Source organism: Ixodes scapularis, unplaced genomic scaffold (genome assembly GCF_016920785.2).
Source record: "Ixodes scapularis isolate PalLabHiFi unplaced genomic scaffold, ASM1692078v2 PGA_scaffold2__306_contigs__length_199485367, whole genome shotgun sequence".
Taxonomy (NCBI): Eukaryota; Metazoa; Arthropoda; class Arachnida; order Ixodida; family Ixodidae; genus Ixodes; species Ixodes scapularis.
Window position 1 is genome coordinate 134,668,686 of NW_024609857.1, and position 71,535 is coordinate 134,740,220.

A 71,535-nucleotide genomic window follows, 5' to 3' on the forward strand; every position below is an offset into this window, starting at 1 on the left:
ATACGGGAAAGGAAAATAAATAAAAACACTCAAAACAGAAAGATACACACAGAAAAACGGGTAGCAGCCCTGTGCCATTCTAAGGCAGAGCGCACGCGCGCGCGCACGCACACACACACACCCACACACACACACACCCGCGCGCGCGGAGTTTACAAAATTTGCACGCTCGCGGCCTTAAATAAAAACGGCTTTTAGGCCCCGCCAACGCTAGCAGCAGGGCGAACATGGGCAGTTACGTCCTTCCCCCCGCGGATATCAGTTTATCATACCTTTGACACAAGTCCAGGGAATCCTCTCTGCTCCGCGGGAGAGGCTGACGCTGCTTCAGCGGAACAGAGAGGACCTAGCGAAGTACAAAAGCGTCCTGCACTCTGGCAGGCCAAATGTAAAGAATACAAGGACACCGAGATACAAAGGTACAAAATTAATACTACCGGCAACAACCGCGACAACGTAACCTCTGTAGCGGCCAGCGGCCAGCTGATGTTTTGGCGCGGGCGATGGTGATGCCAATGGCGTATCGAAACGTGGATGAGGCGTACGCACTAAAAAGGATGAAAATTAGTGAAATTTAGCTTCATTGCGATTGCTGTAATACAAATGAGTGCTCACTATTACTAAAATTAAATATTACGGCATGTAGTCATCATTTACAGCGCGATTTCTATTTAATTTGTTTCTTAAGCGCGTCTGGCTACGTTGGGCAGACGCTTCGGAAACGCAGACACGAAGCGCTGCACGGTAGCGCTGCGTGTGGTTTGACTGGGCGCACGCGTCCTCCTTAGCGCGCGCGCCTAGCCGAGCACGCGCGTCTAGACGCACTGAAAAACGCGCCATGTGTGCTAGCCTTTACGTTGGGTTAACTCGCGCACCAGTGATGCACCCGTGGTCCCCCATCAAGCGCGAAACACATGTACGCCGAAACCGTCCGGTCCGACGTTCTATCAGGCGGTCCGACTGTCGAACGCAGTCGGACGACGGTCGGACGAAGGACGGACGCGGCTTGTTTGGTCGTGTCGCAACGTCGGAATGGCGTTGCGGCATCAGACCGACTGTCCAGAGGTGGTTGCGGTGGTCGGATGGCCGCAGCCAATGACGAAGCAGGTAGCAGGAACGTCATGAGGACGTCACGTTTTGGGGAGCGGGCTATTCAGGAGCAAGGATCCGGTTGAGGGTCGCTCTTCCTTTTCTTGGCATTTCCGGGGAGAGGAGGAGAGCCCGCGCACAGCTGTATTCACCGCTCAAAATGGGAGAGGGAATGCGCGCTTTTATCTTCGACTGCATTTTTCTGAAAACTTCTCGCCGAGTGTACCGATCGTAGGACTGGTCCCGCACTGGTCACGGAGATCGGCGGAGCCGATCAGAACCGTCGGAACGACACGTCGCAAGCACGGTCGGAAGCCTCCGTCTCGGATAATCGTTTGCGGCGAGCCGCAGCACGGTCATTCCATGTCAAACGTCCCAGAAATTGCGCTCGACCAAATTCGATTTCTGCAAAAAAATTCATTGCCTTTTGCCGCAATGTTTGTAGCCATTCCCTAAAATATTTTTTGACGAAAAAATTTGTTGATGGCGTGAGCTCGGTTTTAACTTTTAAAAACTACGTGAAACTAGGTAGCACTCCAGAATTGATGAAAAATTAGCTTTTTTATGAAACATCCAACAATATTTTTTTCATAATCTGCACGACTTGCAATCTGCTTACGCTTGTGCAGTTCTATTTTATTTAAATATTTTTTTAAAACACAATATTGTTTTTTTTAATCATTTTTGTTGTTTTACTAAAAATATCTAATTTCTCCCGGGACTTAATATAACTTCTTACCGGCTGCCCTGCAGGTGTATAATCTATAAAAAATGTTGAAACCGCTGAATTAAATATCTAGCAGTAAAAAAGATCCTGAAGTTGCAAAAAAAGTGTGTTTTCACGCATAAGCAGCCGTTTATTTTCCCCTGAGGTGGTCCTACTAAAGATACAAAATATGGTGGGTTTGGAAAAACAATCGATTGTCTTTTGAATCTGAAAGTTTAATCAAAGTAATTTTTTTGTTTAAAGAGAGAAAACAAGTTTTTGTATTTGAACTCCCGCACCACAACCCGGCGTCGCTTCTGAACGCCTCTTCGCCGCACAGCACGCCACCGCCAGGATACCTGACGCGATTTGGTCTAAAGAAAGAACGGAGTTTACTGCAACTTCCCCTTGTCCGTCTTTCCGGCTGCAAAGGAAGAAACGACGGGAATCGTGTTGTTAATCGGAGGTGTCGCTAGTACCTAACCACAGCAGGCCCGTTGTGCCCTTTGTATCCGAGGGCGGCTCCTCACACTCCGAAATGCGATGCCTAATCGACGGGCGGCACCATCTGACGTGGACATCTGCTAAAAGGGAAACGCGAAAATAACGCCACGAAATCTAGCCGTAACGCGTACTCCGGTTAAAAGCGGAACTATTCAGCGACGCACGAATTTGCCATTTCAAAGCCGATTTAAACACAAACGAGGCGTGAGCCACTAACGGCGCGCATTCGTTAACATCACATCACCTAGTCGTTTGAGATGGCCCGTTCAAGGGGCTTTTGTGTTGCTGTTTAAATAGTGTCCCGACGTTGCAAATAGAGAGTGATTGCGATGTATATGTAAGAAACAGCAAGCTTACTAGTGGATGCTCTGACCCGGCAGCGCTAAGCATCTGCTGATGTCAAGACAGTGGAAGACCACAGGACGACACCGCCACGCAAACCAGTCGAAATAGGAAAATCCATAAAGCAACAAGAGTGAAGAAAAGCTTCTTCCCACCAAGAAGTACCCGACAACTCGAGGTTCTGCTGTCTAACCCCGTGTGCACACCGGGGCACCCTCGCACGCTTTGCCAGGCTCGACGGTGGCATGCTGTGCAGAGAAGAGGCGCAAGGAATGACGCCAGGTTGCGGCGCGAAAGCTCAACTTCAAAAGGTTTTTTTTTTAAACCTCATTAGAACAAAATTTTTTTATTTAAGCTTTCAAGAACAAAAGGCAATAAACTCTACTATAAAAGTCACCATGTTTCGTATTTTTCGTTGGGCCACCTCAAGGCAGAGTTGACGGCTCTTCAAACGGCAACATTGCACAAATTTAGTTTGTTTTTTTGCGCGCGAAATTTAATTGTACGTCCTTAAACCTTATTTTTTTGTGCAGTGTATTTACGAGGTTGTCAATAAGAATAATTGCAGTCACCTGGAGCAACTAGGTAGTTTGCAACAAAACTATCGAAAATGCTAAAATTCTCAGATATTCATTATTTTTTTTAAATTACCTCAAGCCAATATACATGATGCTAATTACATAGGAATTCAATTACCGCGTAGTTTTTAGGCAAAAATATTCCACTGTTTTATAAATATATCTTACTTCTCATGAAGAAGTAAGGTATATTTATGGGGAAGTCCACGTCGCCTGATGCCGACCGTCGTTTCTGGCGTCACGTTTCGGAGTTTGAGGGGCCGCCCTCGGGTACAAAGGGCACAACGGGCCTGCTATGGCTGCGCACTGGCGGCACCTGCGATTATTATACGATACCCCCCGTTTCTTCTCTTGCAGCCGGAAAGACGGACAAGGGGAAGTAGCAGTAAGCTCCGTTCTTTCTTTGAACTTAATCGTCCAAACCCCCAGGTCAAATGAACACGAAACGACAGACGCTGCTCCCATCCATGCAAGACACACCATACCCTGTTGGAAAATCTCGATGATGGAAAGAAGACGGAAAAGGCTCATACAAGCGTAACCGTAATATGGGACATCCTATACAAGCGAAAAAGGCGGCTCCAGTATAGTGGAATAAGGCGGAACGATACAGGTGGGCGGAACCATACAAGTGTGTCGTATTATGGGACATCCTATACCAGCGTAGTGGATATAGGCGGAACCATGCAGGCGGACGGAACCATACATGCATAACGTAATATGGGACATCCTATACCAGCAAAAAGGCGATACCAGCATGGTGGAGCCATATGGCTCCAGCGTGTTGGTTTCGCCTTTTCACTGTTGTACAGGGCGATTTAGTTTTAAGCTTTACATATATGTTTAGAAAGGTCGTGAAAGCTATATTAATGCGGTTTGTGCAGGCGAGTTATACGGCCAGGCGTACGTAGTATAGGGACCTAGTCGTAACGATCAGTCAGATAATTAAATACAATTTGTTAATCAACTTTTTAATTAGTGAAAATGAAAATATGGTTTCAATTAGAAACTTGCTGAGTCACTGAAAACCACAAAATCAAGTTTTTTTAGAAGGATATAATGCAGGGGTAGCGTTTTATGTGTTCTGTAAAAAGCTTTATTTGGACGAGTTTCTAGGTTTCAGTTTCTTATCAGAGCTCATCTCTGCGCCCACGGTCCTGTTCCCCAGGGGCATAGACACGCAACACACATGCGACTTGCTTCCCTTCATCCTACGCGGGAGGCGAGGGGGCGGCTTCGCACTGCGGTCACCGGGCAGCTGGACCGCAGGTGCAAAGATGCGCTCTGGTAAGAAACCAAAGTCTGGAAATGCGTCCAAATTGACCATTTTTTTTATAACGCCATAAAATGCTACTCGTCTTATATCTTTACAAAGAAAATTGATTTAGTGTGTTTTGATGATGCTTAGCAGGTTTCTAATTGGAACCATGGGTCTATTTTCACTGATCAAAAATTTCACGAACATACTATACTTAGAGAGAGGCTGAAGCAGTTTTGTATTTGAGAAAACACTTTTAAATCTTCTTCATTCGACCTCCAGAATCTCAAATATCAAAATTATTTGCTAATTTAATTAATCAAGGCTGCATAGTCATTTTTAAAGCGCTGTGAAAGCACCTCCCTAGAGAGCGATGTCACAACAGCAGCTTTCAAAATCTTTGTTCACGCATCTTCAGCGCCTATCAAAGCTATGCACGCACATGCTATTTTTTAAAAGGGCAGAAAAATGTGTCACGACTGGTGCCAGTGCCGGAGAATATACCTAGAAAACTTGCGATTGGACGCGCGGCCCTTAAGCGACACACGCTTGGCGGCCGAAAGGTCTTCTTACGATGTCACTGTTGGTGGGATGTTTTTTGTGTTTTCTCACGTTTAGTTATATCTTTGAGGAAAACGAACGGGATATTCAGATTCGCGGGATAAAACTACGCTAGAATGAACCTCCATCTAGTTTTCTGAAAGAAGTCTGGCACATCTCTGTAATAAGCCGACGGATCATTACAAATAAGCCTTTTATACTATGCCGCCCTGGCCATATAACTCACGTGCACAGACCGCGTAAATGTAGCTTTTACGGCTTTTTTAAAAAAAATCTGTAAAACATAGAAAAAAAACTCTGTAGAATGTCCCCCAATACAATACGATTGTATGGTTCCTTCCCCGCTTGCATTGTTCAAGAAAGACTTGTGGACATCCAGCGTTTCATTGGAATGCTGGATGTCAGCGAGTCTCTACATCAGTGAGTGGTTTCAAACAAGCATGGTGTTTGCACACCAGTAAGCTCTTATCCGAGGCTCACCAGGACCACTAAGAGCAGAGGCGAAATGTCGTGACCTGGTAAATTTGGTTGCAGGTATTTATCTTTTTACAAGAACTGCATGCAGCAAAGCTTAACTTTGCTTAAAAGAAGATTATTAAAAATTCAATACTGAACAATGGTGTCCCTTGAGCTGTCAGACCAAACTCCCACTCTTGCCACTCAGGTGTTCCTAACTTGTGCGTAGAGGATCAGCACAACCCAGATTTGTGCTGCGAGCGCACCTGCAATATAAAAGTTGAATAAACATGAGATGAAATATGAGACGTTTACAATTCTCTGTAACGTGAAATTAGAGCACAGATCTTGAAGAGGAGGATGGGAAGGTATGCCCCTCCTCCCCCTCCCCTCCTCCTCTTCTGCTCCCTCCCATTTAGCAGGAAACTTCCCTGAATTTAGCGGGAAAATTTCCCCACTAAATTTAGCTGGTTAAGTTTCCCACTAAATTTAGCGCAGAAATTGATGTCACATGACCTCAACACAAATGCAGTTTTTCCGCTAAAAGTAGCAGGGAAAATGACGTCGCATGACCGTGTCACGTCAGCCATAAAAAAAATTCAGTTTCTCAGCTAGACTTAGCGGAAATATTAACGTCACATGACCACAACATTAATTCAATTTCCTGCCAAGTTTAGCAGGGTGGTTACGCCGACAGCGACGCCGCGAAACGCGGAAACGGGTGCTAAGAGCTGCGCTAAAAACTAAATGCATCAGGTGAAATAAAGTGAACATTAGAGATACTGTAAGAAAAAGAAGAGAATCTAAGATACCGTTCTCAGATCCTTCCTTTTGTCCGTTCTCAAATGTTTTGATTTCAAGAAATATTTATCTCTTTATTCATACCCAGAGAACCCCTCCCAGTTTCAGCATGAATGCAATAAATCAATGCAGACTAGACCTTGTAAACTATAATCCACATGAAAATTAATGTTTGCCACATAGTCATGTATGAGTCAGTGGCTCAGATCTCTAAATACATTTGTATTGAGGAACATTCTTGAATAAAACTTCTGGGCTTCGAATTCAACAGTTTGTACTTCCATAAGGAACACTGTATGGCACTGATTTTTTTTTTTTTGTGACACATCAGAAACAGCACACCACTGTCATCCTCGCATACCTAACAAGAATTTGTATTTTTTTTTTTAGCATGGCATGTGCTATTCTAATTCCCATACAGCATCCTTTAACAAAATTTCCTTTGTAGAGCTTTTTATTGGTTCTTATTTAGCTCGCACGACAGATTCGGTACCTTGAATTCTCACTCGGCATCAACAGTTTTATATATTAATGTAATAGCGAAAGACAAGATGTATGGACTTGAGTACGGCTCAGCAAGCACAGATGTTGAGAAAAGTACTGAAGAAAACTCAGATGTCAAAATAAAAATAAGCTGGAATGTGGAATTATGGACATGGACATGAATACAGTTAGCAGATTCAATATGAAGAATATGTGTTAGACGCACGCTCAAAGAAACCTGTTGCATCTATATTCATTCAAATTACTTTGCAGAACCCAGCGCTGCAGTCTCAGGTGGGAGTTCGCTGAATGAGTCTACTGAAAATGAGTGTAGACGGAAAAAGCAGTTTGATCTGCGATAATGAACATTACATAAGTGACATGTCATTATTACTGTTACAGTGCCGAATGTTCCAAACTGTCAGTCGCATCATTCTGTGAGTTCCCTCCGTACATTACAGGGTTTGGCTCTCTCGAATGCTTTGCGAGAAAAATGATGAACTGGAAATATCTAGAGTAGTTCTAGAAAAACTATTTCCAGAATCTTATCTCAGCATCGCAAAGAATATAAAAAGTTTCTAAAGACAAGGTTAGTGCAGGAGTTGAATAAACTAAATACTTTGTTTTTCGAAACCATCTTGCCGTAGTAAACGTATGAAGTTCCCCTAGGTAGAGCTAGTCATTACGGATGATTTTGCCCATTGCGTACCATAAAAATTTAATTTGCGACCTACAATATTTACAAACTCAATTAACTCTGAATAAGTGGACCACTTGGCATTAAAGATTGGCCTCACCATGACTGTCTGCCAACATCTACATAATAATTTCCATGAACCTATGTATTTCAAGAAAATATTTGGTGCGAGCTGCTTAAAACACAATAGCACTTTTTAGCAAGTGCTGATTGTTGGGCAAGTTGGTACGGTACGTTAGAAAACATGACTGTGCTTTGAAGACGGGGACATAGGAAGGACAGACACCACAGAGTGCTAACTTTCAACTGATTTAATTCAAGAACCTCGGCGTAGAAACACACTGCGTCACCGCACCACATCTCAACCAATCCGTGGCCCTGCCACGGACCGCAAGTACGCCAACTCCTTATCCGCCAAGTCAATTAACGCCACACTGACACAACACGTGCCGGAACTATTTATAGCATCAGCCTCCATAATCTCTCTAACAGTCATATCTTTGTGCCTAGCAAGAACAGTAGACTGAGCAAATAATGGTTTGCACTCGCAGTCATGATCTGTCGTGTCACTGTCATGACTGCGGGTGCAAACCATTATTTGTTTCGTCTATTGTTCTTGAGAGGCACAAAGATATGACTGTTAGCGAGATTATGGAGGCTGACACTATAAATAGTTCCGGCACAAGTTGTGTCAGTGTGGCGTCAATTGACTTGGCGGATAAGGATTTGGCGTACTTGCGGTCCGTGGCAGGGCCACGGATTGGTTGAGATGTGGTGCGGTGACACAGTCCGTTTCTACGCTGAGGTTCTTGAATTAAATCAGTTGAAAGTTAGCGCTCTGTTGTGTCTGTCCTTCCTATGTCCCCGTCTTCCAAGCGCAATCATATTTTCTACCGCACTTTTTAACACTAATAGAAAGCCTGTAGTGGGCCACAACTTAAGCAGTTTTCACTTCATTATAAAGAGCAATTACACATATGTGAACCATGAACATAGGCCTGCACTGAATTTTTTTCTTAAGCTGAACGTGCTATGCTCTGTTTACTATATAAATCTTTGCAGAGCTGACAATGTGCAAGTTCCTGTTTTTTTATATTTCACATGTCCCGACTGGTGAGTGTGGTAGGGACATAAGATTGATGACACCAACGAAACACAATGATTATTTTAAGAATTTGTTTGGGTATAGCACGAGCAAGGCGATCTGCGGGAAGTTATTTCTGTGACACCGTCGAACCTACATCCGCGGGCTTTAAGTTCACATGTTAATCATGTCTGCAGACTCCTTTTTGTAATTGGAATTTCATCCAACCCAAGATTTGAATATGTTTTTTTTTTCATTTTAGGCTTGGTAGTGCTTTTTATGTTCTATTAATAGGTAAGACAAATGCTTATTTCAAGTGGCATACCTAACACCTGGTGGCACGAGGACTCCCCTGTCGTGACGCAGACCGAAAGTCACAGCCAGGGAGATACTGCGATGCTCTTGTTGCTGGGATTACCTCCCCCATGGTCCTGCCGAGACCACAGAAAAAGATTGAGTCCAAGCTTGTGGCCACTAGGATCTCCAGATCTTGAGGCACCCAAGTAGCTGAAAATAAAAACAAATCACAATCAAGTACTTGGCAGAGCTACATTAGAATGGCTAGCATATTCTTTCGTGATCAGCACATAGATCCTCTTATTTTAGTCATAGTCACCCCCCAGGACAAAGCTACGTAGGCGTTAAAATGATGGGTACCGAATTTAGGTGAATGATCAAATGCATTCATTTAACCCCCTTTCGCCCCAACCTGAGACTTCTGTCAAATATTCACATTCAACTGTAAAGACTACAAATAAAACTACTACTGCAATGCAAAGCCGTATAGTGGGAGAGTTTAGCCAGCGGGTGTGGCAACGAAGGCGCCGGAGAGGAGGAAAGGGAGGAGAACGCCGAAGGAGGGAGAGAGAAGGCAGCAGGGAAACAAAGAGGAGACGACCACCATTTTGACGCAAAGCTGTCTGCACGGAGCACTGTTGAGGCTACGTGTCGTCTGCTACGGGCTTATTTATTTTTTTTGCCTAAATAAAAGTGCGTTCAAACATGGAGGAACTTCTTTCTTTGGGTTTTTAAGCCACCGAGGAATAACACTAGGTATATCATTTTATTGCCAGAGCCTGCCAAATAAAAGGAAAGAACCGAAATTTGAATATCGATCCCATGCCGGGCGAATGAATGAAAATGGCGGCCCTCCCCGCTCAGCTGGGAGCAGCCTAGAGTTCACGCGCATGCGCTCACGCCTCTTGCTCTGTGCCGCGGGCTGATCAGCTCACTCGGAAGGGAGACGTTACGGCAGCGAAATCATAGACTGCCAGACTCTCCCCATATATGGCTCTGCTGCAATGGAAAGATTTTCCTACCCTCGTGCTCAGCGAGTGTCGACTGTGGATACAACTCCGGTTCATACACTCGCTGAACATGAGGGTAGAGTGTACCAGCAGAGGGCAGGTGTCTGTATACAAAGAGTTTAGTTGGCACACCAAGAGGCTAACGAATAAGAATGGGTACCACTCTGATCAAAATGCCAAAAAAGCGTGGATCTCGGCTTGACACTAACAGCGGCACACAGTATCTATTTTAGTGACAAAGGGGTACTAACCCTATTGGAAAATTTTGATGACGGAAAGATGATGGAAAATCCTCATACAAGCGTAACCGTAATATGGGACATCCTATACCGGCGAAAATGTGGCTCCACCATAGCGGATTGAGATGGAATATGATACAGGTCGACGGAACCATACAAGCGTGTCGTATTATGGGACATCCTATACCAGCATAGTGGATTATGACGGAACCATGGTGGTGCACGGAACCATACATGGTTCCGTTCGCCTACATGGTTCCGTTCGCCTACATGGTTCCGTTCGCCTACATGCTTCCGTTCGCCTCCATGGTTCCGTTCGCCTCCATGGTTCCGTTCGCCTGCATGGTTCCGTGCGCCTCCGTGGTGGTTCCATGCGCCTCCGTGGTTCCGAGCGACTGCATGTAGTCGCTCGGAACGATGGAGGCGCACGGAACCATGTTGACGAACGAAACCATACAACATAACGTTTTAGGGGACATCCTATACCAGCGAAAGGGCGATGACAGCATTGTGGAACCATATGGCAGCACACCTTCCACATACCTGCTTCATACAAGGATCCAGGCACGCAGCCAGGATTTTGTTTCGGGTGGGGGGGGGGGGGGGGGGGGGGGGGGCCTGCCCATGACAAAATGCTGTATGATGGGGAGGGGGGAGAGGAGGCCCCAGCAAAATGGAAGATTTCGGGGGGGCCCGGGCCCTTGGCCCCCCCCCCCCTGGCTACGTGCCTGCAAGGACCATACAATTGAATTAGATTATACATTTAAATCATAATATGAGATAATCACAGAAGCGAGTTGTATAAAATTGTGCTGGTTTCACAGGCATGAACCAGCACGCAACCTTGTTCAAGGTCATTGTCGAACACTGACAGTGTAAATGCAACGGTTTGGTAGATTTTCTTACAAAACGTATCTAAACACCTAGGTTTCCAACTTATCTTTCATTTCGGAGAAACTCAAGCTTCATAACACACCTTTTTATTTTCCAAATGGAAGCACAATAAAGATGTATACAAGCAGATCATAAACACTGTACCACATAGGTACAAAACTATATGAAACTTCCATTTCCAATTTGTTTAAAGCGGTTATATATTTTTTTTTGCCCATACACTATATTAAGAGCTTTGCCTCTTGCCATAAAAACCTAAACGACGAGATGGTTACAAATATATTAAAAATGTTTGCTTTTCTATAGTGACTTAAAAATATGAAAGACTAGAATTATAAATGTATATTCCAAACATTTGCTGCCTCTAGCTCAAACTGATTTTGCAGTTTTAGTGTTAAAACATTATGTGCAGTCTAAGGAACAAAACGAGCAAGCAACAAGAGTGAGTGAGCGTCCCAAGCCACTTGCATATGGCACCAAAATCAGCGCTCCCAAAATGACATTTTTATAAATTTAATATACCTTGACTAAGAAACTACTTATCCGATTACACTAGAACTTTTACACCTTATAATAAAATATTTTGCCAATAGTTTGAACCGAAATGTTTTAAGAATTCACTACACTATAACGTAAAAAAATTTTAAATATAAAAGTTTTCCCCTAATGGCTTATGACTAGAAAACTATTTTTTTTCTTGCATGCTGCATGCTCATATTTATTTTCTTTTCGGTTCAGTTCAAAGCCAGTAACATGTAGAATATATGTGCCAAATTAAATGAGCATAGTTTTTTTTTTTTTTTTTTTTTTTAGAAAAGATACATTAAAAACAAGAACTCAGCTTGAGATGTGACACTCCGTTACTAAAAATATAAAAAAATGCTTTAGTAAAAAAGCAACAGAAAGTTAATTCCAATAAAAGTGCAGTTATACTCTGTAGCTGTGTGCAGTGCAGGCGAACGCAACACCAGGCAAAGAGAGAAAGGGCGAACACTAGGAAGGCGGGATGGGAGAGGAGGGCGAAGGAGGATGAGGGGACAAAGGGACAGCACTAGGAACGTTCAAGAAAAGAGTATTCTCTCCTCCTAGCCAGCCTTCTTATTACTTGCCCTTTCTCCCCTCGCTTGGCGTTGCCTTTGCCTGTACTGCACGCAACTGTTGTCACGGAGTATAAAATCTGCTGCTGCTGCTGCTCAGTGGTGCTTTCTGTTCTCGTCTCCCAGCAGCCTCCGGATGTGCGTGTTGAGCTGACCAAGTCTCAGGGCGGCCGACACAACTGGTGACGGGTTCCTCTCGATGTATGCTGCGAGGGCACCTGGAATATAATGTAATATTAAGTAGGTGACTGTACCAGTGGACGCAAGACCTTAAACAACATCCGAGAGAATTTTAAAAAAAAGTAAGGAAGAACAGAACACAGGTAAAAACTGGAACAGTTCCTTGAAAAAGAGAGCTCATTGCTACATCGATGCTGTCTTCACTGGGTGTTGTGGGGACTCGGGGGACATTAGATGGGTGGATAACCACAACAATATTTTGATTATTAACCTAAATTTGTTCATTAGCTTTTTAATTGGTAGTCTTACGGGCCATGTCGTAATTGCAGTTTTGAGGCAGCTAAAATTAGAGCCTAACCAAGGTGTCTACCAAATTGCTTTTTTTTTTTTTTTTTAATTCCCCGACTTTTCAGGTGTTCCATGACTATTTTAATTGAATTTTCTGACCCACAACTACCGACACCATAACAAAATATATTATAGATAGACACTATTCACAAAGCAAAATATTTTATTTACTTCGGAAGATGTGTAGAATACAGCATAGACCAAGCTTTACTGTTTCAGGGAGTTTGGTCCCAGTACCTGACCAGCATATCCATTTTTTCTCTCCGAGTTACTTTGTTCATAAACTCATCAAAAGCAACCAGCAGATATGGCACGCTAGAAAGGCTTGCTAGCAACTTCTCTTGAAAGTATGGGCCGATACCGTGACATATGGTATATCCCACTTTGTCTTTTCTAAGCTGCATTTTTTTGGCGGTCTCACACATCAACGGAAACAGCGAGGCAGATGCTGCCGCTAAACGGAAAGATCCACGAGTAACTAGTGTTCAAACACCACATGATCTCGGCCCCCTTTGTGACTTCGTTCTTCAATAAAAAGCCACCCACCAACGCCTTCACATAGGGCCTAAGAGCTTCCGTGGCGGTGGTTAGATGCATTGCTGGAGCCCTACAAGCACTATCGCTACCTCTGGACAAAATGCCCGTTGCTGTCGCGGAAGGCTAGTCCACATTTGTCGCAATCTTGAAAAATACGATTGGGATCTGGGAAACGCCTTGCAGATATTTCATAGCAGCTTGATGTTTCTTACCCTCAACATGAGTAGTAATCGCCCTATTCCCCATGTTGCTCAAGGAGAACTTCTTGCAGCACATTGTGCAGTAAGCTCTATTTGGATTATTTGGGACGGGCCAAATCCAATTTGCATTCGTTGATATGTCCGGGTTTGTCCAGTTGAAGTTGAAGGAGCACTTCCTCGACAGCAACATAGTCACTTTCACATATCTCCACTTCCGGAAACTTACACAATAGAAAGCACAACCCAAAGCGACAAACGCACGTGGCAGAGCTTGTAGAGTGCAGGCATCCAGTTGCATTTACAGGGAGGCGCGAAAACACCATATCTGACAAACGAATGGACCGCTAGGCGTGCACCCCTCAGAGGGTAGATGAATGAACGACGCCTGTTTTCCTCCGAGTGAGTGGTGACTCGCACCACCTAGTATCGGCTAGAGTATCTGTTTCTCCTCGTAATAGAGCAACACCCCCTGACTCGTCACAAACTAAAGAAAATGGCTGCTGCTACTCTGCTTCACTAGCAACTGTGAGTACATCTTGAGCCGCCATACTTTAGCGTTGCTACTCTAAGGTGTAGCTTATTTAGTGGCTTCAGAGTGTACTAAAAAAATGATGAGCCGCCAGCTTCGCACATGCTCTTGTGTGAAGCGCAGCGCGTGGAAAGTTGCCATGGCGGAACTGCGACTGTACCCGCCCGTCTGCGCCCGTCAGCTTGGGCGGGTCGTGTCGTGCCTAGGGGGTTGCGACGCCGCACTTGACTGCGCTCAAGGCTATGCCTGCCCGTGCCTGGCGCTTCTAGCGTAAGCGGGCAAGCATGGGATAAATTCTCTGACTCCGCAATCTTTTTGGAAATTTCCCTGACAATTCCCTGACTTTTCCAGGTTTCTTAAAATTCCCTGACAATTTCCGGTTTTCACCGTCGGTAGACACCCTGCTAGCCCAACCTAAAACAATTTGCAAAATGGGACGGGACTTTGAGATATTTATTAATGAAGTTTCGTTGTCTATTCACCTGATTCAAAACGCAAGAGGATAGAGCATCAGAAGTTGCAAACTGATCAATGCATAAAAAAACGATGCAGCCATTTCACATAGCTCGTGACTATCTCGACAGTTTGTAGTTGGTGGATGGGTTGATGTCACACCTCCAAGACAATGATGTGATGAGGGCCCGAAACCACTACAGGGGGAAAGGGCTACCGGAGCTTCCCCCCAAAAGAAAAGAGTGCAAGTCCTAGATGAGAGGCTTCGCCGGCGTTGGGTATATGCATTTCCCGAACTTCGTTTGCACTTTTTTTATGTGTTTTAAAATCCCAAACGTAATTAGAGCCACATGCTTATATAGCGACAGTCCCCCGGTCATCGGGACACCATTGCTTGGTTATAGGGTGCAAAAGTAACGACAGAAAGCGTTGAATACTGTCCAAGGACCTATGTAGCTTGCACGGAATCTGTCAATGCGATTGCAGCTGCAATGTCCTGAAGCTCCATCGCTTTCCACATGACTTTTTGTAACTTTTTGTAACTGAATTTATCCTAATATTTATGTTTTGAAGTGGTCACACTGGCTCGAGTTTATCATCTACAATACTTAGTCGAAGGCTAATTTCTGCCGCCGGGTGTGACTGGAAATTGTCGATAAGTTAGTTCTATCGGTTTTCCTGAATCGCAATCTCCTGCGTGATACCAGAGCGCCATGAACCCATGCTGACCATCACAATGCGAATAGATTCTTCTTATTTTCTAAATTTGCACACAATGTAACTGGAAAGAAACCTTCAATTTCTGTTGCTGAAAGTTGAAACATGCTCATGCATCCATTTTGAATCGTTGAATCATTGATTGACTTTTTCAGCAATAGGCCCATCTCATCTTTGCTATTTTCAGTTCTCGACAAAAGACACTCGTCAACACGTTTTATTTGAGGACCCTGTATCAAGAGTGTGTCTTTTTTCGAGAACTGAAAACGGCAAAGTCGAGATGGGCCTATGGCCGAAGCGAGACGACCAATGATTTACCGATTCGAAATCGATGCATGAGCATGTTTCAACTTTCAGCAACAGAAATTGAAGGTTTCTTTTCAGCTACATTATGTACTGAAATTTGAAAATAAGCAGAATCTTGTCACGTTGCGACAGTCGACATAAATTCATGGCTAACTGGTATTGCGCAGGAGATCGCGATTCAGGAAAACCGATAGAACTAACTTATCGGCAATTTCCAGTCACACCCGGCGGCAGAAATTAGCCTTCGACTAATTATTGTAGATGATAAACTCGAGCCAGTGTGACCACTTCAAAACATAAATATTAGGATAAATTCAGTTACAAAAAGTTACAAGCTGAAACAACACTTATCACAAGAAAGCTTGCAGGCACCTTGCGAGCGTACCCCATGTTCATCGACGGTACAGCGTTAAGTTCGGTGGACGCTCCATTCACAAAATGTTCCGAGCACAGAGGATGGTATTGGGGAAACGTCTTTTCGGTTTACGGATGCAACCCACTGCCGCCGGAGATCGGGGTCATGTGGAAAGCGATGGAGCTTCAAGACACTGCAGCCACACTCGCATTGCCGGATTCCGTGCAAGCTACATAGATCCTCGGAGAGTATTTGACGCTTTCTGTAGTTATTTGTGCACCCTATAACCGAGAAATGGTGGCCCAACGACCACAGGACTGTCTTCAGTGAAGCCTGTGGCTCTAATTAGGTTTGGGAGTTTAAAACAGAGAAGAAAGCGCGAACGAAGTTCGCGCAATGCATACAATCAACACGGGCGAAGACTCTCATCCGGGACTTCCCCTCTTTCTAACACACCAGCAAGTGAGAAAGTACCGGTAGCTCCTCCCCCCTTTCCCATCTTCTCTCCAGTCTCAAAATGGTGCCACCCACCATAAAACAATCTATACATGAGAGCATGACGCTTGCTCATTGAAAATGAGGCATCAGAGCCCCTAACAATAGGGGTACGGATTTTTTTCTTTGTGATGTTTGATTTCATGCCTTATAACTACATAAATTTATCAATCCCTACTTCACTGTCGGGGGAAAACGGTGGCCGAGTGGCCTAACGCGTCTTAGCTTGGAGCATGTGGAGCGAAAGCTCGCGATGAAGAACCCAGGGATCTTGGGTTCGATCCCTGCCCTGCCCGTTTCAATCTGGATGAGCATCGTACTGGCGCGCATACGTGTAATCACTGCTCTGCGATGCACGTTAAAGACCCCAGGCTAGCAGTCATGCTGCACTGGTTATATGGCTCATTTACGGCAGAAAACTTAGAGCCAATCTGAGGCAGACTGACCTTTCGCTGTCTCAACGAACTCAACACAATTTGCCTTTTATTTACTTCACTGTCGAAGCCTGTAGAGAAAGGTCACTGCAAATGCATTTCGTGTATGATGCCTCAAACTTCATTGAACTTTGAGTAAAAATTACCGTTTTTTGCGCGCCTAAAAAATTTTGTGTTGTTTTCATTTGTACCGATACCTGCTTGATTTTGTTTGTACCGTACCCTCATGGGGATGGGCAGTATTTTTAAACTAAAAAATAAATAAATAATTGCTGGCATAAAATGTGCCCTTGTCGCTGTACCACTGTTGGGCCTGAAAAAGCTGTGATGCCACTGCCACGAAACTGACCTCCTGGAAAATACAGTCTTGGAGGGAAAACAGCAATACTTAGTGCTGTCATGACTAGTGGCAACCAATCTTTGTGCCTATAAAAGGCTCTTCGTACAAGGTTTATAGACATGTGGGCGGAAAACAGTCCCTTCAGCTGACCAGTGCCGCCACGAAAAGTATATTTTTTCGCATATGTGGAAAGGTACTACAACCTTTGGCTCACACAGTTACTTTGGAAAGTGGCACACATGATACCTCAACCCAGAGCTTTCAAAGGAAAGCTCAACAGCTGGGAGTTGAGATTTTTCCACGCAGTAGCAGTGCGGCCCAGATTAGAGGGGAACCTCAATTACACATCCCTGGTTTATGCGACGTCCTGCATTTCACAACGAATTAACACAGTCCTGGCTAGCTCCCCATAAAAGCAATGTCCGTATAACACGTTGAGAGATTCACCTGTCCTTCCTCATACGATGACCTGCGGGAAAACACTGAGAACCAAACAATGCAGGTGCACACAGGCACGCGAGTCTCCCAAGCAGCAGCAGCGAAACATTCCAGAGATTCGTCCCCATCGTTAGAACAGTATGTCCTACGTTCTCCCCTTGCGCCACCGCTCTTCTCTCTTTCTACTTTGATTCCCCTTTCTGTCTTTCTTGTTCCATGAAAGAATGACAATGTTCAGTTTCCTGCCAACTCCTGCTCTGCTATTACCTGCATTCTCTCCGTGCCTCTGCCATTGATCTGTCGCGCTCGCTCCTGTCTTTGCAAAAGTTAACAAGCTCAATGCTCGAAACCTTCTGGTTGTCTCCGGTTCCACACGTTTGCAGCACGTGCTGGCACACTGCGGCGCACTACTACGCACGACGATGTGTAGGAAATGGACCGCCCTGACGCTAGAAGAAATATATTGAATCGTCGAAAAGGCAGACAAAAGAAAGGAAGAGACTAACGTTTTTAAATGAAAGTAAAAGAATGCTTACTTACGGCGAATATATTTCAGTTTTTGAGGAGTCAGGGCTTGCCTTCCCAATGCGCCACTTTTCAAAAGACGACGGCAGGGGGTCCCTGTGAGGCTTCTGTTCCTCAGGTTATCCGGCCATAGCGCTCTGCAGATGTCCCGAACGAATATGGAGTCCGTGCCTGCATCCATCAGTGCTTCCATGTCACCGGGCTCCAGAAATGGCTGAAAGTAGAAATGGAATGCATGTGATCCTATGCTTAGACCTGACATATACACAGAAAGGTAGGAAGAGCCCTTAAAGGGGCCCTGCAAGGACTTTTTTTACTGGTTTTTAATTTGCACCGAACCTGAGCGCACTGAACGTAGTAACTTAGTGAAACTTTTCTTTTCTCGAAATTCGCTTTGTTTTAAAAGTTATAGGCAAATTAAAATTACAAAAACAAGCAAAAAATAAGCTTCCTCATGACGTCCTTGGTTGCTTGAGTGGCCTTGAACTAGGGAAGGGGTAGTGGGCTCAACGCGGGAGCTCACGGCTGCCACACTCCGTGTCGACGGCGCGAGAGGGTGCCACTAAAGCATGTTCTGGTTAGGCTGTATGCAGCGGGCAGCCAGAGCGGCTCTCATTGCATTTGCTGCGCGATTAAGCACTAATTCGGCATGACACCTCATTGGCCACAAACGACAGCAAACACGGGGTGAAGATCAGTTCAGAATGGGAGCCACTTCGCGCTGCCATACCGCGAAACGGCCAAACCTCCGAGCGTTCCGAAGGCCTTCGGAACGCTCGGAGCCGGTCGGATCCTCATATCCATACGACCGCAGCGCCGCCGCGTACATCCGGGACCTTTCTGTGTCGGCGCCTGATCCCACTACTTTTTTCTAGTATGTGCCGCCTTTTCCACCGCTTGGTGGCGGGTATGTCGACAGGTCATTTCTTGTTTCCGCACTTTATAAACAGCATCTGTTTCTTTTCTGATCTAAAATAGTGAACAAAAACTACTTTTATAAGTAATTGAAACGGTTCGTGCCACTTATATTTTGTAGGTCGACTAAAAAGAAGCTTTTAGCGGCTCTGACCAGTGGTAAGCCTAGGATCAAAGACGTTACATTTTGCGTGCTTTCGATACCGCGGGTCGCCCTCGTCGGTGGAGGAGGTTTCCGCGTCGTCCGGTTAAAATATGACGCACTGATATTTAGTTACTCTCTCCGTGCCCGCTGGCTTGCCCTAACCCCAAGAGACGTGGAAACCGCAAAAAAGGTAGACGCTTAAATAAGATTGCAAGGCCCCTTTAAATTTCTACCTTCTCCCATAAAGTATGAGGCCTGTTTTCTTTTCTGAGGAGATAAACTCCCTCACCAGCTTTTTTTGGAAATACGAACACAGCCAGAAGGAAGGGGGAAACGACACTGAGGAGAAGGTGGCAGCTTGAGCAAGTTGGTGATGCATCGTATAAGCCTACAGTGCAAAAACGGAATGAATACACAAAAAGATAGGGAAACAAAATAACAAGGACGGTGCACTCTCTCTGTGTACTTGTTTTGTTTCTGTGCTGTAGGCTTATATACTGAGGAAAGATTTTCTGCCCAGCAGAAAGTGACCTTGCATGTATATGATGATAGAACTATCTCACACAAGCAATTAAAATACTTATTAAATAGTACCGTATAATTGCGTGTAAGGGCCGCACCCCCGTACTTAGGACAAAATATTTCAAAATAAAATAAGAGAAATTATTCATGTATGCACCGCACCCCCTTGTTTCTGAGGTGCGCCGACTGCAATGCATGAAAGTTTCTATGAATATATATCGCTAGGTGGCACTAGCCACCGCCTGAGCACGTAGCAGCACGTCTCCGCGTCCCCGATATTTGCTCTCCATTCATCCGTATCACCGTATGGCACAATGGCTGCCGACCTCGATCCTGTTTGGCCGCACCGTCGGGATGCGTTTATGTTGCGGCTGGAAGACATTGAGAAAAGATGAAGGATATGTCAGCTTCCGTGGCACGCGCGAGGAATGGGGATTCAGCGGGCTCGGTTCGCGCGTGCACTCTGGTTTCTGAACGCCACTGTACGCTCTTGGTAGGTTTTCTTTTGTTCTTTAGTTCGTGTCAAAGCGTCGTGATTTGTCTGCCTTTTCGCGCAATGAGAGCTATGGGCAAGTACCACTTCAACAGTCATACGGGATTCAAGTCGAAAGTTGCTGCGCATGCTATCAAGTACAAAAAAAAAAAGATGTGTATAGCGCAGTATGTAAACTAATTAAATCCGACTGACGATTCAGTCCGGATTCTGGAGTGAAGGCGTTTTCGACCAGTGCACCAGACCCAGAGCACTTGCATCAAATCTTGCATCAGACTTTATCCAAATGCTAATATCTGAACAGGCTGGTTCAGACATTAGCGTTTGGCTGCGCTGTGTCCGCTTGCAACGAGATGTGATTACGAGTTGCCTTTGCAACCCTTCAAACAAGACAATGGGGAGGTGATGCGCTGCATGATGCAGCGCGACGCGATGCAATGCAGCGAGTCAATGCAGATGCTTGAAGGTAGAAAAGGAAGAGGTCGAAGCTGTTGCTGCCCCATTCCACATAGTCACCCTCAGAAGAAAGGGTCAAGTCGACCTTGAAACGTTGTGAACCTCTTTTAAAGGTGTTATGACACGCCAAAAGTAAAATATGAGAAAACAATACTGCTAGGACCCATTGTACGTTCCTATAATTCTGCCAAGTTTGTTTTGAAAATGGCGCGATAGTTTTGTGGATAAATTGATTTATATGCTGGTCCTTCGAAGGGGCGGATCCAGGCGGAGCGGGAGGCTGGTGAACTAGCCAGCCTCCCGTGCGGCGCCCCCTTGCACGCACTCGCGGACTTGCCTCTCTTGGGAGTCTCGAGCTTCAGCTTCCTCGTTTACCTTCCGCGTTTCGAGCATGTGGTTCATGACGATTACGTCTACGGCACTGCTCGCCTTGTCAAAGTGTTCAACATTGATCGCAGCAGCGATGAGAGTGATTGCTATCCAGAGATGTTGGAAGCTGTTCATTTTGACTGCGATCCGCTGGCGACCAGCTCCAGCGACGGCGAGTTACGGTCAAACTCGCTGTGGTCACCGTTGTCCGGCAATATCTCGCAAGTGCATGCAGGGTGGAAGGTCAACAAGCCGGGGGCGAGAGCGAGAATAGCGTTCGGGTTGCCGAGTTGCATGAGCAGTTTTGATCGTACCGCGGCAAGGAGAGCTTGGGCGATCATGGGGGCGCCTAGAATGAGAGAGTGCATCCATGATAACGTGGTTTATCGACACCATTGTGTGACTAACTTGGGCAGCGTTGCCTCGTTGCTAAATGAAAATGAAAAAAATTTGTAAATTGGTTATTGCAATTATTAGAGCTATAAAAATTTCGTAATTTGGTGTATATACTAAGTAGCCTTTGAGCATTTCATTTGAAGAATAATCTATCCGTTTAATTTTTGTGTCATAACCCTTTAAGTGTTTTTGGGTTGGAGTTTTTTTTTTCCCCCAATTGAAACCAACACTCTTTCGCAACGTCACTCTTGATGCACTTCTTTTTCGGAGACCAATAAAATGAGAATGCAGATAGTGAGGCTCCGTTTTTCTCGTCCATTTGCAAGCGCAAAAATAGGCGCCCTAAAATTCAGTAAAGCATTGAGCGGTGTGCTAGTACCCCAAAAAGATAAGAAAACACATGTTCCTAAAAACAACAAAAGAAAGCTGCCTTTTTTTTTTAAGGCAGTTTTTGAAGTCGTTTTAAAACAAGACCAGCTTCCCATAAGAACCAGCCATGGTGTTGCTCTGGAGTGCAAAACAGAAGAACAGGTCCCCCATATTAAAACGTTTTGCAACATTAAAGGGTAACTCGGGTCCATAGTTTTGATTTTGGGATTATGACTGTTCTAGCACAGTCAGCGTCCGTGAATTACAAGGTGTAATTTGTTTTTCGGTATTGTGCATACTTTTAAAGATATCGACGCCTCAAAAGTTTTGTCTGGGGCGTGGTCAACAAAATCGAAACTAGCCGCTCGAGGCCCCAGCAACACTGGACATCAGTCGCTAGGTGGACTTCACGTTATCGTCGTTCTTGTTCAACGAAGTGCTTTAACGAGTATGCGGTCCAAGCGGCACCTATGTCTGTTGCGCTAGCCGTTTAAAGATAAAAGGTAAGTTGCTTTCATTTTAATTCTGTATACGTGGTAGATACCCAGCATATGTAGCAATAGTTAGTGCGTATACCCAAAATCTAGCGACTGGCAGGCGAGTGAACTCGCTCGGTGTCGATGTAGGATACCAATCTCACTACCCCTCTGCTTCGACTATGGTAGTGGGTATGGCGTACGCCAAATTGAATACCGTAGTCGTTTATTTTGCTAAAACGGCGGAAATAACTTTCTGCGGCAAAATACCCTATTGCTTGTTGCTGTTTGTATGAGCGGTGGAACGCGCGCACGGCAGGCGTTGATTAACTTTTTGTAAAGTTAGTTAATTAATTACGTTTGAAAAACCTAATTTGCGAAAATATCAAAGAAAAGGCTTGCCGCACTCATAAGAAACACAAAAAAAACTTGTGATTGGAGCTAGTTAGTGGTTGTAATCTACATGCCCACCATTCCCCATTCAACGAAGCGTGAATGCTCCATGTTCAACACTGCATTTGACAATGACTGCTTTATTGATCTAGATACTTTTATCATGTTTACCTTTTGTGCAGGACATACCACTTAGTAATGCGAAGTTCATTGCTATGTTGACTGCATGTTTTACCTTATGTCTTCACTGTGGTTCGGCTGGAATCATCCTTTTCACTAATTTAATGCAGGACAGATATCGGCAACCCACAAATGCTGCTTTTTTTAAAATCTCTGCCTCCTTTCTCCATATGGGATAAAGAAAGCTTTTTATTTTGAATCCCTGCGTCAAGGTCGTGTGCCAATTTCCACACTGGGCGGGCTTTTTTTTTTTTTTTGTTTTTTTTTCAGCAGACACGTTGTTTAGTGAAGACATCGAAGGCGACGACAGCTGGAGCCTTAACCGATGTGCACATGACCCACTGCCACATGCTGACGAACTTCGCAGGAAGAGTGCTTCTTCGGTGCGCGAGTGCGCACCGAATTACTCGCTAAAATGAGCCTTGGAGTCCTCACAAGCAAATAAACAAAAGGCTATGCTGAAGCTACACGAGCTAAAGATAAAGCAACGGCTAAACACACCAAGCACCAGCCGAAGCAGCGGCGGTAGCGTCTCAAAGAAGCACACTTTCCCCGCTCGACCACGCAACAAACAAGCCCGTACGAACCAGGAAAAAAAAAAAAAAAAAGAATGATCATGACGTCACCGCCCGAGGTTGCTTTAGCGATCGGTGATCCGCTGGCGGCCCCCTAAGGAGCGGCTGCTCGCAGCGGGTCGCATTTTTATTATTGGCATTAGTTGAGAATACGGCGTCCCCTTGACGTAATATTTTGGCTGGGGTCGTATTCTGTGTCACTAAAGCGATACCAGTAATTTGTTTCCTTTTTAACTTTGGCCGGAGTCGCCCTTTAGGTTCCAATTAAAATAATTTCTTTTCTGCCAAGAAATGGCAACGCAGATTTGGTCCACTGCCATTTGTTGACATCACACTAGAAGCCGAGAATTGGCTCAGCACGTTTTCGGAATGTTGACATCTCAGATATTTTTTTCCATCGATAATCGCTGCGCTACTTACCCTTACATTAGCTGTCAGATATTCAGTTATAAGTGCAACATTTTCAAATCCCAATCTCACCGACAGATGGAGCAGTTTGTGAGCAGCCATTTGCCACACGCAGCTCTTTGCCTGGCCACGGCATGGAACTAGTCAGTGAAAAGTCAAGAATGAAGGGCGAGGGAAATTGAGGGTTGGGAGGAGGAAGTTGGTGGAAGGCTGGAGAGAGGGGGATGCTTCCTCCTCTCCACCCTTCCTTTTTCTCGCCCTTCGTTCTTGAACTGTCATTGACTATAGGCATACACAAAAATTATTTCACCTGAACTTCAGCAGCATTGCCGGGAAGCACTACAGGCTCTTCCTGGGCTGGCGGTGCGGCTGGCACTTGCTCTTGTACTTCGATTTCTGGATCCGCCAAGACTGGCGGTTCCAGAAGCGGTGGTGCTGGGGCTTGTGGAGCCAGGACTGGTTGTGGCAGAACTGGTTGTGGCAGAACTGGCGGTGGCAGGGCTTTCGGTACTGGTGCTTGTTCTGCCGAAGCTAGTTGTGGGGGGACTAGTGGTGGCAGGATTGGCCGTAGTGGAACTGGCTGAGGCAGGACTGGCGGTGCCAGGGCTTGCGGTACTGGTGCTTCTGGTGCCAAAGCCAGTGGGGGGACTAGGGGTGGCTGTGCCAGGTATGGTGGTACCAAGACTGATGGTGTTGGGCTGGCGGAGTCACCTGCTTCATTTGAAACTTTCAATTAGATCCCCAGTCAAACTTGTGCCCCATAAAGTATCTGTGTGAAGTCTACAATGCTGAACCTTTTTCTAAAGATCCCACTTACTAGTCTCAACAAATGAATCTGAGAAACAGGAAGCCTCGGGAATAATCTCCACTCCAGGCAGCACGGCTGGGCGGGTAACCAGCAGGTCTGCAAATGTATTTCCTCTTTACATTACCGAGCAAGACACACAAAAAATCGCCCCTCAGTAAGCAGGGGCTACTTGCAAACCGAGCTGATGCATGTACCGATCACCAGCCATCAGCGGACTGTAAGCCATATACAAGAAGAGACTGCTCAAAAACATTACAATGCAAACACCCCAAGTTTCATACCGAGTCCATAAAACCCGAGTCCATAAAAGGCACACAAATATCATTCATAAACCTTTTACACTAACAGCTGCCTTTTGTAAGTTTTGTGGGGTTTGCAATGTCGTCTGCTGTCGAGCGTAACCAATGTCAACCGCGCACGCATGGGCTTTCTGCAAGGTGCACGGGAGACCTCTGTGCGAGGAGGAAAGGTTTCTGTGGTGACCCTCGCTTTGTTTGTCGTCTGCCCGATCTCACCGTTCTGGGCAATTCGAGTTGAGGGCTCCAAAAGCCAGTGTGGCTCGCGACAACCGTCCAGAGGAAGCCTATTCACTGCAGACCAACAGCAAAGAGAAGACCCGTCCCGCACACACCGAAGTACCACTGCAATTACAGCAACAGCTGCATTAAGGACGTTTTGCGGGGTTTGCAATGTTGGCATCGGCGTCGCGCATAATCAATCTTTGCCGTGAAAGCAGACAACAGCCTGGCTGAATGTCGCCGTCGTAGATCACCCTCCTCGCCGGTACAAACCTATGGAGGCCACTATGAGTCTGTCCCGCAGTGGCACCATTATCAACCTTGTTTTAGCAAAGGACATTACGACGTTCATCGAATGTCCTGCATTCCCAACCTACTGCAGCAATCACCGAGCACTTGTGGCAGTTGTTGGTGCCACTACCCACGTCAACGACCAGACCGCTTGCCTAGCGACTGGGTGTCTGCGTTCTTACTACCGCTGCAAAAGGACAGCCTTCATCCTTTCTGTCACAATGTGCGTCAACACAATGCTGCCCCCACACTAAAATAATATAAAGCGGTATGCACATCACTGTCGTCAGACTATGCTCAAACATTTAACTCGCACTACAGTAAAACATCTGACCACTCTCGCTGTTTTGGAATCTTTTAGTTCTGATTAGGGTTGTATGTGTATTAAAATTTTTGTGCAAGAGCTTCAAATACGGTATTTGATATTCGCTGCTATATTTTGCCCATATTTTGGCAAAATGTAGCAGCGTGTAGCAGGGTTAGCCCCTTGGCGCAGTTTGGCGCAGCAATCACATGACTGGAGTCACGTTCAGGGCGCAATTTAGCGCAAATGGCGTAGCACTTCCGTCACTCCATACACACCTGCCATGAACCCCAGCTTTGACCACACAAAAGATGGTCGAGCGTAAATTTTTTTTGAGTGCTGCAGCACTTCAAGCTGGGTGAATACCAAAATAAACTAATTGGCTAGTTATTCAGACAACCGTAGATGCAGACAAGTTCTGCTTTGTCCCGATGTGTCCTAATTCATGTCTTTCATCATATACCCTACTATTTCCATCATCCTGATCATTCCAACTATTTGTCCTTAAAAAGTGAACACTCGTACCTGGCTGTAAGAAACCTTCCTATATGGCAGGTCAAACGAAACGAAATCTCAAAAGCAATAGGCTTAATTTCATCTGCAAAGCACCCTTTACCGGAACGGCTGAAGTACCAACTGTATTATGCGCAGATATATACCAAGGTTTATTACTGCTTTCTTGTCTGGGGTCAGAAATTGAGGACAAATATCACACATCTGCATTTATTACAAAAAAAAATCTGCTCGTCTAATGCACAATTGTGCTTATGACGCACGCACCGCTCCGCTTTTTGAGAAGTATAAAATTTTAAGCTTTGAACATCTCTACATTTATAAACTTCCACCCTACATATTCCATGACCATAGACTTCAACAACCTAGCTATCCATCTGCATGCACTAGACCCGACCACCATGACATTATTTGGACTAATTAACCAAAATATGTTAATTAACTTTTTGATTAGTGGTCTCATGGGCCATTTCGCAAGTGCAGTTTTAAAGACGGCAATTATAAGAGCTTAATCAGATTAAAGCAATTTGCAAAAAGGCAAGGGGCTACTTGATATTTATCTATCGACTTTTGCATTTTCTTCGCCAGATTAAAGAACCGCACGCAGCAACAGTGCAGGATGCGGAGGGCGACGTACCCATTTTGTGCACTTGTCATTACCTCGACGGGCGAATTTGCCAAGAACGCGCTGGTGACGAGCCGCCTGAAACGACTACCGTGAAATTTCCAGCAAGCGCCCCCACTTCAGCAAAAGCCCCCCCCCCCACCCCACACAACTTCACTGCTAATTTCACATTTTCACGCCGTTCCGGGAAAGCGCCCCCACTCCCCGCTACGCACCCGGATCACGCACCGTGCTAACCACGCCCAAGCAACACTGGCCTGTGAAATTCAGTCCAAGAATCCAATCCAACCTTACTTTGCAGCCCTATCGCCACGCGCCACTCTGGCTTTGTTTTGGAGGTGTCAGATCGGCTATGCATTCTTACAAAACGTATATCAGACGTCTCAACACATCAAGCTCGACCCGCTATGGGAATGGGACCAGAATTTTGAGTTTGCTACAGCCAAACTACGGGAAAGCCAAACTTCGACGAAAGGTAATAACGGTGCGCCGGTGTTCAGTGAATACGTGGACGACGCGCTTTTTGAATACCTGGAGCGCAAGAGAAGTGCAGAATGAGCCGTTAGCAACCTACTTCTTTCTGAGCAGGCTGTCAAAATAGCCAACGGCATGCAGTTGGGAAACATCGCGGAATGCTGCAGACTTTTTCTTGCGACCGACTCTGAGGAGTCTTTTGGTGGTTTTGAAAGTGAATAACGTAGCAGTGACATATCTTTGGCCTAATAAAGTCTATGTTCTCAGAGATAGATCAAATATTAAATTCGTGCGCATGCGCTTTTTTTCTTCTTCCGTCGGAAAAATTTTGTCGCCATCTTGAATTCGGTGCCATTCCGGGATAGCCAGCCCGCCCGCCCGCCCCCCCCCCCCCCCCTTCCAGGTAATTTTGACTTGCGTGGGGAGGGGGGGGGGGGGCGCTTGCTCGAAATTTTGCAGTATTTAACTGTTTTGTGCACTGATAGGTGCGCAACTTCTTGAGCTGTTACAGCATGTGGTTTTCGAATCAGGTAATGAATCCCAAAATTGCACCATTAGCATCTCAAAGCCCCTCGAGTTTTCACAACTTGTTTCAATTGGGTTAGCCCTTGAAATCACTCGTTTTAAAACTGCAATTCCAACATGGTCTGTTACACCATTAATTAAAAAATTAACAATTTTTTATTGATTAGCCAAAATATTGTACAATTATCCAGGGTTATCCAATCACCTAATGCCCGCCAAGTCACAGAAACACAGTGAAGATGGAATCCACGTAGCAGTGAGCGCCATTTTTTGAAAAATATTCTGATTGAAAAATATTTCCCAAATAACAGACAAATATTTAAAAACAAAGGGGACCTACATGTGCCTCTAACTGAGGAGGGAACTTGTCCGTTTTTCCTATTGTACCCAGTCTCAGTGGCACCGAAGGGCTCCTAAAGGAAAGAAGCATACCGATCCTGTCCAGGAGAGCTTCCTGCAGCCTCCTTGTCAGCTGCCGCTCGACCAGGAACTCCCCCTGCATTACCACGAGCTCTGCCCGCAAGGCCGCATTTTCCTCCTCCAGCTGGCTCTGAAGAGGGTTCATTCTCTCCTCAGGCTTTGCTGGCTGTGGCCCTTTCCCCTTGCCACTGTTAGGAACCTTGGGACCATCTCTCTTCTGCTTTTTTGGTACCTGTATATTAGGCCACAATAATATGAGCAAGAACTGAAATGAGGGCTTATAAGAATTACAATGTTTTGGAGCTCCTTTTTTGAGCTGCATAGATCGAATCAATAAATTTTACAAGAATGATTGTGACTTACTTCTTGCAGGACAGGATGGCCCCTGACATTTATGAAATGAAAAGCTATTGAATATGCGTAAACACCATCCTTACGACACCTAACAGAAAATAGATGCCTGCGCACTCGGCAAAGTTTGAGAGCCGGTCAAAGCAATCCACGTGCCAATGACATAGCGGAGCTTAGAACAATCAAACGGCAGCTGAAAGTGACTTTCCCTGCCTTCCGCGATATTGCACATTTTCTTGACTACTCGTCAATTGCATGACGACAACAGCGGAAAGGTGCCAGCTTCCAAGGCGGAGGCACTGGACACTGCCATCTTTTTGTTGTTGTGCAAACATATTTGGTAAGGTTGCATGAAAAGTAGCCAAGATAATGTAAAACATGGCTTGGGGGGCGAGGGGGGAGGGGGTCATTTTCAGCTGATGAATAAAATTCTGGTTTATGATTCTTACGCCGCTCTACAATCTTGGTGTGTGCGCTCTCCACTTCTAAGATGCCACAAACACGTAAAGGAAATCCATGTCCTAAAACCTCACTTTACATGTACGCTCAGAGACCATGACAACTACCGGCCAGGTGACGTAGCAATACATATGGCAAGACTGAGGCACAACATTATCAAAGGGGCTGAGGAGCTGTCCGAGATTGTCTATTTGTGGTTTTAACTCAATCTATATTAGAGCACGAGAAGCCATCACTCGTGATCGGCTGACAAGCGCCGTTCAACCACGTTCGGCCAGGCTCGGGTGGTGCCATCTGTAGGTCTGAGATGTCACAACCTTTTATCACATTTTTAAGGGGGTACGGAAACAAAAATTGAAATATTCAGATTTCGTTCGGAAATGAGTAAAGCATGACGGATAATAACCGTAAATGATAATCGCACGTTTGTATTTTGAACGACTGGCTATATTTTTCGTTCCAAACGGTGCACTCGAGCAAGCACTCGAAGAGAAGCGAACGGAGAGCGCAATGAGTCATGGGATATCCGGCGCAAACAAAAACAGAAAGATTTCCCGCGTTCGTGGAGTAGCAAGGCAGGCGTGGTTATGAGCTTTGCCCTTAATGGCGTTGTCAGCGTTGTGGTGGTGTCAATAGCGTCAGCATGTTACAACCGAGCCGTTCGAAGCACCCGTAATGTGACAAGCGTGTGGCTGGCCCAAGGAGCACGTAGCTTCCACAATACTGTCAGCTTAGGCCTGAACAGGGTGGTGAAAACAACTTTTGTTCGAGTTTTGAGCGACGGGCTAATCTTCTAGGGAGAAAATGGCGGTGTCCGGTTGCACGAACGAGGGTTCGAGAAAGAGGGGAGTCCTTCCTTTCCGTCTTCTTGGACCGTTTGGTACAATACGCGATTTGTGAGTTCAGCTAGGAGGAAAGCTAAGAAGGAAAATGTTGAAATTCCAAAGGGCGGCGCTGCTCCGAAGGAATCTGCTACGTCACGACTACGTAGCAAGTTCCCCAACGCTGCTAGATTACCTTCCAAAGAGGCTCCGCATGCATCCACGAGGTGCACATTGAAAGATTGTTTATTTAGCTTTAAAATTACGGAAGACTGGTGTTTTTGAGGTTAGGGTGCAACATGCAACACATTCAAGCTAGAAAATGAGCGCTGGAATTTCATTTCCCTACCCCTTTAATATTGAAGTAATGAGTTGGCTGCACACCATTGTAATTTTTTTTTTGATGCTTTGAAGCACCTAAATTGAGTTACAGCCATAAATAGACCATCTGACACGGGCGCTTTGAACCGTCGTTGAGTCTATGACAGTTAACACGCACACCACAAACCGAGGCTCTGTTAACACATTTAATATCCTGTACTGTTTAGACACCTGCAAGTTGTATAGCACCAATTAAGTTCAAACAATTTTCACTACCAGTATTATCTTTTTAATGATAAATATGCTATTAAATGTGCCGAAGTTGAAAACATAAAAATCGACTGCAGCAGAACTCTGCATCAATTGGAAAAAAGAAACAGTAAATCTTTTTTGGGTTATTAATCCTTGCAAACGTTTACTTTCATCAACGTGGTCATACACCAATTTTAACATTATGTTCTTTTCTACCTTTGTGAGCTGCAGGCTTTTTGCCTTGTGTGGCTGTCTTCAGTAAAAAAAAATAATTCCACAACAACTCTTTCACATTGACACAGCAATTTGAAAGTAATTACGATAATTTTTATTTAAATTTTTGCCAAACAATTTTCTTTTACTATATTTTGCCACCAAGGGGAGAGGCACAACAGCACATGCGCATCCGTTCTTCTGCAAGAATGACAGTCAGTTCCCGCAATTCTTGTATAGAAAATGGCGTACCATTGCGATTCCCACGATTACCAGCAACCTCCACCCTTCCCCGCGCCCCGTTGTTCGGCAGCACCAAGAGTTGCAGAGTGAATTTTACGACAGTGTGAAATGCGGGACATTCTGAAGATTCTGGAATTTCTCGCATGACGCAAGACACGAGCCCTTAATGCGGGACAGTCCCACAAGTGGTGGGACGGGTGGTCACCCTAGCCCCAACTGTGATTGAAACTGAACTGAGATGGTGCTACACGGCTCTCTAGAACCCAGTTGAAGCTAAAACAAAACTAGTTCTTGTGCCACATGATCAGTCTAATTGCTAAGGTAGTTTACTCGGAGACACACCTTTTATTTATTCATTATGTTCAATACCTTGTTGCTTTTTAGCGGCGTTTACACAAGTACCAAAACAGATTCAGGGCTAGGTTGCACATATTTTAGTCTAGGTGGTGCAAGCTACCGCCCGCAGGTTATAAATGGGCTATTTGCCCATTTATAAACCTGGTCCTTCTGCAATCTTCTCTCGTTTGGTGGCTCGTTTTAGCGGAAGCTCGGACGCCTAAACCTATTCCTTCCTAGAATATCTGCTGCTACAATTTTTTCGAGACGCCTCTCCCTGCATTCCAAAACAGTAAGCGCCTCGCAAACAATGGTCGACGGCAGTGGTCCCGCCGACAGGTGCCATTTGACTTCCGTTGGGGAAGTCCCTTCAGTTGAACTGAGGTAGGGGAGCTCAGTTGAGCTCGACTGCGGCTCGATGACAGTTGGTGCCGCTGTGTAACTCCGGCCGATCGCGATTGAGTCAACTGTCATTCACTCAATGGCAGTTGAGAGCACCCGTGTAACTAGGGTAATAGAAACCTTCTTAGTGCCCCTTAAATATATTGTTTCACTGTTAGCTGGCATTGATTTAGAAATATGTTTAAAACCAAAATTACAAAATTGTGCAAAATTTGGTGGCAGACAGAGCTTGCAAACATACGGAGACAAATAGGAGACGCTGCGGCCCCATTTTCTCTTAAACATTTTCGATAACTGCCCATAAATTTGTATTTTGTTGATGCAACGTTCTGAAACTTCGGCACTTTGCTTCAGCCGATAGGTCTACGTTCTTGGAGAGTTCGAGCTCGCCGTGATGTCTAGTTTACTGTTGCAGCCCGAAAAACACTGCTTGGTTTTCTCGCAAACTCCTTGCACTCTCTTGCCTAGGAACGCGGAGCGGTTACAGATATAGCAGAATTAGAAAAATGTAGTGTCTAGAGTACCGTCCGACGGCACTCTTGCAGAGCATTCAAGTGCCGTCCGACGGTACTCCACTCACGCGTTCAAGTGCCGTCCGAAAATCTCGTATTAAACGAGTTCTCAAAAAATTTTTTCTAAGCTGTAATGTAGCTTAGTGGTAAGATGTGTGCTCCCTAAGCAAGCGGTCCCGGGTTCGATCCCCAATGCGGGCTTATTTTTCTTTCTATTGCTCGAAAAGTTTGTTTTGTCGACGCATTTGGCGATACTTACATTTCTTTTTTACGATTAACAATTGAAAAAACGTATGTTGTTGACGAATCTTCGCTGAACAAAATGGTATGGGACTTCGTTTCTGGAGGTGCATGGGTGAAACTGGGGCTTGGTTTGCCGGCTGGACGTCGCGAAGCGGCGTATACGGCGAGGCCAAATGAGTCAATAAATTTGTAATTAGCAGCGACATACCGTCACCGCGAAGCGGCGTGAACGCAGGCGGGGGGCTGTGTCAAGGGGTGTCCAAACAGGACACTACAAAACGCACGACTCCGACAAATCGTCAAAATTGAAGCGGACGCTTCTATTTTTACGATTCGTCGGAGTCGTGAAAATTTTTCAAGGAGTCGTGAAAATTTTCACGACCACAACTTCTCTCCTCGCCTCCTCCACTTTTCTCTGACGTCGGTGCCCGTGAGATTTGACGTCACACGCCACCTGCGTCTGGCTCACCTCGCCAACGCGTACCGCAGTCGCCTCGGCTCGAAGGCCAAGGAGGTCAGGCTTCGGGTGGCTTTGGGACATTCTTGCGTCGAAGGGTGCGTTTCGGTCGCCCTGGCTCAGCTTTCTTTGTCAAAATCCACGTTCGTAGCTCAAAAAAAAATAAATAAAGTGCAGTGCGCAACAGTGAGACTTTTAATTGTATGTAGAAACACTGAGAACTTAAGAATATATCATTTATTTCATTAAACTCCAAACCAACCAGGTTTGTTTGTCTATGAGATACGTTAGGAACAAGAGCCACGGGAATCCAATCCAATCCACAGAAGTGCTGGAAGATGACAAGACTATGGTGCCTGGAACGCATCTCCGACTGGTGTGTTTACCGCGGCCAAAAAAAGTGGTCCCTTGATTTCCGCCTGATGACGTCATAGAAGCGTCATGCTGTCGCCGGTCGCGACCCTGGCGGTGTCTCAACAGCTGTCGTGTCTATAGCAGACGCCTGTTCTGCTGCAGGTCGCTCCCCACTGTGACAGTCCACAGTAGCAGCTGCCGAAAGTTGGGACGCCTGGGACGCCGTGACGACAGCGACACTCGCGTTCGCTTGCGCTTTTCGCCAGAATCCCTAAAGCCAACCACCGGGATTGCGACAGTCAACAGCATGACACTCCGGCTTATGTGACGTCATTTGTTGCCACTTGGGGACCACTTTTGGTGTATGGGCAGCATAGGACGCTTAACACACCAGTCGGAGACGCGCTCCAGGCACCATAACACGACCTTGGATACCACGCGCGCTCGCCTGGCTTGCCCCCTCACACTCTAATCTTTCCTTTCCCGTTTTCGGGACTTGAAAAACGGCGGAGGTCTTGAGCGATCGACCGACAGCCAACAAAGCGTGTGAGTGGCTCTCCAGACCCACGTGATGAGCGGAGCAAGGCCGCCGTGGAGGAAGCGAGGGGGAGATTTGACGGGGGAAAGTTTCCCCCCGGCAGCCTTGACGGAGGGAAATTTCCCCCCGACGGCCGGTAGCGGAGCGCGGCACGATTTGCCGGAGTCGTGAGTTTTGTAGTATCCTGCTTGGACAGGCCTTTAACGAGCTCCCGTGATACACGCGTCATCCGAGTTTCTTTCGGACGGCACTTGTAGGCGCGAGTGGAGTGCCGTCGGACGGCACTGTAGACAGAGCAAAAAATCTGTTGAGGTTACCATACAATACACACAAATACTTACTCTTGGTCGAACTTCAGTATTCTCAATAATGACGGGAATTGCTAGGCGGGCAGCTTGCATCTTCTTGATCAGATCTTTTTTGGTCTCTGTTACAATAAGCAAAAAAAGTATTGAGTACGTCAAAATAGACCGCAAACAGAAAAGTAATACAAGGCACGTTCGCCAACAGAAACCCAGATGTCATCTTTTGATTCTTTCTTGATAGCATCAGAAACATCAAATAACTAAGCGGGAAACAGGAAGTAAAGCACTCACCTCCGAGCATCGTAATATTAGCCGGATAGTAATTTTCCTCTTCGCCCGCCTCCGAGCGCCAGTAGGCGAGCTTCACGACTGTGGGATCGAGGTCGTCGATACTCGCCGGTCTAAACTTTTTTATCAAAGTTACCGGCAAAATCGATTTTTCGCCATCGAGGTATTTCACATACGCGTACATGTTTAGTTTCTCAACTGCAGTTTCTGGCAGCGCGCTTTCTGATCGGTTCACATTGTTTCCAGGCGCCGTGGAACTTTTTGGATTAAACGTAGACAACAAATGGATAAGGTTTTTCAGCAAAATGTTTCAACCGGTGGATGCAGTATTGTTAGCAAACGTACACAGCCGTACACATTAAAAATAAAAACTATTATAAGTGAAAGCAATTAAAATTAATTAGCCAGTGACAAAAATGAACTAGCAAAGCCAACAGAAAAAGGCACCAAAAGAACTTGTAAAGCCAATAGAATCCAATCCTCCTCGCCCCCCTCTCCTTTCTTTACCCCACCCCACCAAGCCCCACCCCCCGTGATATTGACGCATGTTATAGTTTCGCTTTCGCTTTCGCTTTCCTTTTTACGTTCACAGTGAAGCGAAGTGCAGGGGAGGCCTTTGTACACCGCAAATGAAACACTCGAACCAGCAGAGGGACTCCTTCAGCCAGGTGCGCGATTAAAGTTACCAGGCAATGCTTGTTGTCTGTGTCGAGTGACGAGGAGCTGAGCTGTCGGGCGCCGAAGAGCGAGCGCGTCGTAGTTGTCTGGTCACGAGCAGCGAGAGGGTGACCGCCACTAGCACAAAACCAGACTCGTCGGCTTCAGCCAGCCTTTCTAACTCTTGAGAATCATGGGGAGAGTGCACCGAAGGAAACAATACTTAAGGAAGAAGCCTTTCGTCGTGCCAAGATCCACACGGCATAACAGAGCTTTGCGGGCAAATCGTGCGGAAAGTACTGCCAGCGCCGAAACTTCCGCGGAGCGCCAGGATGCTCGCCCGGGTTCCTCACGCGAAGCTGGCGAGAGCCGTGACATCGAACAGGTCAGTGGATTTCCCCGTGTCAGGTGCGCGAGCGAAATTGGCACAACTCAACAAACCGGAGAACAGTCGTTGCCAGAAACTTCTGCGATACCCGACGACTACGACGAGATGACAAGCGACGCCAGCAGCTCTGCACCCGCTGAAGACTCAGAAGGAGTTAGTCAGGACAGTGATGGATCTCTCCCAAGCTCCGACGACGAAGTGCACTCTGATGACGACAGAGAAGATGAGGCCGGCGATCCTGAGGGCGCGGGTGAGGGCGTTGGTGAGGGCGATCAGCTTCCATTTGACGACGTTCGTCTGCCGGGTTCAGGCACCACAGTTATGATGGCCATCGTGCTTTTAGCATCGTTCGTTATCGCTCATGCGCTCTCTTGGGCGGCGCTTGACGATTTGTTGTGCATCATGAACGCTATCTTCGGCTGCATTGCAATGCCACCATCCAAATACCTTTTCCGCAAGCTGTGGAACAAGGACAAGGCTAACTATTTCTACTACTGTGAAGCCTGTGAGACACTTCTGAACTTGGACATGACCTGCGAGATCTGCAACACCACGTACGAGTTAAGGAAACTTCGAGCTAATGGCTGCTTCTTTGTGATCATGAATCTTCGGAATCAAATTCAGCACCTAGTGATAAGGAACAGGCAGGCACTTCATGAAAACCTTGAGAAGATAGCTGCAACTGCCGCAAATGAAAACATCAATGACATCACAGCAGGGGCCGCTTACAGAAAGCTTAGGGAAGACGGAACATTGCGGTATGGTGATCTGACCATTACATTCAATACGGATGGCAGCCCACTTTTCAAATCATCAAGAAACTCAATCTGGCCCATCCAGTTCATTATCAATGAACTTCCTCCTGAAATAAGGTTCAAGCACCCAACACTTGCTGGTCTGTGGTTTGGGAAAAAACACCCTAAAATGACCCTGTTCCTTGGCAAATTCGTCGAACAATTCAACAGCATGGAGCCACTCACGTGGACCCACATGATGAAGACGTACCACAGCAAAGTTTACGCTCTCTGTTGTTGCGTAGATGCACCAGCACGAGCAGCAGTGCAGAACTTTATGCAGTTCAACAGCTTCTTTGGGTGTCCATGGTGTCTCACAAAGGCTGAGCACAAAGAAGGTAAGAAACTGTGCAATATGCTCATGACTGAAATAAGAGTTGAAACGCAAGCACGTCCTGACAGTATTGATGATCCTACTAAAAAGCTCAGAGACAGTCGGCACAAAGAACGGAACAGTCGCAGCACTGGCATTTTTCTGCATAAGCAATGTGCTGAATGCATGTGATGCAACATAATGACGAGGTTTCAGACCAAGTATATGTGATTTTTTTTCTTAGAAGAGCCAAATCCAGAAACCAAAGCTGAGCCAATTCTTGTTGAAATTCTGGGTATATTTGGGTGTGCAGTTTCCAAAAGGTACCACAATGAAATCAGTCATATGTAAGAAAAGCCACTGTACAGGTGGCTGCGATACAGGGCTGAAATCTATACTGATGAGCAAACTTTCATGTTTATCTCAGATTTGCTCCACATGGGTTTGGTTCTTTTGAAAACAAAATAAATAAATAAAAAAAAAAAAAACATATGCATTATAAGATAAATAGGGCACTTAAATAGATCATTTTTAATGTCCACATTGCTCTAAATTTAACCAACCACCTTGATTCTGAGGAAAAGAAACCCTAAAAAAAGCTCATATTACTTGAATAAGTGTGATGGTGAGCAAGCTCAATGGTTCAGTTATTACAAGTGCCAGGTAATAGCGTAATAGATTTCAGTATCTGAAAGCCATTCATGTGTTGTTTTCATGTAAAATACAGCTCTATTAAAGAAATATTTGCACCTCAAATCTTTTTATTTGAAGGTGGCTTGAACTATAATATCTAATTAAAAATGAAGCAATGATATTTTGAGTCTGTCTCTTTAATTATAGTTATATATGCAATTACACTTAGACACATTGAGCACTAAAAACTTACAGTTGTAAAAATCATCACTGCCAGTAATGAAGTGCAATTTGTTTCCCTTCAAAGCAGAAATTAAGCCCAGTATTTTCCGATTTTTAAATTTGCAGAGACCAGATCTTATTATTCGTTACCTCATTTAGATTTCCGAAAGCTAAAGGAAATTAAATATTGTGATGCTCTCAGTTTGCAAAATATGAAAAGTTGGAAAAAAAAACAAATTTAATTTTGAGCACAGACTTCTTATAACACGTCTCATTTCGACCTAAAATTTTGTATGAGGCCGATTGTGAGCAAATCTCGATCCACTTACAATAAATCCAGTTCATCCACTATGGAAGTCTGCTAAAACAGGTGTCCGGGTGCACTTTGTTGTTTGCAGGAGGCATGCGATACCTATCATCGACCCCTGGACCAGAACGAACACCAGCAGGAGTAATTCGGGATGCACAACTGGCAGTTGAACTAAACACGGACATCAATGGTGTGAAGGGGCCCTCACCTCTGACGAACCTGATGGGATTTAACATTGTCTGGGGCTACACGGTGGATTATATGCATTGTGTGCTCCAGGGCGTCTCAAAGCAGATAACCGAGTTCCTTGTCAACTCATCCCACTCACAGGCATCTTTCTACATCGGTGAGGACTTTAAACTCTTATAGCTAACATGGTTTACACTGAGCGAGTAAGGAAGGCATGATTGGGCAGCACTCAAGAAGTCCAAACAGTGACACCGTAGCCATGCGGATCATGCATAATTGCTGGCTACCTCGCTACAGATAATGTCAAGAGATAGAACAGTCATTTGGTTGTGATATAGAACCTTTATGCATCCCAGGCTGTATGCAAAAAAAAAAAAAAGCAGGGATGGAGGAAGGAAGAGAACAACAGGCAGCATGCGATTACACCTAGTGTTGTCTTTTCCTCCCTCTGTCCTTGTTTTTTTTTTTTTTTTTTGGCATTCAATCTGTGATGAAATACCAACTACCCTAACTTAGTATTTTGCTTTATGTGCCCTCTGTCAAACGGATGCTTCAGTCCATCCTTTTTAAACTATGCCACTCTGACATGATAGACTAAAGAAGGAACATAACAAAGCACTTAAAAAGGCACTACAAAGGTTCTTGAGATCATCTCTTTATGGCCACAATGTGATCTACGTGCTCTAAGCATACCAAAAATAAAAATAAATTACACTGCTGTGCGGCCTATTTTAGTATTGAAATGTGCTCAAAGTTTGCGGCAGCTCAGACCTACAGATGGCGCCACCGAACCAGGCCGAATACAGTTGAACGACAAACGGCACTCATCAACCAACAACGAGCGATGGCTTCCCATGCAGACAAGGAACCGACCAGTCATGCTCATTCATGTGGGAAGCAATCGCTCGTGATCCTCTGACAGCGCCGTTCGTCATCTGGCAATAGTTCAATTTCTGCGATATATTGCAAAAAAAAAAAAAAGAAATCTTTTGATCACATTTTTAATACAAAATTAAGGGGTGCACAATTGTAATATCTGAATTTTTAGAATGCTTAAAGCCTGTAGAATTGGTCATGACTAGGGTTCCATATCGTCTGTGTATTTTTCTTCAAAGTCAGGAATGTTTTTGCAGTGTTTTTTTTTTTTTTTTTCTCCCGAATTCGGTGGTTTTACGAGTCTATTTTTGGTGTCTGCCAGAAATCGGGGTTTATGTCGTAAAAGCAAATGCATATCTATGGCATTTTTAGGAAAAATAACTCTTTATGTGCTGTTTCACAGATAAGCACATGGAAACAATGTACAAAGAAAAAGGTGGCCTTACGGGCAGTTCACTGCGGTCAGTGTTCAGGGCCACCACAAATAAGCCTATTGATGAAAGGTTCTTGCTGCGCAAAGCTGGGGTTTTTCTTCTTTCATGTGAGCTACTATTCAGGATTTTTTGTTGTTACACATTTTGAGAAAAACCCTTCGGGGGTTACTTTTTCAGTGCTTATCGGGATATACCGAAAACATACAGCCCTATTTATGACAAAGAATAGACGATATCGGAACCATCTTTAGTGCCCCTTTAAAATACAGATGTGAGTGATCGGAAAGCTCAGACAGCTCAAATGTGGCCGCTTTGCCTCCTTATTCCAGGCAAAATAGTTTGAGAATCATTTCCTCACTAGTTGACTATAAATGACAATAGCTATTCCATCCCACCCCTAAAATAAAGTTTCATGCATGGTAATTTTTTTGTGACTTCTATGTATATCGCTATATATTTTCAGTAACATAGCTAGCGGTCCACTGCGGCATAACCATGTGGCTGGTTCACGGGACAAGCCTCCCACCAGACCATTTTGCCTAATTTCTTGTATTTACAGCTTCTGTGGGGCAAACTACAGACTGTCCTTAAAGTAGAATTTTTTTGTTACTAGATTTGTGATTAAAACTTTTTAAATATTCTGGGCCCGTTTGCTCGAAGCGCATACCGCAGCTAAAGTTAGCCGCAGTACCTAGAAGAGGGATTTTGAGATCACGTGACTGGTTCGGTAGGGATGCGGGGAAACATGGGCGGTGCCCAAGTGAGTGAGCGCCGGTCGCTTTGGAACTAATATGTCGTTGTAGCTGCAATATCGGGCGCATGAGTCAGCAACGAATAATGGAGAAGGCCTTCGCTCTGCCTTACCTCACTTAAACCGCAAAGCATGGGCATTTTTTAGACAGTGTTTCGATTCTGGGCATTCCTAAGCCTAAAAATGAACGCGATAATTGTTGGCATGGCAGCGTCTTTGGAAAGCGGATTGTTGATAGCACACAAAAGCAGACAGCGTCCTGACAGACTTTTTTCTCAATTATCCAAGCATCGCGAGGAGAACGCTGCAAGTGTAATTCTACGGCTCACGCGCGCTGCCCTTCCTCTTATAAAAGATTTGAAGTAAAAAATCATAATAAGGCTTCAACGAACGCGCGTGCAAGGCAAAATTTGTTTTATACTTTTTGCTTTAGAACAGTTACTACTGCAGGCGCCAGCACGTGCGACGCATGCAACTACAGTCGTAGCATGCACCTCGGTGCTTGGATAATTTAGAATAAAGATCTGTTGGGACGCCGTCTGCTTTTGTGTGCTAACAACAATCCGCTTTCCAAAGACGTTGCTATGCCGACAATTATCGCGTTCATTTAGGCTTAGGAGTGCCCAGAATCGAAACACTATCTAAAAAATGCGGCGATGTCATTGCCCATGTTTTGCGGTTTAAGTGAGGTAAGGCAAAGCGAAAGCCTCCTGCACCTTTCGTTGCTGACTGACGCGCCCGATATTGCAACCACAACGACATATTAGTTCCAAAGCGAGCGGCGCTCACTCACTGGGGACCCGCCATGTTTCCCCGCATCCCTACCGAGCCAGTCACGTGATCTCAAAATCCCTCTCCTAGGTACTGCGGCTAACTTTAGCCGCGGTTAGTGCTTCGAGCAAACGGGCCCTGGAAGTGCTCCAATAAGTTTGCCAAAGCACACTGCAATTACCTTCTTTAACTATGATATCCTGTCAGACATGAATACCTTGATGAATATTCCAAAAAGTAGACTGTGCTTTTGCATGATGATGCAAACTTACAATACACGTCATGTGAATGGATCTCTGGAAAAGCCAATCTATGATAACACAGGGATGTACTACCTAACAGGACCTATCCCTTCACTTGTTTCCCTACAGGCAGACCAGCTTCTCTGAGGCTGGTTAACAAGCGCCTGCTGAGTATACGGCCACCCCATTGCTTCACACGACTGCCACGAGCCCTTTCGGAACGTGGGTTCTGGAAGGCGAGTGAGTGGAGACTGTGGCTGTTATTCTACAGCTTGCCCTGCACCATTAACATCCTACCCGACCGATATTGGCGGCACCTGTCCAAGTTGTCCGAAGCAATCTTCATCCTGCTCTCCACGAACCTCAACGAATCTCGGATAAAGCATGCCGGTATGATTATAATTGTAATTTGTCACATTTCATATTATAACGCTGAGTTACTGGTGAATGTGTTATATCTGGATTTACGAATGAAGAATTAGCCATGAGACCGAACGTTTTATAAAGACGCAATTGTTGCGAGCCTCCTTCCCCGCGGGTGTTAGTGAGTGTGATTGGCTCGTAGAAATATACACAGCAGATTGCAGTATGTGACATAGATGGATGTTACAAAATTACATTCTAATTACTTCAAAACTATCCTACGCAACTGCTATTGTGAAACAGCAGCTCCCTTTTCAGAGCTAAAAAGATACTGGCAGCTCTGTTTTGATTGAGGACTTTGCTCGTGGCTCTGTTTGAGCTAGAGACAATGGCACAGCCAGAGTGGGGGATATGGGGGGTTCAAACCTCTCCGAAAAGTTTTCCAAGACTGTCCACCTTGTCAACACTCTCAAGAAGTGACACAAGACTAACAAAAACTGTTATGACATTAAGCTATCGCTTATGTTAAGACATTAAGCTATCGCATAATATGAGAGACAGCAACAGCTGGTAGTAATGATTCAGAATAATCAGCTATAAAAGGTGGATTGAATAATTTCTGATTTTGAATTGTAACCATTTACCGAAATGCGATTGATAATTTTTCAATTTGAATAGAGGACCAACTTGTAAGTCTCTTGTGCGCCGTTGATGTATTGCTGGAACCACAGGTGGTCAGAAACGTCACAGGAGTAGCCGTATGAATTGTAGACGAACATCCACCGAAATTTGGCAGGTGTCGTCTCGAACCTTGTGGCGTCTTGAGCTATCCCTCAACGCCCTCGTCGAACTTTTGTGTTGTGCTAGCGGGTTTCGGAGTTGACTCTTCTGGGTCGAAGCTACTCCGCACTGGCGCAAGAACCGTTGTGGTAGGCCAAGACTTTGCTGGCGTATTGTGCAGACCTAAGCTCTCGATCTGCTAACACTGCCTAGCGTAGCGGCTGAAGCCAGAACTTTTTGCGATGGACCCTGCGAATGAATGAGAGCGATGAAATGAGGCATGTGACAACATACCGGCAGAGTGCTCTTCCTGGCACCTTAACTGGCTCACGGAGTCCGTAGAAATGTTCTTAGCCAACTCATGGTGAAGCGATATAGAAACGCCAACCCTCGGTTCTGCTGGCACTGCCTCGTCATTGCAGGTTGCGCATAGTGATCAGTCGGTGAGTCTGCTGTTTTGCGTGGACCCAGGAAAGCGATGAAGCCTCTGCGCGCTCAGTCTGCTTGCTATCGGCAGTGGAGCAGCTGAGCACATTGGCTGCATCACTTTCTAAAAGATGCTAGCTATCAGCTCCTTTCTCATGAATTGATAATATTCCCAGAAGCCAGGGTGTAAGATAATCTTCAGGCATGTACAGCACGCTCTACGCAGCTGCCAGGTAAAGTTCGCTGGTTGCTTTGATTTCAAGCTGCGCATGAAGACGACTCGTTGAACTGGAGTCATCTTGGGACTTGTTTCTTTGCTTTCTTGGGGGAATTTTGTCCGCTCTCGCAGTTGTGCCATTTGGCCGGCCGATAGCACTCAGCCGTGGGCACGGTGGCCGTGGGATGATGCGGCCTTTTTGAGCGCTCGTTGACTGAATGTTATCGGATTGATCTCACCGTGTATTTAGGAGCACTTTGTCCTCACTTAAAGGGTATATCTTACTCCGTGCCAGAAGTATTTGCCAATGGCGTCAGCCAGAATCCGGCGAATTTAGCCATTAACAGCTGTCGCTGTAGAAGTTACTATCACCTTTTGCTGTCATTCTCTTTGGCTTGCACATTCCCGTAAGGAAAGGAAGGGAATAGTAACTGGTTCGGTTTTGTGAACTACTAAGCAAGCAAAACAGCTGAAACTGGCCTTCCTGAAGACCACTCTGGATAAGAAGTTTGGCACTCAGCGACACAAGATGCCATGAAATTGAGAACATTGTTTGCCGTTTGTCAGCTGGTTGCAGCGTGAGCAGGACAGACAGACATATGCTTATAACCGCCCCCCCCCTTCCCCCCCTCTTTATAAATTAACCGACAGTTGCATAAAGGCGCTGCTTGCTTGAGTACTGCCGTTCACAATGGCGGAGAATAGCGGGTACGTTGGAGTTGTCATTATGACCAGCAGGTGAAGCACTAACAAATAACACTTCAGGTGCACAATCTGTGGAGAAAACGCATTTGGAGACAGAAACTGAAGTGTAAAAGAACTATGTATGATCTAAGATATGATTCTGTTTGTTTAGCAGAAATTCATAACACTTTTGTGCATGCAACCTAACGCACCGCCAGTGCAAGAATTTGTGTTTCCCCCCGGGGTGCTTTTTTAAACTTTTTATTGTCCTAAGTGGTCGAACACGCTCCGCAACTAAATCCTGGCTGCGCCACTGGCTAGAGAAAACACAGTGCTGATCTTGAGACTAGATAAACATGAATTAATGTGTTGTCATCATAATTACAATCCTGCAGTTGTGAGCGAAGTGCAACAAGGTAGAGGGCTTAGAGCGATGAACTGGTATCCCGTTCACCAGGCAAAAGTGACCCTTACCCCCTGGCTGTTATCAGATTGATCACACCGCTGAATACGTGATCATAGCAAATCCTGAGGCTTCCACGAAAACCTAAGCCGAGATTTGTATTACGATCACTAAAAAACATGATAAACTATTTTTCAATATTGTGAGCCTTAGAGATCAGTGTCTAGCTCGGATAAAAGCCCAAAATACAGCACTGTGGCTGATGGCTGCCCGTGTTTTTGTCGTAAAAGCACATTTTGGACTTAAAACAATGGAAGCATGACTTATCTCGTCGGTACTGTTATTAAATATCAATAATTAAGCAATTATCTGTGTGCAGTACTTCGTTAAAAGCTAGACATTAAAAATCTAAGGTCACGTGTCTAGTGGTAAAAAATCTGCAACATTTTTTACCTCTAGACCACCGGTGGGGGTCACTTTCAGCTGCCAGTTTATTGCTCTAAGCGCCTCTGTACCGTGTTGGCAAAGTGCCAGGATTGAAGACAAAACGTACAGGACAGCACAGATGCAGGAAGCCCCACCGTTATATGTTGTTACGCACATTCTGTTTTGAGGTCTTAGCGTACGTGTTCATTACAATAAGTATAACCTTCATACTTCATTCCTGTCTTTACATTTTGTTCATTTGTCTTCTTGTGTTTCAGAACACCTTCTGCAACAGTTTGTGGCTAGTGCCGCAAGCCTGTACGGTGACTCATTTATGCGTTTTAACATCCACCAACTCCTTCATCTTGGGAAGGCGGCACGGCAGATGGGCCCGCTGTGGGCACATTCAGCCTTTGTGTTTGAATCCGGCAATGGGAGCATCCTCAACCTTGTGACAGCAGCGAAGGGAGTACCACTGCAAATTGTTGAGCGGGCATTAATGGCCCAGCAAGTGGAGGCGATCGTAAATGCTGACAAGTTGCCTCAGAAACTCACGGAAATCGCCAAGCGACTTCTAGGGGAGAAAAGAGTTCAGAAGAGCACTTATGTTAGGGAGGTGTGCCTTCTCGGCACAGGCAAAGTCGTCATTTTCACGTTGGCGGAGCAGGAGTGTTTTGTAAACATGTTCGGACAATCCTCAGGGACTGGCCAAGAGTATCTAAGAATGATATGCAAAGGTAAAGTGTATCACAGTGTAAACTATGTGAGAGCTGTCAAATCTGACACAACAGTATTTTCTACAACAGAAGGCCTCTACTTCATTATTAACAAAATTGTCACCCTAACTATCGCAGACGAAGAGAAATGTGTCCTGTTATGCACAAAAGTAGTGCCCATCGAATCGACTCAGTTTCCTGGCCACATTAAAGAATGCTTTGTGTCACAGCTTCTGACACCTTCTGTAATTGATCCAGATGACATTGAGGGCTGCTGCCTTTTGATGGACTTCAGCTTTGAGGATTGCATGTACGTTGCAGACCTCCCGAATTACATCGAAAGAGACTAATGTCATGTCTTCGAAACTTTCGAAAGGGGTAACACGTTTAAACTCATACATACCAGGTCCACTGCTGACTTCTAGATCTCTACTCGACGGTTCACCTCTACTCCTGAGAGGACGAGGAGACGGGAGGAGAGACTTGTTCACCCACAGCATTGTTTAAACAGGACTGTGGAAAACAACACCCTGGGTTGAGAAGTATTTATTCCTTTTTTCTGCTGCTCTCACAGCAGTCGAGGCAAACTATAAGTCAAGCTAGCTAACTCAGCGGTGAACCTGGAGGATAGCAATGCAACCTGTTGGTCTTTTTCAGCTTCCGAAAACCATCTTTGTGCTTCTTACAAAAGTTTGTTTTGGGCAAGTGTAAAGCTGGGTAGGCTGAAGCATTTCTTTTTGTGTCAGAAAGCAGAGCAAACTTGTGAGCGTTTCATTACACAGCCTGAGATTGACAACTGGTTTTGAGATTTGGCGACACTGGTTCATGCTGTAGACGAGAAATTTAGCCAGTGCTGTATGGCTGCTAGTCTGGGGTATTTAACATGCATCACACAGCAGTGATATCAAGAGCATGTGGCAGTACAATGCTCATGTAGCTCGAAATGGGCCAGGATCCTTGGAGTTTGTGGGTGACAGCATTTGCTTGGAAAGAATGATGCAGAAAGAAAAGACAAACCAGAAACGTCCTCTCTGAGTTTTTGACATGACCTCTTTGACCCTCTCTATTTTTTGTACCTACACTTATATAGTTCTTGATTTTAACAAAATGAAAACCCCGAGTTGTGCCATAATTCAACCTTTTTGTCAATAAAAATGTTTTTTGGTGGATGCTTTGCAACAGGATTCTCTACTTACCTGGAATGGAGAGCGTGATGGTAAGGATAATATAAATAAAGGGAGAAACAAAACACAAGGACGGACAAGACAATTTCCCTACTGGCAGCAGACGTTTAATGAAAACTCCGACGACCCTTCTTTCCACCATTTATATTCGGATTGTCTTACTTTAAGCATTCAGTGCACATTAAACCTGCAAATTTGAAGCCCACAATTACTTTGAGCATATAAACATCTCACTAGGTGCCTTCCATAATGGTGATCTCACATACAAATAGAACTAAAAAGCTACCTTGTGAAAATCTCGTATGAAAACAGCTCACCGTAAAATGCCTATCAGAGATAGTTAACTGCAGAACTATACGATACACTACTAAGTTTGCCAGCATTCTGATGAAGCGCTCGTCTGAACTTGGGGGTGTATTCACTTTTATGTATCCAAAGCACATGTGCATACCTGCGATAAACATTTGTGTGCAAAGCTTTTTGTCAGATTGTCCAGCATTGGTCGACATAGATGTCTGCATACTTGTGAATTAAGGGTGAAAAGCATGTTCAGTGGTATCTCAGTTTCCGGTTCTTTTCCTGTGTCTGTTTGGGGGATCGACGACACCTTCCAAAGCTTTTACGGCTGTGTTGGATAAACGGGCTTTTCGTAAGTCCAAGCTTTTACAGGCACAACCCTTCTATGGTTGCGAGCAGTCGGGGCAACATGGAAACTCACAAAAGCCGACAATAGTGCAAAATTCCACAAAAGCAATGATACAGAAACAACCATTCATACACATGAGTTGAAGAAAAATGCCTGTGAACAGCTAGGACAAGAAGAGACCAACGCCTCCGAGGGCTGTAGACGACATTGTTTTGCTTCAGTTGTATGGGATGTCATATCGAACTGGTGGCAGCTACTCCTACTCATTGCTTGCTTTGACGTACGACGTCTTCTGTGTAAAATAAATGCAGTGAAGAAAACGCTCGAGGATGTTCTGTCACCAGAAAGGACCAAATTACGTTGGTGAAAGCTATCTACTAGAGAAGCATGATTGGAATATGAAAATACTCAACCCTCGCATGTCCAGTGGTTAGAATGAACCGATGGAGGATGATTCTTGCAGTCAGAAACTTGTTACAGCATTAAGCAGTTTGAATAGCATTCATTAAAGTCTTCATACAGCTTGCTCAAGAAATGGCAAACTGGGCATATGTATTACATACTTTAAAGCTGTTCATTCGTGAAATGGTTTAAGCTATCAAAGAATCGACAGATGAGCATAATGAACAAAGGGAAATTAAAGGTAGTATACCGAGTGTCCCAAGTAGCGGCCAGGCTCTTTTAATCGACCGCAAAATTCGGTTTCTTAACCTATAAGGCTACAATTTTGTGCAGCGTTGCCCACAGATGGTGTATTCGTTTTTGTAAAATTTGCAAAGAGCGAACTTACCTGAGGAAAAAGTAAAGAAAGAAAAAGGCTTAGCTCTTATGGAAACGCAGTGAAGCCACCGGTCTGCAAACAACACGGCACCGTTTCTCACGCGAGACGAGATGGTGCAAGCGGTCGCGACGCCAACTACCGTCAACGAACAAGCATACGACGCCGAGAGCCAGCGTCTCTGGCAGACAATCTTTTCAACTCAAAAGCGGCACGAGATTTTTACGTATCGGTTGCCAATGCATTATTTTACCATCCTTACTAATAAAACACATTGAATGGACACATAATCGATTAAAAAATGCCTTGTCACGTTATTTAAACTGCTCTTTTCGTAGTACTGATGTCGTCTGCTTTGCAGTTCCTTGTTACGCCCGTTTTGGTTTCTGCGACTGTCGTCGTCTGCGGAACGTGTGCCGCTTTTGAGTCGAAAAGATTGTCTGCTAAAGACGCCAGCTCTCAGCGCCGTATGCTGGTTTGTTGGCAGCAGTTGGCGTCGCGACCGCTTGTGCCATCTCGTCTCCCGTGCGAAACTGCGCCGTATTGTTTAAAGACCGGTAAGTTCGCTGCGTTTTTATAGGAGCTAAGCCTTTTTCTTTCTTTACTTTTTCCTCAAGTTAATTCACTCTTTGCAAATTTTACAAAAAAACGACAACAAAAAAACACTATCTATGGGCAACGCTGCACAAAATGGTAGCACGATAGGTTAAGAAACCGAATTTTGCGGTTGATTTAAAGAGCCTGGCCGATACTTGGGACCATACCTCGGCAAAACTCACATATGAGGTTTGCCGATCCCCTCAAGCCCCTCACTCACCCTCATCTTCACGGGTGAGGTGAGGGTGAGTCAGTTTCTGAACCAGGAAAATTCATGAGTGTGAGGGCGAGTGAGGGCCGTGAGGACCGTGAGTGCGTGAGGGGCTTGGGGGCGGTGAGTGGCGTGAGGGCCATGAGTGCGTAGGGGTATGAGGGCCGTGAGGGCAGTTAGTGCGTGACGGGTTAGAGGGCCATGAGGGCGTGAGGGCGGTGAGTGTGTCAGTGGCATGAGTGCGTGAGGGGTACGAGGGCGGTGAGTGCGTGAGGGGCGTGAGGGCGGTGAGTGCGTGTGGCCCTGTTCAGACTGAGCAACATTTTCAGCAATTTTGGTGTTGCTGGTGGGTTGTTCCCTAGCTTTCCCTAGATCGACAGGAAGTGTCGAGATCGGGTTCGGCTCGAAACAAGCGAGCAACTCTGAGCAATTCGAAAACGTTTGAAACGGCTGCGTCCAATCATGGATGCAATATTCTCGCGTGATACCTCGTGTTGGTGACGATGACAAATCGCAGCAATTGGTTGCTGCGTGTGAACACGGGGTATCACGTTTGTGGAAATAAACTGTTTTAGAAAGATGCACTAGTATTTTCAACGAGATTTAAATGCATAAAAATATGTTTATAGTGCGTAATTGTACGTCTAAATAGTGCAAGTAAAATAAAATTTCATGACGATGACAAATCGCAGCAATTGGTTGCTGCGTGTGAACACGGGCGGCCCGTGTTGCTGGTGTTGCGACGTCAAGTTTCTGGGCGATGTTGCCCCATCTGAAGCGAGCCTGATCGAGTGGCATGAGTGCGTGAGGGGTATGAGTGCGCAAGGGCCATGAGGGTGGTAAGGGACGTGAGGGCTGCGACGGCCGTGAGTGCGTGAGGGCGGTAAGTGGCGTGAGGGCCATAGGGGTGTGAGAGCCATGAGTGTGTGAGGGCCGTGAGGTTCAGTGAGGGTGAGTGAAGTGCTGAAGGCAGTGGCGTCACAAGGGGGGTGCTGGGGGGAGGGGGGGGGGGGGCAGATCGCCCAGAATGCAGCGCTCCTAGGGGTGTCGCGGCGGGACCCGAGGGGGAGGGGTCGCGGCAGGCGATGAGCGGGAGTGGGGGGGCGGGTGTAGCCGCGGGCCACCGCCCCGGGTGCCGCTGACCCTAGTGACGCCACTGGCTGAAGGTGAGTGCGACTGTGAGGACGAGGGTGAGTGAGGGGCTGAAGGTGAGTGGCTGAAGGTGAGTGTAGCTGTGAGGGTGAGGGAGGGGCTTAGGTGAGTGTGGCTGTGAGGGTGAGGGTGAGTGAGGGCGACCTAAAATGCAGACCTCTGCTTGGGACACCCATCAGAAAGACACCGAAATGCATTTTTTTTTTACATTTTTTGTGGTGGGCTTTTAGTGTTTGTATATTGTTTGTGTTCCAGATTTGTCTTGTACCACTCCCCTCTGTAATGACCCAGGGCCTTGATGTTACTTAAATAAATAAATAAATTGATAATATTTGCTTTCTGCAGACCACAAAAGGGAGTGGAAACATTTATTTTGATATATATTGTCACTTAATTAAGCAGATAATGTCCGATATAGTTAGCTGAAAAATAAAAATATGCAGTCTGACCCCCAGGTCAAGTCATCCGTACCCGACCGTAACATCGGCACTTTGTCAAAATTCATGATGCTACTAATCGCCAAGCTTCATGGGCCATGAAGGCAACCGGGAGGGCAAGGGGCATGGGCGTACCAACCTGGGGGGGGGGGGTGGGGGGGCAAGGCCGCTGGCCCCCCCAGTTCTCAGAGTGGGGGGGGGGGGGCAAGGTATGTGTCTTGCCCCCCTTAAACAGCTGCCACTGCAGAGGGCCAACACTGGCCTGCGGCACCCAAGGGATACCAAGGGCACCCCCCCCGGCGTGTATGGTTTGCTTCCCCACTCAAAAACAAGTTCGTACGCCACTGAAGGGGGGCACTTGTCCCCCTAGTTTTCAGGGTGGGGGGGGCAAGGCATGCGTTATGCCCCCCCCCCCCCCCCCCCCCGAAACAGCCGCCTCTGGGCAGGGCAAGCGCTGGCCGGCGGCATTCAAGGGATAACAAGGGCACCGCCCCCCGGCCCTGGGTGTGTGGGTGTGTGTGTGTGTGGGGGGGGGGGGGGGGGGGGGCGGCGGGGGGCGGGGCGGGGGTATTGTTTGCCCCCTCACTGAAAAACAGGTTGGTACGCAACTGCCAAGCTTTACTAACTTTGTTGTCAATGTACTATCGTACATCGACACGTACAGCTATTATTGCACATACGGTTGTCCTTCGAAGCCAGCGGAGTTCGCAGCCTCGCCCGTTTAGCCAGGAGAGGCGAGCGCAGCCGTGTCCTGGCGTGGTTCCCGCCGGCAGCGACGATTAACGCCCGTGTAGCCAGGAGAGGCGAGCCCAGCAGTGTGCTGGTGTGATTCCCATCGGCAGCGACGATTCACGCCTTGGCCGATCCTGGCAACTCAACCCGACCAGCAGGAAGATTGTGCGTTGTGTTCGTTGATGCACCCTACACGTCGGGCAGAAGTCAGTCAGTCAGAGTTTTGAAAGTAAGGAAATCAAAGGAAGTGTTGTTGAGCCGGAGGCTCAATATGTCACCTTTGTTTTGGGATAGGGGAGGGGGATGTTGCCCCAGTGTCGCGCCGCTAACTCGCGCCGCCGCGCCACGCCAGCCGCACAAAAAAGCCAGCCAGCCAACCCTCTTTCCTCTTTCCAGACTAGCTCAACTTCTGCGAAGAGGTCAATTCCTCTTCACAGAAGTTGAGCTAGTCTTCTTTAAATCTTAGTAGTTGGCCGTCACGAAAAACACCAGCGCCAAGCACCACCAAGGAGCCCTGACAAACCTAATGTTAAGCCGAATTAGGACCGAATCAGAATAATAAATAAATAAAAACTGGGCCGGAAGGATAAAAAATTGTGGCCAGATGGGATTTTGTTCCCTTAGCCTTACGCCGCGATTGAAGTGTCAATCGTAGTACCAATTTGTCACCGAGCGCCGAGCGCGCCCGAGCTTGTCTAGGCGTGCGAGTTGCCCCATAACACGCGACCTTCCTTATTCAGGATTGTCGGTGCTCCTATGATTCAGGCCGCCGGTACGCGGAAACGCACCGCGGTGAGAATTAAGTTATCTCCGCTGGCGACGCAGAGGCCCCGCGAGCGGAGAGCCCTGCGCGAGAAGCTAACTCAGAGCGAAAGACAAGGGAGCGGATCGAAAAGAATACCTTTGTGTTCGGTGTTAATCCAGTTGGTTGGGTCGCCCCGTGGTCCGGAACATATCAGGCGATCGTATCCAGAAGTGGCCGCCGCGAGCGAGCCGCCCAGGAGGACCGCGGCGCCGTAGAGTAGGAAGCGACGTCGGCACCATATCACTAGGACTACTCGGACCGCCGGCCTCGGATGCAGCCACCCGGCCGCCCAGCGAGACGCGGCTTCCGTCGGGGATGGCACGGCGATATGCGATATCGCCAAGCCGAAGACGGAGCCAACGGAACGCAGAAGCCGGCGGAGCTGGCGGAGCCACGAAAAAAGCCGATTTGACCGAGTACGAGTCACGAGTACGGCCCACGGTACGAGCAACGGCCCGTTCGTCGCTGCCGACCGGTGATGCGGTTTCTTAGGATTGATGTCACGGTCGGTTTGTTGCCGTGCCGTCCACGCTGGCTTTGCTGTGCGGTACGGCTGGTGCGGCTGTCGGGTACTTGTGATGCACATTATTCGAGACAGTCGCCCCAAGACGTCGCCGGGACGAGTTGACCGAGGAATTCGTGTGAGCTCAACGTCGGTCTATGTTCCGTTTCGACATGTATGGCATATGTAATGATACCGGTGGTAGAAGATGGACGTTTTGATGGAAGATCGCAGTCGCCGTTCTGCATGTATGATTTGGTGATACCGGTGATCCTGATATATAAGCGTTGCGTTGGAAAGATGGTGGTCGCCTACGTCATCGCACGCAAAATCATACCAGCCACACCAAATTTTGTCGGCAAGCAAACTGACTGCCACTATAGACAGACGTGAAGCTATAGCGGTGCCGGTATCTCCAGTTATGCAGAACGTCAAACCAAACTAGCTGCATGTATAATAACAAGAAATTATGATGGTGTCATACCAGAACTGTAGAGGCAGCAGGTATATTTCTTGTACGTTTTTCCAATAGGGAAATCATTATTTTCAGCTTCCTAACTAAACTAAATATTCTTCCCGGCTTGCTTTTTAGGAAAATCTCAAAATTTACAAGAACTACTAAGACAACGTCTAAAAAAACGCAATGGCAAAACCAGCAATCGAATTCGCCTGCTCTCCAGTAGCACGACATCTATGGCAGGCAGACCTGCAGAATGAGCAAGCAGTTTAAGAAACAGAGATGTCCTATGTATAATTTTTTTTTTATGTTGCAAAGCAAGCGCTGGAAGGAGGTTTCCAACATTAACGAAATTTCTTGCAATCAGTTGAGAACAAATTAGAGCAGTGAACTTGTCCTTGCTTCTGGCATAACGTTTTAGTGTTGCCCATGGAAACTCACATAAATTTGAAAATAAAAACAAAAAAAAGACTAACCTTCATAAAAAAATCAAACTTTGGCAAAGAAAAGTTACCTTGGAAAAAATATGTACAATACAGTTGTACAGCGTGCATTTGTGTGCTTAACCAATTTTGAGGCAAATCGGCTACAATGAAAAGACGACGTTTGAGTACAATTAAGGGAAAGACAGAAAGGATGCATACCTACAACAAAAACATTTAGAACGACCACGGGCAGGAAACTCTGGTGAGGCTCTCGGAGTGACTCCCTCATATGGGCCTGCGCAGACCACAGAACAAGATCGGTCAGAGCTTGCAGCCATAAGGTGCTTCATACCATGAAGTTACAGAAGCGGGTGCAATTGGAAGCAAAGTGCATTTCATTTCTCTGAAAAACGAAGAGTTTAATAGGTAGCTTGCATTCATAAGGTGATACAGTCATGAATGCACAGACTTTTCAATGCAGCGCTATATCACCAACTTGTTAACCATGCCGGGCAACACTAAAAACTGAGAGCATTATTTTAAACTATCTCAGCTTAAAGTTAACCACGACAGAAGCTTCAAGCCATCCTTGCAAATTCAGTGCACAAAGCAAGCCATGTGACCTTCTAGTTGGACGCCATGGTACGTCGAGCTTATAATCATGCGTCATGCTGTTTTTGCTGCAAAGGCTTGTAGTTTCAAAAGTGGTCCAGCTTAAAGAGACTAAAAGTATAGACGTTTATGAGTGGGGCCCTCATTTAGTCTGCAGCTACATTGCGAAATAGGACATTCCAACCGGGATGTTTGCTGCCTGTAACCACACGACCAGCTTGTGCCCAGCGATTGTTCGAGCTGAATACATGTCCTCGACAGTGCCATTATTTGACAAGCATTTCTATGACTGTTAAACATGACTGACTTACAGAGAGACTCCACCTCAACGACTAATGACTTGGGATACCTAACTGAATACTGATATATCAACTAAATGCAAAACAATTACCTGGCAAGCATTAAATTTTTCAAGAGGCTGGGTCGACTCCGCATTAAGTTGAAGGAGTCGATGCGTAATAGGACAATACAAACAAAAATATGCCTTAGAATTCCTTTTGCACCCCCAAAATGATGTGTTTTTGAAGGTAAGGTACACAATGTTCTTGATTTAGAAAGTGCCTCAGCTGTACAAATGCATATGCAATAAGGGCACTTGCCAAGCCTATTCTACTCAGCTCTGTGCAGGTTAAGCTAAGTTAGAGTATAGAAGTACATGCTCACTGACACCATCTGAAAGGCAGGGAGAAGTCTCCGTTGTTCGACCTCCAGCCCGTCTGCTACCTTCGATGACGTTTCAGCGCCTGATGAGCCTGGAGCGAGCACATCTGTCTAAAGCGGGGTGAAAAGCACAAGCATGTGCTGGAGGACGCCCAGCCATTCTCTTTTTGTCATCGGCTATACTACATATTTTTAGTAAGACATATTTTTAAGTGAGGAAAAGTACTGCAAATATGCAGTCCACCTTAAAGATAACAACAGTTGCCATTCACCATTTTCCAAATAAGTGCTCCCACGTACCGGAACATCTACACATGTGGTGCGTGAGTAGGTTCAGGACTGAGAGGCTAGAAAACGAAGCGCTCGCAAGGCTTGTCTGGCCCTTCCAACCATGCGGGTACATTCGTTGCAAGTTCCCGATTTGTAGACAAAATGATTTAGAATGAGCAAATCTTGTCTACGCCCGAGGTAGAACATTGAATTGCGATTCCCCCATATTGTGCGAACCATCCTTCAAACTGCGGTACCACCTGCAAATAAACTATGTTGTGCTGCGGCACGCGTCCATGCTGCCTGCTTCAGAGGAAAACCACTGCTCGTGTTGAAGACGACATCCCACAGTGGACAGGCAACAATTTTTAACGAACAAAAACAAAATTGATATCATTCAATAGACACAGATAGGCTCACAAAGTGTCGGCACCATGATTGTTGTTGTTGGTTTTACTCTTGCATACAAACAAAGGTGACTTCCTCTCTCCTCCGATGGACAGTAAAACCCCCTTATCTTGGTGGCCCCTATTTCTTCTCGAATCGGTCACAGAGGACATAATCGCAGTCACTGAATTCCGCAAAATTAAAGGCCGCGAAAATTAAAGGTTCGCCAACATTAAGGGGTTTACTGTTCTTCTGAGTGTCACATGATGTTAACATTTCAAGGAGGCTGAAGGTATTGGTTTAAGAAAAAATTGACCTATGAAAAAAATGCCCTTCTCCAGGTTAGGCACGCGAGGTTCTTTTGCACTACCTATAAGGTGGCAAGTTTATTTCGGCAGAGCTTTTGGTAAAACGGAGTCACAAAAGTAGCTATATTTGGCGTCAACTATTTTGTGCTGCATTATAAAGCCAGAGTAGATTCCACAGTGCGTGCTTCAGCAGAGCACTGTTTGTTGCGAGAGCATATGTGGTTTAGTGTTGCATCCCATTTGCATAATCTAGAGAAACTAGCACTGACAGAGTTGGAGCACTCCAAATATTAACAGCCGACTGTAGAAGCATTGAGAGATGCACACATGCGAACTGTGCATTTCTTAAAGGTGGGTTCGAGCAAAGGTAAAAACAATATCTATACTTACGGCGGCCATACTTGCCTTTCCCAAGCACGACCACTTTTCCCTCGGTAGCACCATCCAGTAAGAAGCACCAGCAACACGCCCATGAGACGCCGCCGCCTCCTGGATTGAATGACGACCCGCCTGAGGTCTTGGAAGGAGATCCGGAACACTGCTTTAGGCCAGATGTTGTATCTGGTGGGGCAGAGACTAAAAGCAAAAATTAACAAATTTATCTGAAGCACTACATTCCTATAGGACAGCAGTATTTTTTTTAGGCCAGTGATTCGCTTTAATTAAACACAAATGGTTGGTTTATATGATGAACCATCAGCCCCTATTTTTCTTAAGTGTAACGCAGTGTCTAACGTTACGTCCGACGGAACCCGAAATAAAAATTAAAGTTACGCCCAACGTAACTGTCAAGCATTCGAGTTACGTCCGACGTAACCCAAAATAAAAATTAAAGTTACCGTATTTACTCGAAAATAGGTCGAACTCTATTTGTTGGACCCACCGAGAATAAAAAAAAAAAAAATTCAAATATAGGTCGACTTTTTTTTTTATTTTTAAGAACAGGGGAAATTTTGGGCAAAAGAAAGAAACCTTTATTTACATCACTTCACAGCTTGGTAGACATCCTCGCAAATCCGCCACAATACTTCACTGACACCGTTGTAAAATGACGACAAGAAACGAAAGAAGGCGCGAAGCAACGAAAGACAAACTACAAAGACGCAAACAAAGCCGCCGTGTCGCCATGAGCAACACGCGAGCCGAGCCGCCTCAAGCAACTAACAAAAGTAACATCTTTTTTTTTTTTTTTTTTTTTTTTGTGCGCGTTTGCGAGGATGGAGGACAAAGTGCATGGCGCATCGCGTTCCTCTCCTTCCCCATTGCCCAGCAAGGGGAACGCTAGAGGTGCGATGGCGAAATCCAATGCCCCAAGAGGTGCGCGCGATAGCGGCATCGGCCATCGCCGTTGTTTTCGGTTGTTTAACAAAAGCCTTTGGAAACAAGAAGCGGCGCAGCTCTACGGCAACGCCGGCTCTGTGACTCGATAGCTTCATGCCTCCGGTACGGTCGCAAAATTTCGTCGCGAATGTAGGTCGAAATTCTTTAGTCACGATTTCCGAAAAAAAATAAAAAATAAATAAAAGAAAAGAAAAAAAAAGGTCGACATATATTTGAATAAACACGGTAGTCAGCTGCGCGACGAGACACACATTATGAAAGCGATTGGTGCGAGCGATCAAGGTGATGAGCGACGTTTTCTAGAAGCCCAGGAACCGAGCGGCGCAAGCAGCGAGAGTGAGAAATCTTCGTCGCTCGGCGCCGGCACTCGTAGCTTCTCGTCGTCGCTCGTCTCGTTGATCGCTATATTGCTTACATGCTGTTCAGAAAGGTGCTCTAAGTGGTTACCATTGCATTGGGACCAGCCTCGCATCCAACCGTAACCAGTCTTGACTTTTTTTTAAGCCGCCCAGGTAGAAGTTAACATCGTACATACATCGTTTTCAAGCATGGCTCCTCGTTCATTGCTCGATTTACTTTTTCGTAAATGACAAACCGCAATGAAGCACAATTATTCTAGTTCAAAATTGTCACGAACACTTGGCACGCATGCTTACACTGTAGCGCACCTAACGTAATTTAAAAGTAGAACGAAAACGGGACGAGATTCGCTTACCGCTTCACGGAAACAGAGTCCTTCGGATCCTAGGCCTAACGGCCGAAATCGGAAGTCGCCTGCGGTCCGGCGATCGGACGAGTTGAGCCGGCCGCGCTGTGCTGACCCCGGCTGACCACGCCTGGTTGAACCATGAGAGGCGTCGTCGAGTTGAGAGCCAGAGACGCAGTAGAAACGGACCGTAAAACATCTGTCCCGTAAAACGCAGAAGGAGCCAGCGCCAAAACCGCTACGTCTGGCTGCGTCGCCATCTCCGCGACGACCGGAAGTGTGTAAACCGGGACTGGCCGGGAAGTTAGAAAAGGCGCGGCAGCGGAAGCCACTGGGCGGAAGCTTTACGTTTCGGTTTCGCTTTCCTCCGACATCGGCCACGGTCGCGGGCTGGTATGTTTGCGGCTGGTTGCGACGACGCGAGGGGCCACGAAAAGTCGCCGAGTTGGCCGAGTACGAGTCACGGCCCACGATACGAGCAACGGGCCATTTGCCCCTGTCGACCGGCGATGCGGTATCCGCGGCTTAGTGTCACGATCGGTTTGTTGCCGTGCACGTTGACTCAAAGCTCGAAGTTATGCAGTTCCGTCAGTTCCGTTCCGGCACCAGCCGCACCACGTTTTCCGGTGCATCGCACGTGGAGGCCTTTCGACGCATTCAGTGAACGTAAAGATCGCGCCCGCTGTCTTCGGTGCTGTGGAAGAAGTTGGGAGACGGAAGAAGCATCAAAACCAAGGCGTTTAGGACTCCAGTCCGGGCCGCCGGTCCACTCTGAACGAGAGGCGACGTGTGTGTGCACGCTTTGAGGAAGCCTCCACGTTTCGCCGCGCCAGACCTCGCCGATCGCGACCAGACCCCGAGTCCGAGAGGCTCTTGCGCAGCCAGGAACGGCAGCGAGGTAGGAGCTGCTCGTTCTGCGCAACCATGCAGTGCTCTACAGTGATCGGAGCTCTCGGTGTCATGCGTGCTTGCACCGAAGCCGTTGTGACCCCTTCGGACGCGCAAGTCGTACTTCGCAAAGGTTTGGACGGGGCCGCCGTCACCGAGCAGCTCCGCTAAATTCCGCTTACTTATGATCGCAATAAAAGCTTGCGTTTTGTTCTCGGGAAAAAAATTGCGGGACCGCTCTCCGCGCCGCCGACGAGGTTGGCCGCCACCATGTTCTCAGCTGTTCACTCGCTCCCGCAGCGAGCGCCTTCCGATAATCCTCCCCGTTCCAAAATGCGATGCGATCTTCGTTTACATGGGCTGAATGAATGCGCACTCGCCATCTCGATCCACCTCTGTCTAGCGACTTTAATGCGATGCGCTTTGCGCATTATGCCGTTTACATGACCGCATATTGAATGCGGCAACTGGATTCAATGCGACTAAGTCGCATTCATGTAAACGCGGCTTATGTTCTTTTTCGACATGTATGATGTATGTAACGATACCGGTGGTAAACGATGGACGTTTTTGTTGGAAGATGGCGGTCGTCTTTCTGCATGTATGGTTTAGTTATACCGGTGGTCTTGTGGTAAAGGCGTTTCGTTGGAAAGATGGCGGTCGCCTACGTCATCGGACGCAAAATCATACCAGCCATACCGAGTCATATCGGCGAGCAAACCGGCTGCCAGTATAGACAGACCCGGAGCCATAGCGGTGCCGGTATCTCCAGTTATGGAGAACGCAAAACCAAACTAGCTGCATGTATAATAACAATAAATTATGTTGGTGTCATACCAGGACTGTACAAGCAGCAGGTTTGTTTCTTGTACGTTTTTCCAATAGGGTATGGCAGGAACTCCTTCTTTTTTGTTTCTTTTTTTTTTTTTTTGACATAAGTGTCATTTCAATTCAAACGTCCCAGACGTCCAGGCTTGACAATCTTTGGTTCTTAAAAAAAAAAGAAAAACATGGCCTTTTGCCGCAATGTTTGCGGTAATTTCCTGAAATATTTTTCACGAAAAAATTTTGTGATGACGTGAACGTGGTTTTTAATGTTTCAAAACAGCGTGAAACTAGGCATCACTCAACAATTGGTGAAAAATCTGTTTTTTAATGACACATCCAAAATATATCTTTCTCATATTTGCGCGGCTTTCCACTTACAATGTGGTTGGGCTTGTGCGGTTTTGTTTAATTTAAATATTAAAAAAAACATTTCCTTTAAATCTTTAATTTTGTTATTTTTTAAATATATATAATTGCTTCCGGGACTTTAATTGACTTTTTACCGGCTTCAGTGTAGGTATATGATGTATAAAAAATGTTTAAAATCGATAAATTAGAAATCTTGCAGTAAAAAAAAATTCTGAAGTTGCAAAAAAGTGCGTTTTGTCGCATAAACAGACGTTTATTATACCCTGAGGTGGTTCAAGCAAAAATACAAAATATGGTGGGTTTCGAAGAAAAATCGATTGTATTTTGATTCTCAAAATTCAATCAATGTAATTTTTGTTTAAAGCGAGAAAACAATTTTCGAATTTGACCTCTTGCACCATAACCCGGCGTCGCTTCTTAACGCCTCTTCGCCGCACAGCACGCCACCTGCAACGATAGATGACACGATTAGGTACAAAGAAAGAACGGAGCTTGCTGCTGCTTCCTCTTGTCTGTCTTTCCGGCTGCATGGGAAGAAACGGCGGGTATCGTGTAATAATCGCAGGTGCCGCCAGTGGCCATAGCAGGCCCGTTGTGCCCTTTGTACCAGAGGGCGGCCCCTCTAACTCCGAAACGGAACCCCAAAAACGACGGGCGGCATCAGGCGACGTGGACGTCTCCATGCCTCAGGCGACCTGGACTTCTCCATAAATATATCTTACATCTCCATGAGAAGTAAGATAAATACATAGAACAGTGGAATATTTTTGCCTAAAAACCACACGCTATTTGGATTGCTATGTAATAAGCATCATGAATATTCCCTTGAACCAATTTTAAAAAATAAGGAATACATAAAAATTTTAGGATTTTTGAGAGTTTTGCTACAAACACACTCGTTACTGCAGGTGACTGTAAATATTTTTATCGACAGCCCTGTAGGTACACTGCATAAAAAAACGTTTTAGGCCGAACAGCTAAATATCATGCAAACAAACAACCAAATTTGCGCCAAATTGCGTTTTGCCGTTTCAAGAGCGGTCAATTCTGCCTTCAGGTGGCCCAAAGAAAAATATGAAACTTGGTGACTTTTACAGAAGTGTTTATCGCCTTTTGTTCTTGAAAGTTTAGATAAAATAATTTTGTTCTAAAGAGGGAAAAAAACATTTTTATGTTGAGCTCTCGCGCCGCAACCTGGCGTCGTTCCTTGTGCCTCTTCTCGGCACAGCACGCCACCGTCGAGCCTGGCAAAGCGCGCGACGGTGTCACGGTTTGCGCACGCAGGTAGGCAGTAGGCAGCAGGACTTCGAGTTGTCGGGTACATCTTGGTGGGAAGAAGCTTTTTTCCACTCTTGATGCTTTATGGATTTTCCTATTTCGACTGTTTTGCGCGGCGGAGTCCTCCTGTGGTCTCCCACTGTCTTGACATCAGCAGATGCTTAGCGCTATCGTGTCAGAGCATTTACTAGTAAGCTTGCTGTTACGTTCATATCCCAATCACTCACTATTTTCAACGTCGGGACACTATTTAAACAGCAACACAAAAGCCCCGTGAACGGGCCATCTCAAACGACGAGGCGGTGTGGCGTTAACGAATGCGCGCCGTTAAAGGCTCACGCCTCGTTTCTGTTTAAATCGGCTTTGAAACGGCAAATTCTTGCGTCGCAGAATAGTTAGGCTTTTCACCGCAGTATGTGTGACGGCTAGATTTCGCGGCGATATTGTCGGGTTTTCCTTTTAGGAGAAGTCCACGGCAGCTGATGCCGCCGTCGATTAGACATCGCGTTTCGGAGTGTGAGGACCCACCCTCAGATACTAAGGGCACAACGGGCCTGCTATGGCTAAGCACTGGCGGCACGTCCGATTATCAATACGGTGCCCGCCGTTTCTTCCCTTGCAGCCGGAAAGGCGGACAAGGGAAGAACATAGTCGTGTCAGCTATCATCGCCGGTGGCGTGCTGTGCGGCGAAGAGGCGTTAAGAAGTGACGCCGGGTGGTGGTATGAGAGTTCAACTTCGAAAATTGTTTTCTCGACTAAAATTACTTTAATTAGACGTTCAGAATCAAAATACAATTGATTGTTTTTCCAAACTCACCATATTTTGTATTTTTAGTTGAACCATCTCAGAGCAAAATAAACGGCTGCTTATGCGTCAAAACGCACTTTTTTTGCAAATTCATGATTTTTTTGTACTGTAAGCATTTAATTCAGCGGTTGAAACATTTTTTAAACATTATATACCTGCAAGGCAGCCGATAAAAGATTCTACTAATTCTCCGGTTCAATTATGTAATTTTAATAAAATAACAAATGTTAAAAGTTTCAAAAATATGTGTTTTTAAAAAAGATATTTAAATTAAACAAAACTGCACACGACCAACCACGTTGCAAGTCGAAAGTCGTGCAAATTTAAGAAAAAAATATTGTTGGGTGTTTCATAAAAAAAGCTGATTTTTCATGAATTATGGAGTGCTACCTAGCTTTACGCTATTTTTAAAAGTTAAAACCGCGCTGACGCAATAAAAAAAATTTTCGGCAAAAATTTTTTTGGATTAGCTACGGACTTTCCGGCAAAAGGCCATTAATTTTTTTTTAGAAATCGAAGGTGGTCGAGCGCAACGTCTGGTACGTTTGACGTGGAATGACCCAGCAGCGATCGGACGTCGTATCGGACATCGAATTGGTTCGCCGTACATGTGATCCGCACTTTAGGCGGCTCCGAAATCGCCAAGGGGGAAGGGGGGGGGGGGGGGACGTTGCCGGCGATTTTTAGTTGCTAGGGCTGTGGCGCCATACACTTAATCCAAACTAGTCCGAAGTCAGCGCATCTGCCAGGGCACTAATGCTTCCGCGTTGAGATATTCCAGCGACTCGGGATGTTTCGAGCCACCCGACCATGCATTTGTGAAGCAGTTAGGGCTATAGTACACCTGTTAATAAAAAAACACCTTCTGTCTAACGATTTTTAAGATACTTATTGCGTTGTGTAATGGCTTCATTGCACTTAATCTAAGATGCCCACATACTTGATTATAAAAATGAACAAAACAAGGTGGTTGGCATGCTCTCAAATTACAAGGTAACTCTCGTCAAAAGTCGAATTAAAGGAAATGACTAATATCGTTTTACGATGACTAAATATGAGCAATGCCAAAATGTAACACTAATACGAATCCGGGATCCCCCGTTTTACCGATATTAAAAATGCTAGAACCAGCTTCTTAGCGGGCATTCGGGGGCTTGGCTCTTTGTCAAGCAACCTTGTGTCCTGTTGTCATCTTCGTTTTAAAAACAGATTTTTGTCCGTACCTTCACTTCTTTCATGTATTTTCTTGATGCGTTTTCAGCCGTTCCAGAGGACGTTTCTGCTTGTTACGCTATATTTAGCGGCCGTAGTTTGTAAGTTCTCTTTGGCGATGTGTTATTTCCATATATTATGGGAAATGTTATCCGCATAATATTTGAACCCCATAAACCCCATGGAAAAAATATTAATGAACCCCATGAATACGTGCTTAGGAGAACCATCAAAACGCCGTTTATGTTTTGTGTCTGAATTCATTCTATGAGAATTAAAATTTATATGTCGTTTCTTTGGATTTCATGTTTTTCGGAGAACCACGTATTGTTTTTCCGCACATAACCGTCGACATTCCTTTTTTGGCTAGTGCTTTCATTTTTTTTAACCCTTGACAGTTTTCTGAATGCTGACTTTTTATAGTATCAATAGACGACCCAAAGCCAACTATTGATAGTACTGTCGATAGTCCCAAATCCATAATACTATCGATGGTAATGTCGATTATCAACTCCCGATAGTACTATCGATAGCCAACTATTCATATTCAACTATTGATAGTAATATCGATAGTCCACTATTGATAGTTCAGGGAAAACGGTCGATAGTATTGATAGCCAATTTTTCCTTCGTTTTCCATCACTAGTTCCTTACCTAAAAACAGCCGTAACACCAAAAACGAGAAAATATACCAGAGTTACCCTTTCAGATAAAAAATAAAAAAAAAACATTTTCTCAAAATTTTGGAAATGACCCGCGAGGGCCTGCGTTTTTTGAACAAGTAAAAAATGACGCCAAATTTTTTTGAATAAATATTTCAAAAAATGTTTTCACAATTTTACTCCGAGAAAAAATATATAGAAGTGAAGACAAAAATATAGGTCGTTCTTAAGAAGAATTATTTTCATTTTTAGCGTTCCTGTCTCAATAAACGACATTGAATCTGATAGAAAGGAACCTTGTAACCATTTTGAGCATACATTTCCAGGCTGTAGTTGAAAGCGAACAACGCTTCGACCTCGACACGTGCATAGGTTAGATACAGCTTACAACCTTGGCACGTGGAAATGGTAGATACTAGCTGAAGCCTTCTAATAATTTCAGGGATTAAAAAGGGTGCATTACCTCCAATATTTCAGCTTCAAAAAACACACAATATTTCGAGTGTACTTGAAATCCAACCTTGCTTGGACCTTGATTGCGTGTAGCTTGGATACTGGCAAAAACCTTGCTATGATTTCGTAGATCCTGGCACGTGGCATTTGAGATTGAAAAAAGTATAATGAACAAAAGAAAACTGTGCATAAACATGCCGAAGGTCTCCAACCGGAGACCTTCGGCATGGATATAAATTCATGGTGCCCCGATTTTAAAATTTAGAAGAATTCCAACGTTCTTGGAGGTGTTTCTTCAACTCGAAACATGGCACTGATATTTCTCGCCGTAACTGCACTCGTAAGCCTGAATTTCTGCAGTGGAAGCGAGTCCTGGCCAGAGCTCAATCCGCAGCTTGAACAGTACCAGGACTTGTCAAAGGTCAGTATACGTAGCTTTGAGTTAAGGAGTGAAGGTTTTTTTTTTTTTCTTTTTTTTTAATCACAATTTGTAGTCAATTGTGACATAAAAAGGCATTGATGTCTTTTATTTCAAAAAAATTGCGCATCCCCACCGTTTTGTTGTTGCAGTTGTTTTGTGATACACTGATTAAAATCAGGCAAATAATTGCAATGAACTATAAACGACATGCCGATAATTATCAAGAAATAAAACGCAGATGTAATGATTATCATAGAGTTTAGGAAAAAAATCATAGGACATAGGAAACATTCAGCCGCCGAACATGTGCAATGACTGCACAAGTCTGCCTGATCCCATGCACGCGTAGTGATTTCTTTTTTTTTTTAACCCTATCACTAGGATTTTAGAACGCTCTAATAACCGAAAGTGTGCCGCAAAATAATTTTCCTTAAATGGGGAGATCACGCACGTAGGAAAAATTATCTACAAATTGAAGAGTAGCTATTAGGACGAAAACGTGGAGAGCCAAACATTATTACTTAGAAAAGAATTTTCCATACTGGCAGAATATAATTGAAAACAAAGGACGGGAAAAATAGTAGCTGCATCTTTCTCATTCTGTTACAATTTGAGTGAAAAAATAATCAAGACAGATGGCGAATAGTAGAAAAATAACTAAACCAACTGAACAGCAGAGCACGTCTTATACTTGCACGATTGGATGTTTAACATGCGTTCTCGGCGGCAAACAGTGATGAGTTCATTACTGGATTATAAAATAAAGAACTTACTTTGCCGTCTCCCTGAACAGCTTTAAAGGAAATAAAATAACTGCAGAGAACACAGGGAAAATAAGCCTGGGAAAGTGTTACACACAGACGTCAATATAAACTTTGTTGCAGAATCGAACAGAACAGGCGAAATGAGCTGCCTTGCACTGATTAAACAGTCCAGCCGTGAAAATAGGGGACTGTGGAGAATACTACTCAGATACGCAGTAATTCTGCTTTCTTCTGGAAGGATGCTCGCCCTTGTCGAATCTAATTTCCATTCTCTCGATCCAATTTATTGCAACCAGTGCTTTCCACTTCCGGAGACTTGGCACGTGGTCTACAGAAACTACGAGTCAGACCCGGTTTTCGGCGGCACTGCGAAATGCGTCAAATTCACCGAAACCGGACCACCAGCAAATGGCGCCTACCCAGTTCTGATAGAGTACGAAGGCCAATCCATGTAAGTAGAAGTAACCTATTAAACAATATGCCTTTACTATAAAGAAACATCCAGAATTATTCGTCTTCCTTTGTGATTCGCAGAATACAAATATGTATTGAGGTTTTGGAAAATTTTCCCAAGTCTAGACATGAAATTAATTGTTTTTATTAGGTACTCATTTATCAATATTGTAAACTCATTTGAGTTTAAGCAAGAGTGAAAGAGCAAAAAAGCGCAAGAATGCCAATCCAACTAACTTTTCATTGGCATCATAATAGTCGAAACTTTCGATGAGCTTATTCCAGTCACAGTTGGAAATCAATTTATCAAGTCGACTAGAATCGATTATTTTTGCATGACTTTGAGGTTTAGGTGAATCTGAAATGACATCGAAGGTAATTCTACACCCCACAAAGTAGTGGTTTGCCAATTTTCGCGCAATTACCGCCGATATTACTGGAACCCCCGAATTTCGAATGTTTGTATGATCAATGCAAGATGTAACAAGGTTGTGGGATACGTATTTCGCTCTAGTGGGAGCGTGAATGACACCTAAAATACCGTAGTCAGCCACGATATTTAAAAAAAATCGCACACAATAGATTTAGAGGCCTCAGAAGGTTAGTATTTAGGTCACCCACAAGGCAAATCAGTAGACAAACAATTTCCTAAACTCGTATTCAGGTTATTTAAAAATGTAAATACACTTTCCGCGAATCTTAACAAAATAATAATAACAATAATTTATTGCACAAACTTCAATACAACATATAAAAATGCGGGTTTGTCGAAAACCAAAAGCTGCTTATTTAATACTAATAATACTTACTAATATTGCAATATATTAATAACTATAATAATATTATTAGTAATAATATATTAATATTAACTTTATTGTCATACATATTCACAAAGAAAAAGACTGAGGTAAAAATTAGGCACAGGACAAACACAAAACCTTAAACAGAGCTGAAACAGTATTTGACGAGGAGCTCAAGTCTGAACAGGAGGAGAGGAAATGACACAAAACACTAAAAAGGTAGTACAACAAAAGCAGTATACTCCACTAAATACAGTTTTTGCGTCACGGTTGCAGCACCTTGACCACAGCAGAAAGAAAAATCAAATCCTTCTTTCTGCCCCCCTCCCCTTCCCACACGTACACGAGCACACGTGCGCGGTTAAACCTGTATAAATTTTAATTTACGCTCTGATGCAAAGAAAGGCCCGTCCACTTAATTACCATGATTAAAAATAGTGACACTTTTTGACCAAGCGTTTGTGTTCGTTCTTCTCAAACAAAAGAACAAGGAAAATATGAAACAAAGGAACACAATTGTAGCATTCGGCTAAACGCTTAGGCAATTCAAAGTACTTGTCCTTCTTGTATACAGACCGTTTATGTTCAGATATCTCATCATTCAAGCAACGTTAAGTTTGTCCTGTGTAACACACACCACAATAAATATGAGTCTTCAATATCATATCCGACACACAATCCACGTCCTTCTCTTTGCTTTAGAGCAGCCAACATCACATTTTACAATAGGGATCAGCTGACTGAGCCTAAAATCAGGGTTGAAACAGTTCAGAAACCAAACTTGCTGCCCACGTACCTAAGGTTCAGCAAGAGCATCTGAAAAATATAACAATATCATGTGACTTTATTATCTCTCTTATTGGCATAAAATAAAATGTTTGTACAATATTTCCAAGCCCCGTATCACTCTAAATTTAATTCGTACGAAATGCTGAAGCCTTTTACTTTCTCTCTGTAATTTCTAATTTAAAACTCAACCAATTAACCGGTTAAAAAGTTTATCGCGATTAAGGCGTCATTCGAATAAAACTAAATTTAATTGATTGATCTCTCAACTCTAGTAACAATGACTTACGTTATGTGGCATTCAACGAAGCGCAAGTGAATATATTGCAAATTTACGCAATGTTTCCGAGTTGTCATATGTGGCATTATTCTTAAATTTCTTATACATATTTTTGGCCCTTTTTCTTCAGGAGTACAACCGCGACCCTTGAATCGTCCTCTGGGTATACTGGCAAAAACATACTGAAGTTCACTCCTCTTACACGGGGTAAGCACGCTAGGAATGCATTACGCGGTCGAAGAGAGTTTTATTAGTGTTGCTTAAAATATTTAGCCTGAAATAAAAACTTACCAAAGCTGGTTAATTTTTGGGAAAATACCAGAGTCGATAATGACTAAAAAACTTTATATCGCTTTAACTTATTATAATACTTAAGGTATGTAAAACCGCAGGTTTATTCACTATAATGAACCATTTCCCAACATAATGCTGTGCCTCCGTTTCTTAAGTTGTAACATTTATATTTCAAGTAAAAAAACTGACAACCTGCAAGAAACGCGCTGATTGCACTTAATTAATGTTCCCTTTCGTAATTACAGAAATCGGCGCATTGGAGACGTACGCCGCATACGCGGAGTGCAACGAGTGCGCCGTTCTTAGAACTACATACATCAGCGGTATGTTATACTTCCTCAAAAATTCGCTTAAGTGTTTCTGAAAAATGATCACAATCGTAGTCCGAAAACAAATGCTCGCAAGTTGCATTCATGCCTGACAGAATTTGGGACATGTTGCAACGCTTCATCCGGATTCTTCTAATCTGCCCCCAATAGACCAATCTCACAAAGCGTTCGGAGCATGCGTGACGCAGCCATAACTTTACTTCTCAGGAGGCAGACGCCGTGCACGCGAGGGCTCCTGCCTTCTCGTGCTTTAAAAGCGCAGTGCTCCAGCTAGGCTATCGCACGTGCAAAATGACTAAAGTTCCCTCGATGCATTGCTTGCAGCGGTGGCGTAGTCAAACTGGCTGGTGAAATCGGTCTATTCCGCTTGGGTTTAAGTATTTTTTTCAAACATGACTCATACTGTTCGTAATGTGTAACAACAGATAAATGTGATACTACAAACAGCGAGTGATTTTCATTAACAGAACAATATGTTACGCTTGCTCCCTCAACTTCCTTTGCGCCTCAGTTACCACAAACGATTTGCCTGTTCCACTTTTCCTAGCCTCAACCTCCCGAAAATTCCTTCATCCTTTCACTGCCCTTCCACCAGCAACGTGGCCATGTCCCCCCTCGAAGAAAAGAGTACACGCGTAGATCAACATTCTCTTTACTTGGTATTTCGTTTCCTTCCTTCGGAAGCCTCGCGGTTAAAAAGAGGACAAAGCGACGAGGTTATTCCTTTCCGTTAAAAAGTGAGTGTGCTTCATATTCTAGAAATAAAACAAATTTAGATCACTATATAATGTATTTTAGACTGCCAGGAGTGTGACAGCTGCCAGAATGTTTATATGGTACTGAAGCAGTGATGCACTGACAGAAAAAAAAAAACTCTAAAATGTCTGAACCCTGCAGATTCCACGTGTGCTCTCCTGGTGCCTGAGTCTCAGCTGAAGCAGAACACCACCTGTTGTGATTTTATTTTCGATCTTCTTTGCGGCACGACGCCAAAGTACTACATCTATGACGAGAGCTGTTAGGGAAGTCGAAAATCGACACCCTTCTTCAATGGTGCTTGGGGGAACGGATATCCATACAATAAAACTGCGGTGACGGTGATCTCCTTTGGCTCCTTACTGCGGTAGCTGTTGCGGACTCGTCCCCCCGGTTTCGCGGCGGCGTGGCCTATTCACGAATTCAGTTTCTCCGCTAAATATAGCGGAATCATGGGCGTCACGTGACCTATGCACCAATTCAGTTTCACCACTAAATTCGGCGGGAAAATTGTTGTCACGTGGCCTGACGTCACCGACCCTACACTCGAATTCAGGTTCCCAGATAATCTTAGCGGAATATTTACATTACGTGACCAATACACCAACTCAGTTTCACAAATAGATCTAGCGAAACAAATAAACGTCACGTGACCTACGCATCAATTTAGTTTAGCCGTTAAATTTGGCGGGAAACGTAATGTCACGCGACCTGACGTAATGGCACCTACAGACAAAAACAGCTCCCCAGCTAAATTTAGCGGAACATTTGACGTCGCCTGACCTACGCAGCAATTCAGTTTCCCCGCTAAATTTGACGAAAACTTTTGCGACGGCGTGAACGTAAATGAAAATAAATAAAAGAGCTGCCACTGTTTAGACGCGTCACGCCATATGATCGTCCCAGAATTTTTAATTCGTCGTAATCCAGTTGAAAGTAAAGTTCTTAACACGTATTTCGCAGTTATCAAGCTTCCTGCCACATATATGAACTTTTTTTTTTATTCTAACGTTACATTGGAAGCGTGTGCCCTATTCAAAAATTAATTCGGAGCATCGTTTATTCCCGACAACTTGAGTGTGGTACCAACCAAGATATCAATAAAAAATAGTCCATCAAAATGTCGACTCGTATACAACGTTTAATCTGTTTATATGTTTCTTCAGTCCACGTGAATGTATTGGTAATATCCTTATAATAATTAATATAAAAAAGCATAGATTTTTGTTTAAACAATTAATGAAGACAAGCTTAAGCTCAAGGCTCAATATTGGAACAAATTTCTGGTATCACTCCCTGCTAAAATTTTTATTTTGTCCGGATGCGATTTTGAAAATTTGGCATGTGTACTAAGTTAGCAATGAGAGTTTTCTGCTATGAAGGTATGAAATATAAATGGTTAACAATTGCAATGGTTCACATTTTCACCAATCAAACACTTGTGTCGTAACAAAAAAAAAAGAAAAAAAGATGGAAATGCAGGAAATTACTGCTTTTTTTATATATAAGTCGAAGCAAAAAAAAAGTAAGATGTTGGAAAATAATGTTTTTTTTTTCTTTCGGAATAAGACCTTGGTGGGCCTCAACTCTGCCATATGTATTTAATCATTCTGAAGTGAAGAAGCAAGAGAAAATAAAAACAGGAATAAACCACATTTGTAATTTGGGTTGTCGGACCATTCGTCGAAAAACAATTAGTAGCAGGTGAATTGGTAGCTGGGCAATTCGTCACATATAGGGAAATTCGTGATAGAATCATCCCGATGACAATTTTTTTCACAGCAGCGGGCTTAATGTGTTATGCTTATTTCATATTTTGTTATTAATCCAGCATATTGCTTCGAAATGAATAATCATAAACCAGGCGCCTTCTTTACTGGCATATTTTCGTGACTTATGTAAAAGGAATTGCTGAAAGGCTACAAACTATATTTCACAACGTAAAGACAAACACCCGCAAAATACATGAGCTTCGAATCAATACGTAATTAGATAAGACGAATTATTTTGTGAACACCATTAAGGACAACAACGTATAAAGTTTGGCGACTTGGTTTGACATCATGAAAGGGGGACATCATGAAGCGGACTACAGCCGTGTCATATATGCGAGCAGACGCTTAACCAGGTCGTGTCACCACAGGTGCGAGAGCAGTCTCCAAGCGCAGGTGGTTAGGCTGATCTCAGCAGGCTTCCTTCTGGGGGTCATTGTGGGCATTGCTGAGACCGTGCTAAAAAAGGTCCGGGATCTAACTGGCTCTGAAGTACGACAAAAGCCAGCGTTGAGACCTGTTGTCGTGCCATATCTCCATGCCCTGTGCCACAATGTTAAGCGAGCCACCAATAAGTTTGATGTACCTGTTGTTTTCTCTGCGCCCCGTAAGCTGCCCCGACTGCGCACCTTTGTGAATAGGGGCGGTCCCCCTAGAGTGGCCTGTGACATCAACCACCGCACCCTTCATGTTACGTGTGCCACAGTGGTTGTCTACCAGATGCCTCTCTCGTGTGGCAGAGTCTACATAGGAGAGACGGGCAGGTATATAAATGTGAGTACGAGGGAACATTCCCTTTTCCTTCGTTCCTCCCCCTCTGGCCAGCTCGCAACTCATAAAATGGAAGAGTTGCTGCTGTGAGCAACGTTTCCATGATATCACAATTGTAGGAATTAAAAACAGCGCGAAAAGACGAGGACCAGACAAAGAAGTGACACGGACGTAGCGCTGACTTTACTGAACGCAAACTCGCAATATATATTTGCGACGTCACGAACAGAAGAGAAGAAAGAATTCAGCCCATGTGATGCATCACCAATAAAAATTAAAAAATGATAAAAATATATATATTTAAAAAAATTAAATGTGTTTTTAATTTTAAATAACTTCTTTAATTTTCTTAAATTTAATTTTTTTTTAATAAAAAAAATTATATTATTGTTTCATTTTTTAATATAAAAAATAAAACAATGATAAAAAAATATATATCACAATTTTAGCCCGCCACAGAAACAAAACTGTGAGGAAGATTGACGAAGCATTTTTTATATCTTTGAAAGGAGAGGGAAGCGTGTGTCAGTGCGCCGTCCTTAGATCTGAGGGGTGACGAAATGAACGATGTCATGACTTATG

General features: G+C 44.9%; 3 protein-coding genes and 1 long non-coding RNA gene across 4 annotated transcripts; 2 read left to right on the top strand and 2 right to left on the bottom strand.

The window, feature by feature from the left end:
* Nucleotides 1-11,411: 11,411 nt before the first annotated feature.
* On the bottom strand, nucleotides 11,412-34,462 carry LOC115312306 (serine/threonine-protein kinase WNK2). Its single transcript, XM_042292030.1, has 7 exons — nucleotides 34,227-34,462; nucleotides 33,972-34,057; nucleotides 28,141-28,360; nucleotides 24,468-24,554; nucleotides 23,961-24,361; nucleotides 17,969-18,167; nucleotides 11,412-12,314 (listed from the first exon to the last, which is right to left on the bottom strand). Exons 1-7 carry the CDS (start codon nucleotides 34,405-34,407, stop codon nucleotides 12,193-12,195), a joined length of 1,296 nt encoding a protein of 431 aa, XP_042147964.1. The 5' UTR covers nucleotides 34,408-34,462; the 3' UTR covers nucleotides 11,412-12,192.
* Nucleotides 34,463-35,352: 890 nt separating this feature from the next.
* LOC121836602 lies at nucleotides 35,353-45,168 on the top strand. Its single transcript, XM_042291552.1, has 4 exons — nucleotides 35,353-36,400; nucleotides 37,629-37,886; nucleotides 40,933-41,193; nucleotides 44,381-45,168. Exons 1-4 carry the CDS (start codon nucleotides 35,374-35,376, stop codon nucleotides 45,166-45,168), a joined length of 2,334 nt encoding a protein of 777 aa, XP_042147486.1. The 5' UTR covers nucleotides 35,353-35,373.
* Nucleotides 45,169-50,420: 5,252 nt separating this feature from the next.
* Nucleotides 50,421-51,692, bottom strand: LOC121832992. Its single transcript, XR_006077913.1, has 2 exons — nucleotides 51,457-51,692; nucleotides 50,421-50,744 (listed from the first exon to the last, which is right to left on the bottom strand). It is a non-coding gene; the product is annotated as an uncharacterized LOC121832992 (long non-coding RNA).
* A 12,142-nt stretch (nucleotides 51,693-63,834) lies between these two features.
* On the top strand, nucleotides 63,835-68,676 carry LOC115332040. Its single transcript, XM_029994316.2, has 5 exons — nucleotides 63,835-63,948; nucleotides 65,009-65,163; nucleotides 67,162-67,255; nucleotides 67,588-67,648; nucleotides 68,552-68,676. Exons 1-5 carry the CDS (start codon nucleotides 63,835-63,837, stop codon nucleotides 68,674-68,676), a joined length of 549 nt encoding a protein of 182 aa, XP_029850176.2.
* Nucleotides 68,677-71,535: the final 2,859 nt, after the last annotated feature.

Excerpts from the sequence above, each read along its gene's own strand:
- LOC115332040 (XM_029994316.2), top strand. The coding sequence starts at position 63,835 with ATGGCACTGATATTTCTCGCCGTAACTGCACTCGTAAGCCTGAATTTC. Across the intron at positions 67,256-67,587 it reads GGGGTAAGCACGCTAGGAAT|ACGTACGCCGCATACGCGGA; the intron begins GCATTACGCGGT and ends GGCGCATTGGAG. Across the intron at positions 67,649-68,551 it reads TAGAACTACATACATCAGCG|ATTCCACGTGTGCTCTCCTG; the intron begins GTATGTTATACT and ends TGAACCCTGCAG.
- LOC115312306 (XM_042292030.1), bottom strand. The coding sequence starts at position 34,407 with ATGTACGCGTATGTGAAATACCTCGATGGCGAAAAATCGATTTTGCCG. Across the intron at positions 24,555-28,140 it reads AGCTCTCCTGGACAGGATCG|ACCTGCTGGTTACCCGCCCA; the intron begins GTATGCTTCTTT and ends ATACATTTGCAG. Across the intron at positions 18,168-23,960 it reads GCAATGCTGCTGAAGTTCAG|CCATTTCTGGAGCCCGGTGA; the intron begins GTGAAATAATTT and ends TTCTACTTTCAG.
- LOC121836602 (XM_042291552.1), top strand. The coding sequence starts at position 35,374 with ATGACAAGCGACGCCAGCAGCTCTGCACCCGCTGAAGACTCAGAAGGA. Across the intron at positions 36,401-37,628 it reads AAAGGCTGAGCACAAAGAAG|GAGGCATGCGATACCTATCA; the intron begins GTAAGAAACTGT and ends TGTTGTTTGCAG. Across the intron at positions 37,887-40,932 it reads ACAGGCATCTTTCTACATCG|GCAGACCAGCTTCTCTGAGG; the intron begins GTGAGGACTTTA and ends GTTTCCCTACAG.